Genomic DNA, 68,412 nt, shown 5'->3' on the forward strand with positions numbered 1-68,412 from the left:
AGTGTGAAGCTAGTTGTTTTTAGTCTTGCACATTTTCTCTCAAAAGAAGCATATGACCGAAACTTTCTTGTACATCCCCTCTCTCTCTCTCTCTCTCTCTCTCTCTCTCGTTTGAAGTTAGTTTGGTGGTTTAAAAGTCGTATTGAGTTGCCTCCTTTAGTGTTTATCTGAGTTAAGCATTTAAAGGCTTAAAACACTCACGAATACAAGAATGAAATAACATTCCAAGTGCCTTACTCTTGATGGTGGATACACATAGAAGAAAATCATGTTGTTTGATTTTTTGCTATCTTCATCAACACCCCAAAACCAAGTGGATTCAAAGGCTTCAAATGTTATCATTCTAAAAATTCTTTGGTTGTTTTTATTTCATTCTAAACTCTATAAATGGATCTTTGATGGTTTGGTTTTTTTATTAACTAAAAATAAACTTGTTATTTTTAAAGTCTTCTGTTGTGTTTTTGAGAAAAACAAACTTATATTTTGTATCAAAACTCATCAGTGGTATCAGAGTCATCTTTTATATGTTAGAATGATATTTTATGTTTGATAATCTTTGGTTTTTTTAAAACAAGCATGTATTTCTTTTGGTTAAGAAAAATTCATATTTGTCTTCTTTAGCAACTTCTTGGTTAAAATTTTTTATTTTTATATATAACCATTTTTCGTGCATTTTGGTTATATAAAAGTTGCATTTGAAAAAACAAAGAGTTGTTTGTTGTGTTGGTTGTTTTGTTAAAAATGATTGTAATATTTATTATTCATATGATATGTAATAAATTAAATAGATTAGTTTTCTTGGTTTATTTTGTAAAGACATAGATTGTAACACCCATAAAATCATGCCAATTAAAACTTTTTCAACACACTTAAAAACCATTTAATCGTTACATAATTTATTTTCAAAATAATAATCATCAGAGTATCCCAGTTTCCAATCATAAAACATAGCAGCAGTAGGAGTGGTACGATCAGGCCTTCGCCTTCCCTCGATCACCAGAAGTATCTGAAACAACAAACTGAAACTGTAAGCCCGAAAGATTAGTGTGCTACCCCAAAATACAAACGCCATACCAATATAATCATAACATATAACAAATACAGAACAACATGCATGATGAGCCTTCAACCTGAATGGACCGCCTCGCAGGGCTACAACCTATCTGGATCGCTCCCGAGCCTTCGGCATGACTGGACCGCCTCGCAGGGCCTACAGCTTATCTGGACCGCTCACCGGGTATGTTGGCCTACATCACAAAGCAGGACTGCCTCAACCCAACCCCCAATCAAACAAACATGTGCACATAAATATCATACGCTAGCTCATATCATATAACTGTCAAACCGATCTAACAGATCACTAATCATAGCAACATCCCAATAACCGGGATACAGACCTAACGGTCACTAACATAGCATCATCCTATAACCAGTACACTAACCTAACCGGGTCACTATGCATAAGCTTATCATCATCCTAACTACTAGAATGTAATCAATAAACATATCATGCCATAACCGGATACAATCCGTAAAAGGTCGGCCTTGGTGCCTTAGACCCTATTGATATAGTGATGATAACTCACCTCGCAACTGTCGACTCGTAAGATAAGCTCAAACTCTTGGATCACTGTCACGAACTCCACTACCTATATTCATTGTAAACCATACTTGTAAATTTCCAATCTCCCAAATTATCCCTAGAAGACAACTGGTCAACCCCTGGTCAAAGTCAAAGTTAACTGTCAAGGTCAACAGTCCATGTTGACCTCAACTCGTCGAGTACCCTCAGCTACTCGCCAAGTTTCACGCATAACTCACCAACTCGCCGAGTTACTAGGGTGACTCGTCGAGTTCCTAAGGTTTGCGGCCGTAAACTCCATGGCTAACTCGTCGACTTCCCCTTGTAACTCGCCAAGTTCATATATGTCTAATAGTAGGGACGACCCCATCCGACTCGCCGAGTCACTCATCCGACTCTTCGAGTTCACGACAATCTTCATCGGACTCGCAGAGTCGACTATGCCACTCGTCGAGTCCTTTCAGTCCTTCATCCATACAAAAGCTTTTTAAGTCATGCAAAGGTTCCATATTACAGATCTAGCTTCCGAAGGCATGCTTATCATGTAAAGTTGCAAACTTTATGTACATGCAAAGCTCTAAAGCCTCAAAATGACAAAACTAAGCTTGCATAGAAGTCTTGCACTTGAGGGAAGGCTCATACTTGCGAAAACTGATGAGTTTATGGACTTAGAGGCCAAAGGGAGTCCATATCTGAAGTTGCAACTTCAGATCTTGACTCAAGCACAAGAAACTTTTCCTAAAACCCACCCAAAAAAGATTAAAGATGAAATGAGCCAAGGAGACAGCCTAATACTTTCAAGAGAGTTCCAACTAGAGTAGATCTTTGCTTCCCACAAGTTCCTAGCTTCAATTTACTTGTTTCCCCCAAGTGTTTCCTCATCAAGATCCCTCTTCCAAGCTTTATCACACCAAAGAAACACACACACACACGATTTAGGTTTAAGGGTGCCAAGGAGCTGTAAAGGGGAGGCTGGGGGAGGCCAATGATCCTTTAAATAAGGTGCAATACCCCAACATTTAGGGTTTCATCAGCCAGCTCCTACTCGTCGAGTCCCTTCTTGGACTCGGCGAGTAGATCACTAAAACATGTGGACCAACCCGCTGCTATTTGACGAGTAGGGCAACCAACTCGTCGAGTAGACCTTGAAATCGAGAAAATTCTTATATAAATCAATACCTGAGAATCGGGGTGTTACATAGATTAGTTTCTAGTAATAATTTATTTGTACCAAAATGTAACAATAAATAAAGATGGAGCCCATTTTAAAGACCAAAATGTGATTTTCGGCTATTAAAAGTGTACAACAATGTTAGTGACAACTGTCTGAAAAGTGTCGCTAAAGCTGTCACTGATGGTTGTTGCTCCTAATGCAACACTTTATGCAACCTGTTCTGAAAAGTGTTGCAGTGCTGAATTATTTACCTTTACAGAGCTTTTCTACCTTTACAAGCAATGAATGTTTCATCAAGTGGGAGCTTCAACAACATTACAATAAGATTTTGGTCCTTTAAATGTCGCTTAGGAATGGACTTGGCATTTTGTGTTGTCTCACAAAATGTCACTAGAATTGGTTGGTTTATGCACATATGTTTTAATGTAGTTTGTGATGTTTATGTTAAATAACATATTATCATAAAATAATATCACTTAAAGTTTAAGTAAAAATATTTATAAGATAACATAAGATGTTTATATATTAATATTTATAAAAACATTTTTATCGGTTACCGGTTAAAAATCGATTTTCGTTGAAAATTGTTTTATTTTAAGACTTATAGATAACAAACTTTAAAATATTTGAAATGGTTTAAAAGGTGTTTGAACATCATATAAACTTCATGTCTTTATAATAAATAAGAGTTTTATTAAAAAGACTAAAATCGGTTTATAGCGTTATAACGGCAAATAATAAAATTAGTAATTATTTTTTGCGTCAAAATGTTATATATGATATTGGTGTTTTAAACATAATGCAACATGTTGAGATTATGTTTTATGCATGCCAAATGAGATTTAAAACATAAGTATCATCACATAAGTTTTGGTTTATCAAAATATGACTTTTATCATAAGATGCATAAAATTGAGTTTACAAAATAAAATGAGTTTATTCTATAAATTCATTTAGTCATAAGATTTTGATTATTAAAAGGAGATTTAAAATTGTGATTTTAGAACTCATCCAAAACTGCAAGTCTTAAGGATAAATTAAAATTTTATTAAGACTTTTACCGGTTCTTAAAACCGATCTACGACTAAACTTTAAAATAACGGATTTTAGTTTATAATTGACTGTGGCTAATGTCAAGTAAAATGAAGTTTTATTTGGAACCTAAAGAACCTCATAACAAGTGATAAGAATTTTAAAGAGGGTACATGAATTGTTAGATGCATACATGAGGTTATCCGGTGCAACGGTTCGCATATTTATTTGGTTATCAGCGGATTGAGGTGAGTTTCCTCATAATGTTTAGCAGGTCTAAGGCACCAATGTCGGCCCATGATCTGTTATGCTAGAATACTAGATGTATGTATGACTCTTGTATGTGTTGTGCTTGTATGCTTATTGGGCGGGGACCGATGGTTATTTTGTATGCTTTCATCTTGTTATGCTATATGATTTATATGTGGGCGGGGCCCGTTATGCGAGTTTGGGCGGAGCCCGTTATACTTAGCGGGCGGGGCCCGTTATGTGGGTTTGGGCGAGGCCCGCTATACTTAGTGGGCGGGGCCCGTTACACTCATTGGACGAGGCCCATTATGTGTTTATTTATGTATGGTATGTGGTATTTTGGGGAACTTACTAAGTTTTGTGCTTACGGTTTTTATGGTTATGGTTTTAGGTATTTTCGGTTCGAAAAGGAAGGACCCAACTTGATCACAACGTATCCACCCATGTTTCCGCATCATGATGATTTCGGGATTATACTCTGATAATTGTTTTCTTATAAAAGTACTTTTGAATATTTGGATAATCAGATATTGAATATAGATTTAAAGATAAATAATGTTTTGGTTGAACTAAAAATGAATTTTTTACCTCATACTTTTCCGGATGTTACATATTGCTAACCGAAATCCCCCAAAAAACCAAGGATTTACATACAAATCAAAAGAAGACAAAGAGAGAAGGTAATGAAAAGGTGAGTGAAACCAAACAACGTACCTTTCTCTTCCTTCTTTGTTATTAGTGGAGCCCTAATCAAACACAGAAAAATAAGAGTTTTACGAATTAATTGTATATATAAAGCCTTTATATAAATGCCAACCACATGTCACAATTCCACCAACGATTTCCGGTTTCCCAAGCATCGCCATCGACCTGTCGAAACTATACTTTCAACAACCCACAGTTTTGTAACAAATACCAGATAGAAAGTAAAGAAATCGTAAAAACTAAAGCTAGCCGGTGAAAAAAAATGAAAAACCCATAAAAAGTAAAAACCAAGCCGATAAATTTAACTTGACTAAAAAAGTTATTGTAAATAAGATTTTTACGAATTAATTGTATATATAAAGCCTTTATATAAATGCCAACTCTTGGAATAAATGGAATAAAGCCCATCGAAATGACCTAGGCTTTATATAAATGCCAACTCTTGGAATAAATGGAATAAAGCCCATTGAAATGATCTAGGCTTAACGATATCAAGAATTTAGAAGAAAAAGAAAAAGTAAGGTATTAACTAAATTAACTATATAAATCTTCAATAAAGTTCTAAAATTTTGGCTCAGTTTACGTTTTAGTCCTAAACTAATTTTTGTTTACGTAAAAGTCCTAAAAACCGGCAAAAGTTAGCATTTTGACCCTTTTTGACCGGTTGGAACCAGTAACAAATTAATTTGAGACTATTTCATAAACTGACCCAAAATATTGGGACTTTTCCATAGAAAAAAAGTATTAGAACTTTTCTGCAAACAAAAACTTTATTATTATTATTATTATTATTATTATTATTGTTATTATTATTAAAAATATAAACAAGTATAGTAATTTTTAAATTCGTTATTATTAATACTTTTAAGAATACATATAAATACATTTAAATAAAAAAATATTAAAGAATTTTTTTAAAGGAGAAGGTGGTGGTGATGGTAATACTTTAAGCATTGAAATCATGAATATATGTATGTATGTTCTCACTTTATATATGATCATTTCACATTTCTTAATATTGTTTTCAATTCAGAATACTATCACTTAACAATTTAAAAGAAGTTGTCTATTTGTAAACTTGTTTAAAAATAGTTTAAGATAAAAAAAGATTTCTCACTTTGTATATAAAATTTTTTAAGGTAGAAGGATTTCTTTTCAAATCCAACAAATCTAGTATAAACATTTACATTGTTGTCCATATCAAAATTAAAAAGTATTAATTACAATATCTTGTTTAATAAAAAGTAATATGATTTGTTTTGCTTTATCACATTATATCTACTATTTTTCAAAAAAAAACATTAATAAAGTAATGAAAAAGAGCAACACACATGTTGGTAATTCAAATACTTACACATAAGACATACACGCATAGCACACGCTCACTATTTATAAACAATTTGAAAAATCGGTAACTTATTTTAAATTATTAAGTATTTTGAATTAAAAACAATAATAACAAATGTGAAATGACCATATATATAAAGTTAGAATTTACAAACAAACATTCATGATTTTAATGTTTAAAACATTACCATCCCATTCACCTTCACCTATAAAAAATATCTTTAATATTTTTTTCATTTAAATGTATTTATATGTATTATTAACAATATTAGTAAAAACAAATTTAAAAAATAGTTATTATTTATATTTTTATTAATAATAATAATAATAATAATAATAATAATAATAATAATAATAATAATAAGTTTTGTTTGCAGAAAAAGTCTAATATATTTTATTTTTTTTGCAGAAAAGTCACAATATTTTGAGTCAATTTATGAAATAGTCCCAAATTAATTTGTTACCGGTTCCAACCAGTCAAAAAAGGTCAAAATGCAAACTTTTGCCACTTTTTAGGACTTTTTCGTAAACAAAAATTAGTTTATGACTAAAACGTAAATCAAGCCAAATTGTTAGAACTTTATTGGAGATTTCCCTTTAAGTTAACTTAAATGTTATTTTTAGAATGCTCATTTCGGAATAGTCATTCCTAACATTTTATGTCCTTATCAAAAGTGTTGTATAACAATTATTTATTTGGTACTAAGACGTAGTAATTTGGAATTATTAAGTGAGTTAATGTAAATGACTAACTATAAATTAAAGTAACTACTAAAGTGACTAATTCTAAATTACACCAAAGTATAACTTGGGTCTAGTTTTATTAATAGTAATATAGCTTGCTTTGAAATCTTGAAGCATCATTCAGAAATGCAAGCAAATTGATGTTGATAAAATGCCACTTTATGACAAATTGACAATTAAATAGCACGTCAATCGTCTATACAAATATTCATACGATAACATCTTCATTTCGGATTTGTCAGCCTAGAGTTATTAGGTTTATCATGAAAACTTAAAACCGACTTACGTGACACTATGAACAAATTTCAGCAAATTTATGAGGATATAAACGATTTATTTGGTAGATTTTAGGGTATAAATATTGAAGCTAACATGGCTCTTTATGTTTGAATAGAAAAAACGAAACCAAACTAAAAAAACCAAAATCGAATAAAAAACCTAAGAGCATGATATGATAATTTTTTTTATAACTTATTACTATTCATTTTTTAAATAAACACTTAGTCTTCAATTTATTTGTTTTTTTCTAATGACCTTTCAATATATATTAAGTGGTCAATATACTTTTATCCTTTGTCATTTATTACCCTCATACTTTAGTTATATTTCACTTTACCCATTTAAATATATTTTAGTTTTAAATATTTTTATTTTTATACTAAATAGTTATTTATATTCAATTTTTAATGACATTTCTTTTATAAAATACTTATAATGATTATAAAACTTTCTTCAATCTTTTTATGAATATTTCGTAATAGTTTTTTCGTATTAATTTTTCCGAACGATATTTTGTAATATACTACGTATTTCTTTTGAAACAATGTATTGCAATAGTTTTAATAAATTAAAATATGATGTGTGTTTAAAAAATAAATAATTAAATAAGAGAATTTTATAGAACATTTTAAATAGATATGGATAAATTGGTTAACTTTTTTATAAAAAAAACTATAGGAAGAAGTTAACCATTTGAAATGCTATTTAATTAGAGGTTAAAGTTTTTAAAATGATGATGTGACAATAATTTTAAATTTTAGTATAGCTTAACCATTGGAAATATTATGATCTAAAAAAAAAGTCAAAAGACAATACAATAAAATTTGACTAATTTAAATAATATAAGGCTAAACGGGGTGGCCCATGATTTACTGCCGGTAATATGAGGTGGCATGCGTTGCCGCTCCTTGAGTGGTTTTGTTGTTGGCGGTGATTTTGATCGGTGGAAGTATAGTTATTCATCATGGTTATTCATCGGTAATATGTAGGAATAGACAAATAAACATAATATTTGGGAAAATGACTCTTGAGGGTAATTAACTTTTGCGTTTGTACTCATTTGGTCCATTTTTTTTGTATTCAATATACCATCGAACTTGTTGTTGGTGTTTACCATAGCCCTTTTGACCGACTTTTGACCTGTGATAGCCGGTCAAAGGGTTATGGTGAACACAAACAACAAGTTCGTGTTGGATTATTGTCTAAGTCCATAACTATTTTGGTATGTACTTGACCCGATGGTGCATGGTCCTTTTGGGTTGCCTTCACCAAAGCAACTTGATTGGAGAAATAAATAAAGAGAGAGATTATTATGATTTATTAATATGTTATAAGAATAATATATTAAAGGAGAAATCGTATTTGTTTAATTAATATTGGTCAATAATTAATTGAGAATTAATTTTGTGATCAAGTGTAATTAATTAAACCAGAGGGGCTGAATTGTAATTATGTAATAGTTACAAAATAGGGAAATGGTTATCCTTGTTAAAGGATGGACGAATTCAAGGATAAGGATATCCTTAAAATCGTCCAAGGTCCAAAAGATAGGGATTTTTAAGGCTTATCTTATGGTTGCTTGATGGGCAAGTAACTAGATAAGGATAAGGACTGAAACCCTAATCCTAACCCTATATAAAGACCCCAATGCTCATGAATTCGTCTAAGCCTTCCCAAGAGGTCCTAGAAACGAATTCAATACCTCCCCTCTCTCCTTATACCTTCTCCACTTGCTTATGGTGTTTGTAAGCCATTAGAGGAGTGACACTTGTGACTCTAAGCCTTCCAAAGCCAATTCAAGGAGGAATTAGGATTGTTGTTGCTACATAACAATCAAGGTAAAATCATCAACCTAATTATATGTTAATATTGATTTCCATATGCTAGAATTAGGGTTTATAGTCTTGGATTCAAAGCATGTACAATAGAGAAACATAGATCCAAGCATTAGGGTTTGTATGAACACATAGGATGTCTTATGACCAAAACCCATCAGTGGTATCAGAGCCTAGCTTGGTTTCAATTGTATTGATGCATTGTATAACTGGAAAATTCGTTTTTTGGGATTCTGGAGGCTGGACTCGCCGAGTCCATAGCTGAACTCGCCGAGTCCAAGGTGACTCGACGAGTCCAGGCTTGACTCGACGAGTCAACTTGTCAGATGGAGGTTATCTCAGGATTTCTTGCTGTTTTTGCATTGGGATGGTTACCTTATCATGTTAGATCAATATTAATCCGATTATATGATATATTTGACTATAAGTTTGATCTAATTGAAGATATTTATCAATTAATAAGATAATTGTTTCCTTATAAGATAATTGATTAATTATTTTGACTAAATTGATAAATTGTTTTGCAAGAAATCATTAAACAAATCAAATATGGATAATTATGTGATTAAATGTTAATTTAAATTATTTGTTATTTGATCCTTGTTGTTATGAAAAGTTTCATATTTTGCCCTTTAGGTTTTATAGTTTAAATTTGAACCCAAAAGTTTTGTTGTTTTGAAATTTAAATAGTTAAAACCCTAATGTTTTGAAAAAGGTTTCAAAAACTTGCCCTCAAGTTTTGGAATTTAAATTTTGATTAAATGGTTTAATTTTGATGTATATTTAAATTCTAAACCCTAATGTGTTGAAATGTTTCAAAAGTTGCCCTCAAGTTTTGGAATTTAAAAGTTGATTAAAAGTTTAATTAGGAATGTTAAATTCTAAAACTCTAGTATAGTTTTGAAAAAGTTCAAATCACACCCTTATGGTTTATTAATTAATTAAGGTGTATAATTAAAAGAGGTTTAATAAATCCATAAAAGTTTAGGTTTACTATTTAATTGAATTAAAAGTATAATTGTTAAATTAGACCACCTAGTATTTTAAAAAGTGTAAAATACACCCTATACTATATATAACATTAAAAGTCTAACATTATATATATGTATGAGTAAAAGTCAGTCTTACCGTTAGTAGGCCTCATTCACGAAGCTGGTCTATAAGGGGTGTTTAAGAAAATTGCCTATAAAATGGCGATTGAATGGGTATCCACTCTTAACCACCGCACTCTTGACTAGTGGAGGGTCGTTAGCCGAACGGGTAGGATAGGACGAAACCTTCCATTATAAGTATAATGAATTATTAAAGTAACTAAATGTTTTATAAAATTCTCAATCTTAGTTACTTAGGCAAAAGTGAATTGATGCAATTCCATGAAATTACACTTTGTGCCCTTGTGAAAACGTTAGTGGAGCGTGTGTGGTTTACCGGCACACTAAATGGTTCTAAGCAAAGGTAGCAAAGGGTGACTCAATGTTTGTCATAGTTCGGTGGAGTGTGTGTGGTTTACCGGCACATCGAATAGGTGACTGTAACATGTGAGGGCACCATGTAAGTTTGCATGGTTATTCACACCCGCTTTGTGATCCTCGGCATCCCAATCACAAACAAGAGGGGCATATCGAGATTTAAACATGCCATTGAAAGTTCAATGAATCTCAAAGGATCTAGGAGTTTTCATAGATTTAAAACTTAAATTTCTTTTTCGTTTTTCGTGGTGGAAATTAGTGAATCGTCATTCACTTACCTTCAAATATTCTGCAATTAGGGTTACGACATCCCTCTCCCGAGTTGTAGAATATTGTGTTGGGTCCTAGCCTTAGTATCTCATTTGGGTGATTTACTAAGGACTCAATCTATCAACTAACTTGAATTTGTTTTTCTCCCGTTTTGTATATGTCAAAGTTCGACAACTATGGTTTTCCCAAATCCCGTGGAACAAGCTTTCCACATGAAGATGGTATTCCACGATTCAATCGAGGAACAAGAAATCATGCTTCACTTCCTCCTCCTCCTCCTATTGTTCTCCCCAACCCACAAGATCGAAGAATTGAAAGGTTCAATATCACTAAAGCCCTATTGGAAATGAAACTTGAAGATGGTAAACCCGTGTGTGCCCACGTTCTAGGAATGAAATCACACATTGATAGGTTGATAATGTTGGGTGTGTCATTCCCAGATGAGTTGGCTGTGAATTGGGTTTTGCAGTCACTTCCTGAATCATATAATGAGTTCAAAAGAAAGTATTATATGATGGATCATGACGACAACCTCATTGACCTAACTTACATGCTCATTGCTGTTGAATCATAAATGATTTGGCGAAGCAATGGAGCGTATTTGTTGGGAAAGTCAACCGACCATGCTTCCGAGGACGTTCTAGGAGAACCGACCTGCGTTTGCTGCCAAAGGAAAGGGCGTTGGATATAAGTCTGCCCAAAGAGCCTGAAGAGTCCAGAAGATGGGAGAGTCAAAGAGTATAGTTGCGCTTCAGGTAAAATCCACTAACTCCATTAAGTTCCTATTCAATAATTCTTAATACATAATGTAATAAGATTGCATTTGAATGTTTTACAGGATCGATGAAAAGAAAGGAAGCTTGGTGAAAGAGCAAGATGAATCTAATCACAAGGAATGGATCTTGATCGCATGGACTTGAAGATTAGATTTTGAGCTTAGATAGTTATGATAGAGTTGTTAGAAAATTTTCTTTTGAAATACATAGTTTTCAATGGATTTTGCATTGTAAGGACAAATGTTTTTCGCTACTTTTATAAATAAAATAAATTTTCGTTTGACTTATTTATTTATTTGTTTATTTCCTTGCAATGAAATCGTTATGAAAATTGGTGTTTGCATATTTCTACAACAAATGGATATGATTCTTATTTATGGTATTTATGGAAAAGTCGAGAATTTACCAAATAGGGAGAGTTTCTCATCGCCCAAGTTTCAATTGGACAGAAATTTGGAATCATGCAACTTGGTTGCACGATGAATGAGAAATTTCATATTTGGAAATTAGACTAATTCATTGACAAAGTGTCAAGTGAAGGACTTGGAGATCGAATACACAAAGTTGCGTGTTGATCAAGTCCACCATAAGAGTAACAAAGATATTCGTCATGATTTACTAAAGGTTTAGTAAATATGATATTAAGTGTAATTCTGAATTGATTAAAGGGTTTAGATCAATAGCAGAACGAATAAGAAGAATCAAGTAGGCAGAAAGATAAAAGTTTCTCCATTCTAAGAAGAAGGGAGAGTACCTTTTATGCTTTATGATAGGTCTTAATGATTAAGAACCATATCTCAATTGATCCTCTAAGTGAGTCTTAGTACAATTGTATGTATAAGAAGAGGAATCAAAAATTGAAGAAATGGTTAAATCAAGAAGTCAATCATACTTCGTTCCGAAAACAAGTCTTAAAGTTAAGATTGTGACAATGAGTGAAAAGTATTAAGAAGGTTTATAACATTCATCAAATGTGGAAAGTTGTGATGTCTTGGATAAGACAAAGACCAACTAGGAATAATTTATGAAGAGTTTTGATAAAAGCTACACTAACTCTTGAATATTTGTTTGTCAAGAAATGTTTTGACAAGAGAATCTTATATGACAAGGAGTAAGTGGGAGTCTTAATGGTCTTGAAAGGTTTCAAGAACAAATCAAATAAACCTTATCGATCATCACTAGCACACGAGTTGAGGTTTACAACCTATCGTGTTGACATTATTTTGCTTATGTGCTATTCCAAATGAGTTAATTATGCATGTGAGTTCTATGAGTTCTCATTTTGAATGCATAAAAGGCAAAGCACCTTAATCAATGAAAGGTACATTGATAGGAAAGGGTGAGCTGCTTAACTGCTTGGAAGACATGGTGGGCAGTTGTGCTACCATAAGGCAAGAAATCAAGATTAAGAAAGATCGGTCCATATGAGTTTGAATTTGTCGTAAACCTTAGTTTCAACAAATTCACATGGATAGGAACACATACACCGCTCAAATCTAAGTGTCATAAGATTTCCTCCTTCATGAAAATGATTGTGAGGAAATGCTTTCACTAAGAAAGATTTAAGAAGATAGTGATTGTAAAATTGCATTCTCGAATTCGATTATGGTTACGGTATCCCTTTCCATAATTTGAATTGTGAGGTTTGGCAATTAGTCTTAATTGTTTAGACACACATATGAACTATAGAAGGCAAAGGTGTATAAGTTCAAGAAACCTTGATAAAAGATTATCAAAGCACTAAGTATTAGAAACATGAACTTAAGAAATTCAATAAGCATTGTTTTTCTGAAAGTTAAGATGTTTATGAATACATGTCGAAGCTAGTGGGAGCATAAGTGTTATGTTTTATAATAATCATCATGATAGTGGGAGCATAAATGTTATGATTGTATGATTATTAAGGCACGTATTGCAAGATGGCAATATTAATTATAGTAAACAAGAGTTATACCTTGCAAAGTAGTAAGGGTTATAAAGTTGTTTTGCTATAATTAAGGGAGAGAATATTATGCTTCATTTCAAATCTAAAGGTTTAGGTTGAGAAATGTTAATAAATTTAGTCAAAGGTACATAGTGTGTTCTTAAAATTTCGATTATGATTACGGCATTCCTCTTCACAATTCGAATTTTGAGAGCATAGCAAATAAAACATTATGCATCGTATCCCATACGCTTCGGGTATAGGATCGGTTGCAAATGCTTTAATGTTTGACCATTCTAAATTTTTCCAAATGTCTAGCGCATTTAGAAGGAAAAAGGATAAGAATTGGTTTTGGCTAAAATAATTAAACAACTATCAAAGGACAATCCAAAGTTCGACGAGGATTGGTCGCTTGTGAGTAGTTGGAAACATGGTATTGGATGGACCATATCGACATTATTATGAATAGAAAAGATTCTATTAAGGATGAGTTGTCATATGGAAATTATGGAAATGTTTCCATATCGGATGGACCATATTGACATCATTACGAATAGATAAGATTCTATTAAGAATGAGTTGTCATACGGAAAATATGGAAGCGTGTCCATATTAGGGAATTGAATATTGAAAATCTATGTCTAGATTAGAAACTCTTATGCAAAAGGATGTTCAAAGGAATGTACTTTGAGTGAGAGACATCATAGCTATTTTGGTATGAACACAAACAACAAGTTCGTGTTGGATTAGTGTCTAAGTCCATAACTATTTTGGTATGTACTTGACCCGATGGTGCATGGTCCTTTTGGGTTGCCTTCACCAAAGCAACTTGATTGGAGAAATAAATAAAGAGAGAGGTTATTATGATTTATTAACATGTTATAAGAATAATATATTAAAGGAGAAATCATATTTGTTTAATTAATATTGGTCAATAATTAATTGAGAATTAATTTTGTGATCAAGTGTAATTAATTAAACTAGAGGAGCTGAATTGTAATTATGTGATAGTTACAAAATAGGGCAATGGTTATCCTTGTTAAAGGATGGACGAATTCAAGGATAAGGATATCCTTAAAATCGTCCAAGGTCCAAAAGATAGGGATTTTCAAGGCTTATCTTATGGTTGCTTGATGGGCAAGTAACTAGATAAGGATAAGGACTGAAACCCTAATCCTAACCCTATATAAAGACCCCAATGCTCATGAATTCGTCTAAGCCTTCCCAAGAGGTCCTAGAAACGAATTCAATACCTCCCCTCTCTCCTTATACCTTCTCCACTTGCTTATGGTGTTTGTAAGCCATTAGAGGAGTGACACTTGTGACTCTAAGCCTTCCAAAGCCAATTCAAGGAGGAATTAGGATTGTTGTTGCTACATAACAATCAAGGTAAAATCATCAACCTAATTATATGTTAATATTGATTTCCATATGCTAGAATTAGGGTTTATAGTCTTGGATTCAAAGCATGTACAATAGAGAAACATAGATCCAAGCATTAGGGTTTGTATGAACACATAGGATGTCTTATGACCAAAACCCATCAGTTCGATGGTATATTGAGTACAAAAAAAGGAAAGGGACCAAATGAGAACAAACGCAACAGTTGGTTACCCTCCTGATTCATTTTCCCTTTACTCATTTACAGCAAATCCCACATCATCTCCTACTGATATTAATGACTTTATGAGATTCATTATTGCTTATCTTCAAAACATAACCTATGAAAGGACATTATTCATACATGTGCAACTTTGTAATGCACTTGAATATTTATTAGGGGAATCTTGACTAAGCAGGCGCATTTCATGACTACATTTACATTTCCAATCAAATGATTTATCGTATCATGGATTCTAGACAAGTCTAGAAACGAGTGGATTCACAAGTGCTGTGATTTTTGAGTTTACTTAGCTTTAAGATCAAACTCATGGGATAAGATACAACATCAATATGTACAATATTATGGTGATGTGTCTACAAAAACAGCATGATATTGTACATATTGATGGTGTATCTTATCTCATTAGTTCGATCTTAAATCTAAGTAAACTCAAAAATCACAGCACTTGTGATTCCACTCGTTTGTAGACTTGTCTAGAATCCATGATACGATAAATCATTTGATTGCAAATGTAAATGTAATCATGAAATGCGTCTGCTTAGTCAAGATTCCCCTAATAAATATTCAAGTGCATTACAAAGTTGTACATGCATGAATAATGTCCTTTCGCGAGTTATGTTTTGAAGAGAAGCAATAATGAATCTCATAGTCATTAATTTCAGTAAGAGATGACGTGAGATTTGCTGTAAATTAGTAAAAAAAAAATGAATCAGGAGGGTAACCAACTGTTGCGTTTGTTCTCATTTGGTCATTTTCCTTTTTTTTGTACTCAATATATCATCAAACTTGTTGTTTGTGTTCACCATAACCTTTGACCGGCTATCACAGGTCAAAAGCCGGTCAAAAGGGCTATGGTAAACACCAACAACAAGTTCGATAGTATATTGAATACAAAAAAAAAAGGACAAAATGAGTAAAAACGCAAAAGTTAATTACCCTCAAGAGTCATTTTCCCCATAATATTTTCATTTAACATCTTTCTTTTTATTTGTATAGACAAAAGTTTTAATAATAGCAAAAAAAAAAAAAAAAAAAAAAAAAAAAAACATTCATAGGCAAAATATGATAAAGAATGATAAAAGGTTATTTTACTCTGGACAAAAACAATCAAAAAGAGCGTTTGAGGCCAGTTCGGTTCGTACCGAAGCACTTTAGACAGTTTTATGCAGAAAGAGGAAATCACAGCCCAAAATAGTTGGAACATGAAAATAGCCCAAAATAGTTGGGACTTGGGAACATAAAACCTTAAATCAAAATATTGATAATTTGATACCAAAATGATTTACTTGGATAATGTGCTAGGCCCATCCTGGTTCCTCGCGGTTTCCAATTTTCCGGCTCCGTAGTTTGTTAGATGGTACTTCGATACCCTTCTTCATCTCTCTCTCTCTCTCTCTCTCTCTCTCTGTTGATCGATCGGTACTTTCATCGCCTTTAACTGCTACAAGAACCCTAACCCTCGTCCCGTCAAACAAGTCATTGCAGTTGGGTCATATACAAACCAGACATGCCTCCTCGGAAGACGCCTATAAGGCGCAAAAAATCATCATCAGCTACCACACCTACCCCTGTTGGTGATCATAAATCAACCACACCAAAAGTTGAAACGGGAGCTGAATTAGAAGATGTTGCGAAAGTCAAGACGGAGATGTCGGGTCAGGTAGAAGTATCCGATCTCAATTCTGCTAAAATTGACGGTGATTCAACTACATCTCTTGTTGTTTCTCCCGAATCGATGATTAAGGTGGGAATCGTTTTAGAGAATTCCGCAGCAGGTGATGGGAATAAAGCGAGAAATGAGGGCGGTGAACCGGACGTGGGCGGAGATAAGGTCACAGAGGATTTACCGCTGGTAAGTGAGGATGTTGGTAAAGGGAAGCAAGGAGAAGGAGATGGAATCGTTTACCTAGAAAATGATGAATCTGACGAGACCATAGTCAAGAAGAAAGATGATTTACAGCATGGAAGCGAGAATGTGGATCAAGACAAACAAGGATCAGGCATCAATGGTTCCCAATTGGAGACAGTTGCAGGTAAGAAAATTTTTCACCATGAACATACATTTTGATTTATTACTTGATTACTCTTGAAGATGAGGTGTTTTACGGTCAAACTCATACATCATGGATCATATATCCTCGTAACTGCATAATAAGCTCAGTCGTTTAATAACTCAAAAATACTAAATGACAATAACAATCCTCTAGCTGTCAAAGGCAACAACGAAGAAGGAAAACAAGAAAATGCGAAAACCATCTCAGCTCAAGAATCTAATGTTGACAAAGCACCTTGTAACAATGCTGCTGCTTCAGTTGTAGAAGATGGGGAAAGTGATGATGATAGTGAGGGAGATGATGCAGACAATGAAGGCGAGGAAGATCCTTCTCAGGATCCTGTCCCCGATAATAAGAAAGATAAGGACATTGAAATCTATGTTGGAAGATTGGACAAGAATACAGTTGAAGAAGATCTGGTCAATGTCTTTCAACAATTTGGGGAGCTGAAATCAACAAGAATAGTGAGGAACTCAACCACAAAAAAGAGCAAAGGTTTTGCATTTATACGGTTTGCATCTCCCGATCAAGCAAAGCGTGCTCTTTTGGAGTTGAAAGATGGAGTTGAGGTATGAGATTGAGCTCTGCTTATGTGGTTTTGGGAATTGACAGAAGGTGAACTGAACAAGTCAGATTCTAATATGTTTTTTATATGCCTAGGTGAGGGGCAAACATGTAAAGATATCAGAAAGCCAGGACAATCATACACTATATTTGCGAAATATTAGCAAAACATGGAAAAAGGAGGAAGTAAGTTTACATGTTTTATAATCGTTCACTTCTATTTGTTCAAGTATCAAAGCTATCTCTGTTGCATAAGATTGCTTTCAAAGCACCAGCTAGTTGATACTCAATGTTCCCATTTTCCTCTTTAAGGTGTTGCAACAATTGAAACAATATGGAATTGAGCATATTGAGATGATCCGTTTACCTGAGAATCCCAAGCTTGTAGGGAAAAATAAAGGTTTTGCTTTCTTGGAATTCACCACACATTCAGATGCAGTAGCAGCATTTCAACGACTCAAAAAGCCAGATGCAGTTTTTGGGCGTGATATAAGTGCTAAGGTTGCCTTTGCTCAAACACCTATGCGTCAAAATGATGAAGATTTGTCACAGGTATGTGATAAAACTTGTTAGAATTCCCTGTTTCCATGGTCAATCGATCAATGTGTTTCTTATTGTGTTCTAGGCCAAAAAGGTATATCTGGAAGGACTCACTAAAGATTGGAGTGAAGAGAAGGTGAAGGAGATTTGTAAAAAGTATGGTGAGATTCTTAGAGTTGATATATGCCTGAACCCACGAACCAAACATAAAGATTTTGGGTTCATCACTTTTGCATCAAATGAACATGCTTTGGCTTGTGTTGAGGGTATCAACAATGCTGATATTGGAGGAGAAGTCAAGGTATGGATGTTTACTTCCCCTCATAAAAAAGAGTAAATTACAAAAACGATCCCTGTGGTATGCGGTTGTTTACAGGGGTTAGTCCAGATTTGAAACCTTTTGAGGTTTTGGTCCTTATATCGAATTTTGGTCCATGTGTTGTTAACTTTAACAGCCCTTTTGTTAACATTGTAAAATGACAATGTTGCCCTTTTTTTTGGAACAAAACCGTAAAAATACCACATGATCATATTATTCCCTTGCATATAACGGGGACCATTTTTGTAATTCACTAAAAAAGAACGCTATGTGTGAAACATCATTCGGGTTTATTATTTGTTACCTCAGATCAAAGCCAACATTTCAAAGCCTCAGTCTAAGAGTCGATCTCAGAAGCAGGGTTTTGGTGGGGGATTCAAAGTGGAAGCCTCAACATCGAATAAAGAGGGTGGAAAATCTAAAGAAATTTCAGAACCTAAACCAATAAAAACAAAAGGTGGTTTGAATTCTCAGCAAGTTAAAAGAAATAAAAATGATACCATTAAAAATAAGGTGAAGGGAAGTATAAAAAATGGTGAAAGCTCTAATAAGAAAAGAAAAGCATCCTCTGACCATAACGTGAATGCTCCTCCCAATTTGAGACATGGTGATACAAAAAAACCAAAATTTGGTGTCGGGGTTGAAGGGCAAAATAGTAAATCCGCCTCCAAACCAGGAAATCACAAAAGAAAGCCCCCAAAGCATGATGGAGTTAACAGAAACCCTCAAAACAAAAAGCCTTTCAAGAAACAGAAAGGTATATTACTATTTATGTCCTCTTGCTTTGCTATTCCTAGCCAGTAGCCAGTTGTTGTACACTTGAATTGTTAAAAATGGAAATTGATTGAATGAATGAACTAAAAAAGGAATATCCAAGATGATGATGATGATCTACTCAACCGACCTATCCTAATTGACTAAAAGACGTTATTGCCCCCCATTATCTCTATTCTCTACTTAAGAAGCCACACTGAGAGAACCAGAATTGATACTAGTTAGGATCCGATTAGGACTTAGGAGTATACCAGCAGTCTAAAGGCAAGAAATAGCAATGTACCTTTTTTGACCCCATTTACATTGAAAATTTTAGGCAATGTGCATGCAATTGGAAGAGAGAGAGATAATGTTATTATTAGGAATCCAAACAGTGATAATCATATTAGAAGAGGGCATGATGATTACAGAAGCAGCACCAGAACCAGATACATGGGTCATTCATATGCTGTTGCTGTTGCTGTTGCATCTGATTCTTTTCGTCTGCCTCCTGATTCATTGTCCACAAGACACTTCAAGGAGATGGTATGATTATTATTTTTAAAGGCTTAAATGCAAGAAATGGAAGTAGATTGGTATTTGGGATTGTTTAAATATTGATGTGGTTGGTGTTGTCGTGTTTGCTAAAAATAAAGGTGCAATGATTGTATTTGTATATGTAGGAAGCACATGCTGGATACATTGAACCTGTTTCTGGTGCTACACACAGTAGTCGACCATATTCAGGGTATGTTCAACCCACCCATAACCATAACCATAACCACCCACATCATCATCAAACTGTCTACCTTGGAAGTCAAAGTCAAAGTCAAAGTCAAAATCAAGTTCATTCAAGATATTCAGATCGTCCCATTATGAGCCAATCTCAGTCTTATCACACTCACACTCACAGACCCTATCAACAACAATCTTTAATTCTTCAACGTGAACGTGATCCTTATGATTCTCTCCTCCCAATCCCAAGGTCAACATTAATAATAATAATAATAATAGTAATTGTGTTTTGCTTTTAAATTTACATTTACATTTCAAAATGTTTTTGTGACTTGTGTAGAAGTGTTGGACATGATGGCAGAGGTACTGCTGTTACTTACGTTGGAGGTAATCCTTTACCTACTTTCTTTATATCTCTGAATTTTTAACCAATTATCAGTTTACACTATTATTGTAAAGTTTAATACATATCACCAAATCATAACATTTTTTTTTATTTTTAAATTATAGGTCCACCACTTTCAGCATCATCTCAAGTGCGAAATCACACAAGCTACTACCAGGTCTCTCTCTCTCTCTCTCTCTCTCTCTCTCTCTCTCTCTCTCTCACACACACACACACAAATGGTGAAATGATTGAAGGTTGGTGGTTTACTTTTTTTGTTTGATAAATGCAGGGTGGTAGTTACAGTGGAGGTGGTTACAGTACTAGTCAAAGAACATACTACTGAGTAGAGTGATTAGTGAGTTAAAATGCATCTTAAGGAAAAGGATAAGGATGAAGATATCCTCTGTTATATGTTGCGGGAGAAATGGTGTCTATGTGTCAAGAGCCATGAGGCATCGTTATTTATTTTTTTAGTTGCCATGTTATATAAATCTCGCTTCTTCAACTTTAAGAATATAGACATGATACACACTTGTTTTATTTAACTATCTATATCAATATCAAATACTATATGTACTTCATCTGTTGCATCCTGCCCATTTACATGTTTTAGAAACTCAGATTTCTTGCATCTAGAGAAGAGCGATGGTGTTGCCAAGTGTTTTTTTTTCATTGTCAGTGCCGTTGTGGTATAAATAAAATTATTTTAATGTTGTGGAAGTCATGATAAAGCGTGTTTAGGTGGAAACAGAGCTATCACCCCTTAAAATGTACCCAAGGTGTAGTAGTTGAAGGCATTTAGTGAGGATGTGACAATAACAGTTTTTTACACGTCAAGAAACCAAGATTGTGCATGTAATGATGGAGCCGTGGACTAGGGAAAATCACAATAATATAGAGGAAAATATTAGGTCAAAACCTGCACAACAACAAATCGAGATATGTATTCAATTTATTGCACTATGAGTGATGTTAATGGGCTGCAACTATAATAGTAGAATAAGAAATCTCCAACTCATAACATTATCTTTTATACTAAAGTTTATAAAATAATGCAACAAATAGTGTTAATGCTAAACCTTTTCGACCTATTACATTATTATAATTAACACTAAAAGAAAATATTCTAGGTATATTCATATCTATCTAGTTTTTATAATTTTACAAAAACATCCCTTAATATTTATTAAGATTTTACAAACTAGGTTCATAGCCTTTTATAAATATACTATATAAATTGTATTATTAAAAATCTATAACCATAACTACTTATTCATATATATTTATTTATTTATCGTATTATTGAAACAACTAGTTTATCATAACATTTTAACACAAAATATCATACATGCATTTTGGAAATAATACACACACACACATATATATATATATATATATATATATATATATATATATATATATATATATATATATATATATATATATATATATATATATATATATATATATATATATATATATATATATATATATGCGTTGAAATGTCTTCTCATAAGTGGTTAATTAATGGATTTTGTAAATCGAAATAAGCTTCTTTATCATTGATATGTCTATACCCACCAAAAAATATTAGAATTTGCTATCATTATTTCTACATCTGTCGATAATATATCTCTTGCAACTTCAATTGGTACGTCAAAATCATATTTATCATCGATTATCATATGTTATATAAAATAACATAAGAAATCATTTGTATTTTTTTATACTACTAAGATTATAATATATATCATTATGTGTTTTATATAAATCTTGTATTGTATTTTAAATTATTAAATATAGTAATATAGTTAAAAATATTAAATATAAAACTATAATTATATAAGAAATAAACAAAAAGTACGTACATTCAAACTTCAATGATTAATATATATTATCGAAACTTGAACATTAAATATAATGTTGATGAATAATATACTACTATATTTGGTGTGACACTATTCACCAACACTATATATAGTGTTAAGTTTAGTGTAAGGTTGGAGCATTATAATAGTAAATTTTAGTGTTAAAGTTAATTTAGCATAGCTTTTATTGTTAGGTTGGAGATGCCCTAAGATGTGCTTTCCATGATTCCATCTATGCAAAGAAAGACATAGCCGTATAAAGTTCTGCAGTTTTATCATAAAAATAGCGCGCTTAGATCCTGTTATGCCTCTAACCTTAAAGAACTAACAAGTAAAAAAAGAACACATGCTTTTATTAACCAAAACATTTTTAACTAGTAAAGATCTATAAACAATATAGTGGATGAGTAGTAAACAAAACACCTAACACAAAATATTTAATATCAAAGTTTCAACTTCCATATCAACACACACACAAACACAGTCCTTGGACAAATGCAACTTGATATCTATCATTCTTTATTTAGTAATGAAAAATTCATAAAAAGGAAAAAGAAGAAGCAGTACATGTCAAAAACTGTACAGAGTACAATCAGTCATGATGGGCACCACTAGACCCTGCTTTCCCTTCCATTAGACCATTGCGAATCTGATCACTAATATCTCTCACATGTCCAGGCCCATGTGGTATAAACACAGTGGTGTTCTTTGATGAGTTCCCAAGATCTTTAATCGTGTCAAAATACTGAGTTATCATAATCAGATCCATCACCTCTTTTGCAGACGCCCCTTCCACTTTATGTGAGAAGTTCAATATTTTCTCTCTTAATCCATCAGTTATCGCCTGCCTCTGTCTTGCCACACCAACTCCACCCAAATACTTGGCTTCAGCTTCTGCTTCTGCTTTTTTCACTAGAAGAATCTTATCCGCTTCTCCCTTGTACACACTTGCAAGCTGAAGCCTTTGTGCTGCATACAAGGACAAATTCGTCAATAAGTTATCGCAACATTTGTTTTTTTTTTTTTTTGGAATGGAAGGGTAGAATGGTCATACAGTCTCATCCAATCAGTCTAGAAAAGAAACAAATACCTCATGTATACACAACTTAATCCAAACAAACAACCACTTTACCCATACAGAACTTAATGGAAAAAGGAAAAGAATATGATAGTGCATAGTAAAAAAGCAAGACCTGCATTGATTTCATTCATTGCTCTACGCACAGAAGGATCAGGTATAATGTCCACCATCAGTATGTGCTCTATGTTGTACCCATATTCTCCCATAACCTAATTAATACAATAATCCCACGAAATCATATAAACTTTTTTTTTATATATAAAAAAAAAAAACCTAACACAAGATATGAATTTACCTTCTCGAGTTCCTGCAATACGGTTTTTGCGACTTCATCTTTCTGTTCAAAGAGTTGATCTAAAGTAATCCTTGGAACCTGAGCTCGTACAACTGAAAGAATACCACTGGTTTATGAGATAGAAACTATGGAGGAATTTTTGTAGAAGCAAAATGGACATGAGTGTAGGAACTAAGAAGATCACCATCGAAAACATAGGATTGAATTTGTTCACGAGGGTTCTGTAACTCGTAGAATGCATCATCAGCGTTTTGCTTTACTACTCGGTATTGAATTGAAGAAATTATTTGAACAAACACGTTGTCCTGCAAAAAGGAAAGATACTTGAAGTTCAACATTTGAAATAATTCACTGTGCTTGCCAGCTCCAGGAAAATGAACCCTAGCTCTAGCTTCTTATGATCTAAATCACAATATACAACCTACCAATTCATATGATAGTTACATGATAATCTACCGCAGATCGTACGATTATCAAGGATTTAAACTCACAACATAGGTCAAAAAATAACAATCGATACATGAGAAGGTAATTTCATAGATCATGTGAGTTATAAGGAACAGAAAAGAAAACCTTGGTTTTGGTCTCGATTTTGACTTCAAGCGAGTTGATCCTGGTGGAGAGAACACCGGCGAGATATTGACCGGCGCAAGGGTTGAAGAAATTGAGACCTGGCTCAGCCAATTTCTCGAATCGACCCCATTTTTCAACAACCCCTATACTTGCTTGGTCTATGCAACCCACAAGAATACACGACGCGTTCCCCATCACCTGCTGCAATCTCAATTCTCACCCACTCTGTATGTATCTAAATATATCTGAATTACTTTCTCTGAAAATATCTGGAGAGATACTTCGTTACGTGATTATATCTATATGAACTTCAACGTAGACACATCTGAAACCGCCAAAACGGACGTTGTGAGGTGTGACGCGTGAAGAAGTCGTCGACGATGATATTAATGTGGATAAATTAATTTTAAGGGGTGTATCGGATGTATTACTTTAAAGATTTCCCTTCTGATTTTTGTTACTATTAATATAAAACAATAACATAGATTTTTTTTTGGTATACAAAATAGGAAAACGAATAGAAACTCAAAATAGCAGCATATTTGTTATTATTACCTTTTTGCCTTTTAGTGATCGAGAATACATTAAAACTAAAAGATTTTATTAATTTAAATAAAGAGTTTTTTTTTTTTTTTTTAATAATAAGTTATGCCTTTTAACTTATCTCAAATAGCTTATGTCCGTTTATTATATTTTACTACCAGATAAACTAATTTACTATTATAAACTCTCTTTTAACACCGGAAAAATCAATAAACATTTTATAAATAAACGTCATTTCTTTTTTAAATGAGCAATCCAAAACACCCGTTGTCCCTTCCTACTAGTATTTGTGTTTATTGCAACAAAAATGTTGGTTTTGATTCCTTGAATTTCATATTTGATTTGAGCTTTTTGCTTGATCGTCTTAGGTTTCTTTTTTCTTGATTTTGGCTTCTAATTGCCACTATGCATATTGTTCCATAAATTTGCTTGTAATTGATGTTTTTGGATTATCTTATACATGGTCATACATAAAGTCTATATTTCCCCTCCTCCTCACACCTTGTTACCAATGTGATGTCAATTTGTAGGGCTTCAATTGGTACAAAATCCATGAGTGCAAGTTCTTCGTTAGGAAAACTTTCATTAATAGTCTATCTTGGAAATTGAATTAAAGATAAGTTTATTTTGTTTACGATGAACATAAATATATGAGAATTTCTTTATGGGTTATGTTATGTTAAAGATGTGGCCTTAGCTCATATATTGGTGTATTAAAACAATCAGCAACCGGAAGGCATATATGTCTTTAAGCTATTTCAAATTATGGTGATTTTGCATCCATGGTTGCACAATTATATCCTCGGTATAATATCCACATGTACATTCACAATCGACAATTGTTGTCTTTATATTGAGGGGTAAATTCTTCATATGATCATTGGTTTTGTATAAGCTGTCGAAAGGCACCCAACCAGGGTTACTAAGATCAAATACTGAATCGAAAAAGCTTATGGTGTTAGGTATTGAATTATATATACTATTAATGACTAAGAAAATGATTTATTCCAATAGCTTATACGTAATTTTTATTATAATGTAACGTCCCAAAAATCATAGTAAAATTTTTATTTTTCAAAGAGATAAAAACGGTGTTTCCAAGCGTACTCATATGTACGCCCCGCGTACAACCTCTTTTGCAAACCTTTTTTATTAGGGACCTAATGCGACACTTTTGATAAAGATTCAGAGAAGGATAAAATGTACCTTAATTCAGGATGTTACAATTGACATCCCCACTTGCGGTTGCTAGCTACAACATCGACCGATCAATCAAAGCGAGTGATAAGTATCTAATATTGTTACTACGACGTACAATGAATCATTGTAGGGGGTACATTCAGTCACATAGCTCGGTTATAGGACTCACTATAAACATTAACTAGAATCTCTCTCTCTCTCTCTCTCTCTCTCATACACACATACTACAAACCATAGGCTTGGTTTCTCTCAAAACAGTAAGTATGGATTACTTATGCAAAGACACCTTTTGGTTTTCAAAGTTTATTCAAAGACTCTTTACAAACATAGTTTTAAGTATTGATATACTTATATTTTCTCTCACTGCAAAATAGATATAAGTATGGTTTTACTTATGAAATAATACCTTTAAGTATGGTTTTACTTATGGAATAATACCTTTTGCTTTTCAAAGTTCTTTAAAGGTACTTTACAAACTCATTTTCAAGAATGGTTTTACTTACAAACACAAATACTTTTTGGTCATTTTAAAAGTATCACTGATGTTAACATAAAACTTGTGACTCTCACCAAACTTGTGTTGACCCTCAAACTACATGTATTCTCAGGGAATCAGTAATCAAACAATTCAGACGAAGGATTAGTCATGGATTTCAGGCTATCTAGCTTACTAGTTTTTGTTATGGCTTCCTACTTGTTTAAGGCAACTTATGTACTATACTATTATCTATAAGAACCATGTATTCAAACATCAGGATGGAATACAAATGATGTTTTGTTTATTGTTGTACTCGTGTTATACATATTTAGTTTACATGTGATCCATGAACTAAGTCGCACAACACGACATGTTCCGCCGCCTCAGCCGGGGGTGTGACATACCTAGACTGCTCATTGGAAGAGGCTCTAACAAAGACGACCACCAGCATCCGAGTCGCCAGGTAGCAACAATAATGTTGATATAAAGTTGCTAATATAATCAAAAGAATTCTATTTAGTGCCACTTCTCAATTCAAATTGGACAAATCGAACTTTAATGCCTCTAAACTTATGTTATCAAAATAAATAATGAATTCCGTCCAAAAGCGTATGTAAAAACCTTTAAATTAGCTTTCAGGAATGACAACATAATAATGTTCATATGTAGGTTCTAATATAACTTAAATGAATTATATTTAGTGTTACTTCTCAATTCAAATTGGACAGGTCGAACTTTAATGCTTCTAAACTTATGTTTTTGAAATGTATAATGAATTCCATCCAAAAGCATTTGTAAAAACCCTTTAATTTCCTATAAAGAATGACAATGTTATAATGTTAATATCTGGTTGCTAATATAATCAAATAAATTATATTTAGTGTCACTTCTCAGTTCAAATTGGGCAGTTCGAACTTTAATTCCGCTAAACTTATGTTATCAAAATGTATAATGAATGTCGTCCAAAAGAGTCTATAAAAACCTTTTAATTAGCTATGAAGAATGACAACATAAGAATGTTCATATGTAGTTGCTAATATAATCAATTGAATTATATTTAGTGTCACTTCTGAATTCAAATTGGGCAAGTCAAACTTTAATGCCTCTAAACTTATGTTATCGAAATGTATAATGAATTTCATCCAAAAACGTCTATAATAACCTTTTAATTAGCTATGAAGTACGAAAACGTAATAATGTGGATATCTAGTTGATAATATATTCAAGTGAATTATATTTAGTGTCACTTCTCAATTCAAATCGGGCAAGTCGAACTTTAATGTCTCTAAACTTATGTTATTGAAATGTATAATGAATTTCATCAAAAAACGTCTATAAAAACATTTTAATTAGCTTTGAGGAATGACAATGTAATCATGTTCATATGTAGTTGCTAATATAATCAAATGAATTGTATTTAGTGTCACTTATCAATTCAAATTGGGAAAGCCGAACTTTAGTGCCTCTAAACTTATGTCATTGAAATGTATAATGAATTTCGTCCATAAGTGTTTGTATAAACCTTTTAATTAGCTATGAAGATTGAAAACGTAATAATGTTGATAACTAGTTGATAATATAATCAAATGTGACCTTAATTATTCGTTTTCATTCTTGATAGCTAATTAAAAGCTTTTTCTTGACGTTATATCAACATTCATAGATAATTAAAAGGTTTAATTTTCTTGACGTTTTTTGATGAAATTCATTATACATTTCAATAACATAAGTTTAGAGGTATTAAAGTTCGAATTGTCCAATTTGAATTAAGAAGTGACATAAAATATAATTCGTTTGTTTATATTAGCAACTTTATATCAACATTATTACGTTGTCATTTTTCCTAACTAATTAAAAGGTTTTTCCAGACGCTTTTGAATGAAATTCATTATACATTTCGGTAACATAAGTTTACAGACAAGATATAGTTTGACTTGCCCAATTTGAATTGAGAAGTGATACCAAATATAATTCATTTTATTATATTAGGAGCTTGATATCAACATTATAACGTTTTCATTCTTGATAGCTAATAAAAAAGTTTTTCCAAGCGCTTTTAGACAAAATTCATTATACATTGCAATAACATAAGTTTAGAGGCATTAAAGTTCAACTTGACCAATTTGAATTCAGAAGTGAAACAACATATAATTCATTTGATTATATTAGCAAATTTGTATCAACATTATTACGTTTTCATTCTTCATAGCTAATTAAAAGGTTTTCCAGGCGCTTGTGGTCGAAATTCATTATACATTTAACTAAATAAGTTTAGACGCATTAAAGTTCGACTTGTTCAATTTGAATTGAGAAGTGACACCTAATATAATTCATTTGATTATATTAGCAACTTTATATCAAGATTCTTACATTGTTATTCTTCATAGATAATTAAAAGGTTTTTCGAACGCTTTTACCCATAATTCATTATACATCCATCTTTAAAAAAACATAAGTTTATATGCAATAAAGTTCGACTTGCCCAATTTGAATTGAGAAGTCACACCAAATATAATTCATTTGATTATATCAGTAACTTTATATCAACATTATTACGTTGTCATTCTTCGTAGCTAATTAAAAGGTTTTTGCTGACGCTTTTGGATGAAATTCATTATATATTTCAATAACATAAGCTTAGAGGCATTAAAGTTCGACTTGTTCAATTTGAATTGAGAAGTGACACCAAATATAATTCATTTGATTATATTAGCAAATTTATATCAGTTGTTACGTTGTCATTCTTCATAACTATTTAAAAGGTTTTACAGACGCTTTTAGACAAAATTCATTATACATTTCAATAACATAAGCTTAGAAGCAATATAGCTTGACTTGCCTAATTTGAATTGAGAAGTGACACCAAATATAATTCATTTGATTTTATTAGGAACTTTATATTAAGATTCGTATGTTGTCGTTCTTAATAGCTAATTAAAAGTTTTTTCCAAATGCTTTTGGACGAAATTCATTATACACTTCTCTTTAAAAGAACATATGTTTAGATGCAATAAAGTTCGATTTGCCCAATTTGAATTGAGAAATGACACCAAATATAGTTCATTTGATTATATTAGGAACTTTATATCACCATTATTACGTTGTCATTCTTCATAGCTAATTAAAAGGTTTTTCCTGATGCTTTTGGACGAAATTTATTAAACATTTCAATAACATAAGTTTAGAGGCATTAAAGTTCGACTTGTCCAATTTGAATTGAGAAGTGGCACCAAATATAATTCATTTTATTATATTAGCAACTTTATATCAACATTATTATGTTGTCATTCTTCATAACTAATTAAAAGGTTTTACAGACGTTTTTGCATGAAATTCATTATACATTTCGATAACATATGTTTAGAGGCAATATAGTATGACTTGCCTAATTTGAATTGAGAAGTGACACCAGATATAATCATTTGATTATATTAAGAACTTTATATCAATATTATTACGTTGTCATTCTTCATAGCTAATTAAAAGTTTTTTCCAAATGCTTTTGGATGAAATTCAATATACATTTCAATATAGTGATGTAGTTGATTTGTGGTTGTAGTTTGAGAGTTCCCGATATGAGTGGTTCTCTATGGATGTAGGGTCTTACAATTCTGGTTGTGGTTGGGCATTTTCAAGTTATTGAGTTGATGATTAGTAGTTGCGGGCTTCCAAGTGGTTCCTCAAATTTTCTTTATATGAAGCCTTAACCTTGAGGTGGTTAAGGGAGTTGTAGACTATGTCAGTGTTGTGTGTGTGTTTCTCTAGGAGGAGGCTTTAACGGCAAATAGGTAGTCACTTGTAGGAGTCAAATTCTCAGTTCAGATCGGGGTCGTGGAAGAATTGTCCAAATTGTCGGGTGTGTCTCGATAGTGGTAAGGAGTGACTTCAAGGACGAAGTCTGATTTAAGTGTGGGAGAATTGTAACACCCGGTTTCCAGACTGGTTCGATTTAGGGTTTATGAAGTTTTAGAGTTTCCTTCATATTTAAACCCCATAAACTTCATTTTAGGGTTCCAAAACAACCTCCTTCGTCCCTAATCTCAATAAAACCCTAACTCTAGACTTTCATTGTGATTCTTGAGCTGTTAATGGAGTTTTTGTGGCTTGGAGAAGAAGAGATCACCATTGAAGTATAGTTTCAACTTGGAAGTTCCATTTGTAACCTCTAGCTACACTTCTGGACCATTATGAGTAACCAAGATCTAAACATTATATTTCTTTGTTTCTAGATCTAAGTTTTTATGCATGTTTAGCCATGGTTTAAAAGTTAGAGTGTTAGGACTCCATAAAGTTGGCAACTTTATGGGTCCAAGGGGTCCCTTGGTGGTTATATCTCATGGATCTGAAGTTTGGAGGGTGTTTGAGTCCATGCTTGAAAACCTAACTCCTTTTTTCTTCATAAATGACCTAGTTTAAGCTCAAGTCTTATATTAGACATACAAGACCTTAAAGCATCGATTTTAATGATCCTATGGGTGTTAGGAAGCCTCCTGGAAAAGATGGATTAGTGGCTTAGTGGATTAAGAAGTTTTTGGATCAAAATGGCACTTAGATGGATCTCATGACATGAGAAGATGCATGTCACATCGTGAGGGTTGTAAGAGTCAACTATTTTGTCATGTAGTGGCTCACGACGTGAGCTATAGATGGTCACGTCGTGAGGGCGATTGACTGATGACCGTTAACTTTTTGACCAAGTTTGACTTTGGGTCAAACTTGCAGATTTTGGGCTATAGATTGAGATTCTACCTGGTTTTGGTGATTATCGGATTCGCAGGCGCAAGCAGTGCTTAAAAGGGATCGTATCGCAGTGTTTCAGAATTCTTCAATTCAGGTGAGTCTTCCTCATTGTACTGTGGGTCAAAGATACCGATGCTGACCCACTTGGTTTTGTATCCTGGTATATAGGATGCTGTTATGCTATAGTGATCTATTAGATATGTGTTCTGGTAAATAGGATGTTGCTATGTAGTAGTGATCTATAGATCTTCCTGTTTGTTGGTTGACTGGTTATATGTTTATCTGATGCATATATAGACATAGTATGGTTGGGTTGAGACTATATTGCTTTGTGCTGGCAGTCGAAAAACCCAAGGCAATCCAACCGGGAGGTTGTGGACCCAGTATATAGTATGCATGACAATCTAACCGGGAGATTGTGGGACATAGTAATCCAACGGGGAGGTTGTGGACCTAATACGTAGTATGCATGTCAATCCAAATGGGAGGTGATGGGCTAGGGTAATCCAACCGGGAGGTTGTGGACCCAGTATGTAGTATGAATGACAATATAACTAGGAGGTTGTGGGCCAGGGTAATCTAACTTGGAGGTTGTGGACCCGAGGGTATTCCAGTCTGAAGTCGATTAGACCCAACACACATGATTGTATATGTTATATGTTGTGTGGTGGTACTTCGGGGGAACTCACTAAGCTTCATGCTTACAGTTTTATTTTATTGTTTCAGGTACTTCAGATGATCGTGGCAAGGCGAATGTGTGATCGTGCGCATTCGTTTGTTTTTGATGATACTGATTTGGGGACACTCCGATAAATGATTTCTATTTGAGAACAATGTTTAGTAAACAAATAGTTTTGGTTTGGATGATATTTGAAAACAATGATTTTACTTGATTTAAAAATGAAAGTTTTTGCTTTGATTTTTGAGATGTTACAAGCATCATTCTCTCTTCCCTGTTATATCCATGCACATACTTCCCTTTCAGCATACTACCAGATGCACCATTATTGGATGATTGATGCATAACGGAGATATGATCTTTGTTGATGATATCAAGCATATCAAAGTCCATGAACTCGAGAGTTTCCATGGCCTTTTATTTCCCATGCAGAGAAGTTGTGTTTAAGAAACAGAAGGATCTTGTTTCAGACAATTTATTTTGGAATAAAAGAGGTCGACATGATTTACTTGAGTGTATTAAAAACCCGCTCTGATCCAATTGAAGGTTTGTATCGATCGGATACACTTCAAGTATAAGGAACGAAAGTAAACTTAATCTACGAAAAACAAAGAATAGAAAGTAAATAACAGAGGAAGTTCTCCAAATTGTTCTTTAACCAAGAAAGGGTTTTGTCTTCACGAATAAGACGGTTTGTCAACATGCCGATTATGACACCAAGTTGTGTTAACATTAGGGTTTCACCCTAATTAATTTTCAGTATATACTAATCTATACAAGTATATACCTTGATTAAAGGGATTATATCTTATCTATACGAAGAACCGATCTTCATAACAAATATATCAAATCTGCTATATATTCTATAATTATATGTATCATTAAATATACATAAGATTACATAGAATACCTATACTAAGCGATGATGTTGATAGGCTTGATATGCTAGCGATGTTGGTATAGTAGACACTGACGCTGACAAATAGCGTGTAAGAGTGTTTGACTCACCAGATCATAAGGCGTGACCTTACAAAATCAACAACTATAATCCAAAGTTTCGTAAGTTCCCCCAAAGTACCGCACACATAACACATTACAATGAACCGAGTCACTGAAACAAGGGCTACAACACAAGGTTGGATCGCCACCTGAGCGTTCAACAACAACTTGGACCGCTCTCGAGCCTACTAAGCTGGACCGCTCCCTTGGGCCTACAGTATCAACTGGACAGACCGGGTATCTTGGTTGTCAGCACAAAGCAGGACCACCTCAACCCAACCACATTATGTCGACATATGATAAGAATAATCAATAATCAACAAGTACATGTATTCATACAGATCTACCAATCTAACAGATCACTACATCATAATATCATCCTATACATAAGGATACATAACACAATGTAGTGGGCCGACATTGGTGCCTTCGACCCAGGAGTATAGTAAGGAAAGCCCACATCTCAGTCTAGTAGATATCACAACAACTCTCATGACTCTAAGAACCAACACTACAAGTCACCTATGTTATAAACATAGACTTAGCCTCGATCTATAATCCCAAAACTCTTAAGTTAACCAAAAGTCAACCATGTTCAAAGTCAACAGTCAACTTTCAGTTGACCTACACCTCGCGTACATGATGCTCTACACCCAACGTAGAGCTAAAGGTAGCAAAACGAGTAAATTCGGGGCTATGCCCAATGTAGCTAAAACTACGCTTTGCGTAGTATGCTAGTGCCCAAAATTTCCATTAAGTGCTTAATACATATAGATAACCCTCCAAACTTCCATATATACACTAGATTGACGTCTTAATGGATAAGGTCTCCGACTTTACACCTTTGCATGGCTTAAAAGAGCATATCACCGAACCCTAAGTCCCAAAACACCCTCTCATGCTCAAGAGCTCATGCGAATGGATGAGAGTTATCAAACTCACATTTTTATGACTCTACAAGCCCTAAAACATCAAGAAATGACATTCAAAAGGCCTGAGTAGCTCATACCCACAAAGACCAAGGTTAAGGGACAAAATCATGAAAACCCATGAGCTAATTAGATCTAACAAAAGGAGCATGAAGATGCAATCTTTATACCTTTATTATATAGGCGATGAAGTGCAAAGTATTGATCTATAAAGCTTGGAGTTCCCACTTGCTTCTCTAATGGACTCCTTCAAGAATATACACAAAAATCACACTAATGCTTCCAAAACTCACAAGTGATGGATAGGGTTTCAAAATAATGATATGAGGTGATGGAGGCTGGTAATGGGAAGGGTTCCAAGAAGTTAGAGCCCCTAAATAGGGCCCAAAACCTTAGGTTTAGGGTTTTGATCAACAGCGACTATGCCCTGCGTAGCAAAATCTACGCCATGCATAGATCATTAACATCATGTTCTTGATTCAGCTTAGACGCCATGCGTAGCTATCCTACGCCCTGTGTAGGATAAACTCCCAACCACCAATCCAACTTCAAACAAACACAACTTCTTCGTTTTCGACATTCTTTATATGCACGGAAAAGTTTTGAAAAGCCCCGCGATTCTATCAAGTTATTTTGGCTTAACACATGTCGAACTAAAACAATACTCCTTGTAAGAAGCCCGACCTGTAACTTTTCCCATTTTAACCTTTGGTTCCAGCACACGAATTAAGGGTTAGGATCTTATAACCAATATTATCAACCTTCAATAAGGTCTAAACTTTTACTTCCTTAAGGCCTAAAGCCTTTACTTGATCGAATTACGACACATAAACCTTGAATTAAGAAATGTCCCAAAATTGGGTGTTACATGAGTGATGACATGTCGTGGCGGCTACACCACCATGTCGTTGTTGGATTAGTGTCTAAGTCCATAACTATTTTGATATGTACTTGACCCGATTGTGCATGGTCCTTTTGGGTTGCCTTCACCAAAGCAACTTGATAGGATGAATTATGGAGAGAAAGGATTACTTATGATTTATTAATATATTATGAGAATAATATATTAAAGGAGAAATCATATTGTTTAATTAATATTAGTCAAGAATTAATTGATAATTAATTTTGTTGCTAAAAGAGATTAATTAAACTTAAGGGACTGGAATTGTAATTATAAGATAATTGCAATTGGGCTATGGATTACCTTATAATATAAGGTTGGACGAATTCTATGGGGAAACCCATTAGGAATCGTCCAAGGCTTATTAAAGAAGGTTCCAACGGCTGCTTAGGGCTTAAGCAGTCAGTTTAGGGTTTCCTAGTTCAAAACCCTAATAGCCTACATGTATATAAAGGACCCTTAAGCCCAAAAACGTGGTGAACTTGTTCTCTAGGGTTTTCACACGTTTTGGGCAGCCTCCTTCTCTTCTCCTCTTCATCCTCTTGCTCTTGGTGTTTGTGAACCATTAGAGGAGTGACATTTGTGACTCTAAGCTTTCTAAAGTCATTACAAGGAGGATTTGAGATTGTTATTACTACATAACAATCAAGGTATGATCTAAACCCTAATTCATATGTTGTATTTATTATCATATACTAGATCTAGGGTTTATAGTCTTGGATGAATTGCATGTACAATAGAGAAACCTAAATCCAAGCATTAGGGTTTGTTTGAGCACATAGGATGTTCTTATGGCCAAAACCCATCAGTGGTATCAGAGCCTTGATTGGTTTCTATTGTATTGATGCCTTGTATGTTTGTTCAAGTTGCAAAAATATTTTTTGAGCTCCCTGCCTGATGAACTCGGCGAGTACCACAGTGTACTCGGCGAGTTCGAGCATCAAATGGAGCTATTTTCGAGATTTCTTGTTGTTTTACTCATGGATACTTGCCTTATCTGTTTTAGATCATTAAAATCCGATTTTATACATATTTATGAGTATATCCTTGATTAAACAAACGATAATTACCAATTGATTGGATAATAACTTCCTTATATGATAAAGTTTGATTATTTGTATTAATTGGGTAACTTACTTTGCAAGAAATTGAAATTAGGTCAAATATAAATAATGATAAAATAAATTGTTTAATTTATATTATTTGTTATTTGATCCTTGTGTTATGAAAAGTTTCAATTTTTCCCCTTTAGGTTTTATAGTTTAAATTTGAACTCAAAAGTTTTGTTTTGAAATTTAAATAGTTGAAACCCTAATGTTTTAAAAAAAGGTTTCAAAACTTGCCCTCAAGTTTTTGGAATTTAAATTTTGATTGAAAAGTTTGATTTTTAAATATTTAAATTCTAAACCCTAATGTTTTGAAATGTTTCAAAACTAGCCCTCAAGTTTTGGAATTTAAAAGTTGATTAAAAGTTTAATTTAGGAATGTTAAATTCTAAAACCCTAGTATTGTTTTGAAAAGTTCAAACCACACCCTTATGGTTTTATTAATTAATTAAAGTGTATAATTAAAAGAGATTTAGTAAATCCATAAAGTTTTGGTGTACAATTTAATTAAATTAAAAGTATAATTATTAAATTAGACCACCTAGTATTTTAAAAGTGTAAAATACACTCTGTACTATATATAACATTAAAAGTCTAACATTATATATATGTATAAGTAAAAGTCAGTCTTATCGTTAGTAGACCTCATTCACGAAGCTGGTTTATAAGGGGTGTATAAGGAAATTGCCTATAAAATGGCGATTGAATGAGTATCCACTCTTACCCACCGCACTCTTGACTAGTGGAGGGTCGTTAGCAGAACGGGTAGGATAGGACAGAAACCTTCCATTATAAGTATAATGAAGTATAAAAGTAACTAAATGCTTTCGTAAAATTCCCAACCTTAGTTACTTTAGGCAAAAGTGAATTGATGCAATTCCATGAAATTACACTTTGTTCCCTTGCGAAGACGTTAGTGGAGCGTGTGTGGTTTACCGGCACATTAAATGGTTCTAAGCAAAGGTAGCAAAGGGTGACTCAATGTTTGTCATAGTTCGGTGGAGCGTGTGTGGTTTACCGGCACATCGAATAGGTGACTGTAACATGTGGGGGCACCATGTAAATTTGCATGGTTATTCACACCCTCTTTGTGATCCTCGGCATCCCAGTCACAAACTAGAGGGGCATATCGAGATTTAAACGTGCCAATGAAATGTTCAATGAATCTCAAAGGATCTAGGAGTTTTCATAGATTTAAAACTTAAATTTCTTTTTCGTTTTTCATGGTGGAAAATTAGTGAATCGTCATTCACTTACCTTCAAATATTCTGCAATTTGGGTTACGGCATCCCTCTCCTGAGTTGTGGAATATTGTGTTGGGTCCTAGCCTTAATATCTCATTTGGGTGATTTACTAAGGACTCAATCTATCAACTAACTTAAATTTGTTTTCTCCCGTTTTGTAGATGTCAAATTACGACAACTATGGTCTTCCCAAATCCCGTGGAACAAGCATTCCACATGAAGATGATATACCACGATTCGATCAAGGAACAAGAAATCATGCTTCACTTCCTCCACCTCCTCCCGTTATTCTCCCTAACCCACAAGATCGTAGAATTAAAAGGTTCAATGTCACTAAAGCCCTATTGGAAATGAAACGTGAAGATGGTAAACCCGTGTGTGCCCACGTTCTAGGAATGAAATCACACATCGATAGGTTGGTAATGTTGGGTGTGTCATTCCCGGATAAGTTGGCTGTGAACTGGGTTCTGCAGTCACTTCCCGGATCATATAATGAGTTCAAAAGAAAGTCTTATATGATGGATCATGACGAAAACCTCATTGACCTAACTTACATGCTCATTGCTGCTGAATCAGAAATGATTTGGCAAAGCAATGGAGCGTATTTGTTGGGAAAGTCAACCAACCATGCTTCCAAGGACATTCTAGGAGAACCGACCTGCGTTTGCTGCCAAGAGAAAGGGCGTTGGATACAAGTCTGTCCTAAGAGCCTGAAGAGTCCAGAAGATGGGAGAGTCAAAAAGTATGGTTGTGCTTCAGGTAAAATCCACTATCTAACTCCATTAAGTTCCTATTCATTGATTCTTAATACATAATGTGATGAGATTACATTTGAATGTTTTGCAGGATCAGTGAAAAGAGAGGAAGCTTGATAGAAAAGCAAAATGAGTCTAATCACAAAGAAATGGATCTCGATCGCATGGACTTGAAGATTAGATTTTGAGCTTAGAAAGTTATGATAGAATTGTTGGGAATATTTGATTACATAGTTTTTCAGTTGATTTTGCATTGTAAGGACAAATGTTTTCCGCTGCTGTTATAAATAAAAATAAATTTTGGTTTGACTCATTTATTTATTTATTTCCTTGCAATAAAATCGTTATGAAAAATTGATGTTTGCATATTTCTACAACGAATGGATGTGATTCTTAATTATGATAATTGTGGAAATGTCGAGAATTTACCAAATAGGGAGAGTTTCTCATCGCCCAAGTTTCAATTGGACAGAAACTTAGAATCATGCAACTTGGTTGCACGATGAATGAGAAATTTCATATTTGGAAATTAGACTAAGTCGTTGACAAAGTGTCAAGTGAAGGACTAGGAGATCGAGTACACAAAGTTGTGTGTTGATCAAGTCCACCACAAGAGTAACAAAGATATTCGTCATGATTCACTAACGGTTTAATAAATATGATTATACTTATAAGATTAAGTGTAATTCTGAATTGATTGAAAAGGTTTAAATCAATAGCAGAACGAATAAGAAGAATCAAGTAGGCAGAAAGATAAAAGTTTCTCTATTCTAGGAAGAAGGGAGAGTGCCTTTTATATTTTGTGATAGGTCTTAATGATTAAGAACCATATCTCAATTGATCCTCTAAGTGAATTTTTGTGCAATTGTATGTCTAAGAAGAGGATTCGAGAATTGAAGAAATGGTTAAATCAAGAAGTCAAACATACTTCGTTCCAAAACCAAATCTTAGAGTTAAGATTGTGACATTGAGTGACAAGTCTTAAGAAGGTTTATAACATTCATCAAATGTGGAAAGCTGTGATGTCTTGGATAAGACAAAAACCAACTAGGACCAATTTTATGAAGTGTTTTGTCTTGATAAAAACTACACTAACTCTTGAATATTCGTTTGTCAAGAAATGTTCATTGACAAAAGAATCTTATATGTCAAGGAGTCAGTGGGAGTCTTAATGGTCTTGAAAAGTTTCAAGAACTAATCAAGAATAAACCTTATCGATCATCACTAGCACACGAGTTGAGGTTTTGACATTATCTTGTTTCTGTGTCGTTCCAATTGAGTTAATTATGCATGTGAGCCCTATGAGTTCTCATTTGAATGCATAAAAGGCAAGGACCTTGATCAATGAAAAGTACATTGATAGGAAAGGGTGAGTTGCTTAACTACTTGGAAGACATGGTGGGCAACCGTGTTACCATAAGGCAAGAAATAATGATTAAGAAAGTTCGGTCCATATGAGTTTGAATTTGTCGTAAACTTTGTTTTTTTGACAAATTCACATGGATAAGAACACATACACCATTAAAATCTAAGTGTCATAAGTTTCCCTCTTTCATGAAAATGACTGTGAGGAAATACTTTCACTAAAAGAGATTTTAAGAAGATAGTGATTGTGATGATTGGATTCTGGAATTCGATTATGGTTACGGTATCCTTTTCCATGATTCGAATTGTGAGATTAGACAATTTGTTTGAATTGTTTAAGACACACATATGAGCTATCTAAGGCAAAGGTGTATGTAACAATCGTAAAAATTAGGTCGATGTCCGTCGAATGACGACCATAACTAATTTTGCTGCAGGACTTAATGTACGACGTTCTTAAAAAAAAAATAAGTATATATTTTTTTATTAAGAATCGTTTAATATAGATCATTATTAGATTGCGACTAGTTATATGCTAATAAAATCAATAAGATATGTATATGGTTAAGTTCATATAGTAGAAGGGTATTATTTAAAAAATATATATCTAAGTCCATGCAATTATGTTAAGTAATAATAGGTGAACCTTATTATTTTTATGACAAAAGTGTAACAAAATAAATAAGTATGAGATGTATGTATGTGTGTATATGGTTAGATGTCTCGAAAGTTATCCATAAAAACCCAAGAATCCATTTATGACACTACACCAATTTAAGAACTAGTACATACAATTAACTCTTAATATAAATAGAACTAGCATTGAAGGCCAAGTCAACTCCTAAGAGCTACCTCTTCCTATTCACGTAATTAAAGCCTTCCAACCACAAATGCCTCAAATTCTCATTATGAAGCAAGTACCACTCATTAAAAGAGGTTGCTTTAAAGTCTCACTTTGAAGTACAATGTAGATGAGAGACTTTAACACACAAACACATTCACCTCCCGTTTTCTTTCTTCTTTCTTTTCTCCCTGACATATTTCTCCACTCATGGAAGTTACTAGTACACATGCATGATGAATGTATGACAAAACTTCTAACTTTCCTCCATGAGTCAAATCCATCTTGAAGCATAAATAACCAGCTATGTTTTAATTCTTTTCCTTTACACATTTCAGCCTCAAAACTCTTTCCTCTTTACTTCTTCTCTTGTGTTCAAAGTTCATGAAGAACACCTCCACCGGATTTGGCACGTTTGTTGGCTGTAACAGGTGGCTAGACTCAGTGGTGGCTGCTCCTTTTTGCCACCCCTGAAGTAATTTGTTTTCAACCCATTGATCCCCCTCAAGTGCTGCTGCGAAAACACGAAGAAAAAGAGGCGAGAAAGTTGCCGGAAACATCCCCAACCACCCTATTTTTTTGGACAACTTTGTGGCTGTTTCGGTGAGTTTATTTCCAACTAAAAATCTGAAAACTTGATGTTTTGTGCACCTTTGTAAGGTCCAAAAATCTAAATCTAGATTCGTTTACTTTTTGGTGAAGATACTGGGTCTTGAACGAAGCAAGAACCTCACCGAACCTCCAATCTAAACTCGAGAAACACGCACCAAATGTGAGTTTCTACGGCCCCTCTTTTACATTTTTAATATTTGGGGGAGAATACATGAGTGTCTATTTAAAGTTTGATGATTTTCAAGTCTTATACATAAAATGACATCATACTTTATTATTGGTTAAGAGTTATGAAAATAACAATTTAAAAGGTATAAAGCATTAATAAATTATATAAGTTATATTAGAATGCTATAAATGATATAATTATACCTTGTTGTGATATATTAATTAATATTAATAAAAATCACTGGATTATAAGTAGATTGACATGAAGATATAAGTTATTCGACGAATTATAAACTGTAATACTCGTCGTATATATGTACATGAAAGTATTGAGAAAACGTAAAAAAAACATTATATACATAACAAAATATGCTATTCAACAAAATTGTGTACAACGGAAATGTACATTGTCTTAAACTTGTCTTAAACGACTATAAACAAAGATTTGACAAATATATAATAATTAATTGAAAATATAACAAAAATCAATTATTATTATTATACTCCCGATCATAATGTGGAAACGATTGCTAAGTAAACGATATAATTTATTTTTATAATTACTATAAAAATATAAATTATTTTAGTTGTGATACGAAACTCGTCACATATGATAATATAATTAATTCTCCGATTTTTGGGGATTATTACCTAATAAATTATACGGCATATCAATTATGCAATTTATCGAGTATTTGCATAAATGAGTATTCGGCTACGCGAACGAACATCCTCCTTATCGGCTGAAGTAATGAACTATACAAACTATTATCGTCACAATGGTCGAACGCTACGTTAATTTCCCTATTTAACTAATTTCACTAAGCTTCGAAAATCTTAATAATCTAAGATTCGCGTTAGTGACCCTGGTGAACGACGAATTTTATGCGTTGAAGAATTATCGTCATGGATTTCGTGGATTGTGTATCCCGTGTGTGTTTGTGGGAGGAATGTATCGAAAGGGGTGAAAGACAGAGTTTTATGATGGTGTATTTTTCCTTTGTAAGGATCAAATCCTGGAATCGACACCTAGCTCTATAACCGTTAATCCATGAGGAATCATATACTGTAGGTCTATGCACACGGCATATATCTATAATAAAGAACCTTGGTGTATATCTATTTATTATGGAAAGATTTATGTGAATGGTTATTTTACGTCTGTGGTTGCTAGCTACAACTTCGTCTGACGAGGCAACAGGCGTCAAGTGTTTCTTTCTTCGTTACTATACGCCTGCTTTTAAACGTTAGTAATGATCTCGATTCCTCCATTTATATTTATATTGTGCATGTGTGACTTGTTTATTATGCCTTTTTGGCTTGTGGATGAGCAACGAATAGTGTCGGTTATAGACAAATTGATATATTAAATATTTTTATTCGAAGAAGTATAGATCTAGATTGAGTCAATCCTCCCAATTTGGGCCGAGTGTGAAAGAGTGTTTAGGTTGTTAACTACCTCTACCTCTACCTACGACATAATTCTCTGTAAACAGAGACGATTCAAAGAATAGAATTGTAAAGAGAATGATTAATATCTGTCGTTGAAATTATACGAGTGGTAAAAATATGCGTTTATAATTTACCGGATATTGAAAAGTATTTTGGGATGAGTTTGCCCCACTGGTTAAGTGTTGATTTCCAAATTAAGTAAGATAATACTTAATTAATAATACGACATGAATTTACAAAGTTTATAAAATTTGAAACTTCTGAGTTTTACATATAAACTATACGAACGTTTGTACAAAGTTTTAAGAGTAAACTTGGCTATTTTATGTTTTCACAAAGTGTGATATGAATTTATTTTATATAAATTGGCTTTCAAAATCTTTATATAAAGAACATTTCGGTCATGAGAACCGTAAGAATTTGTTATAAGTTTGGTTTACTTATATATTTTACAAATGGTGTATTTTTGGATTTGAGCAAATGACATTTCTAAATGAGTTTAAATATACTTTTATGACGCAATTATTTTATACTTTCGATAGAAAAATATGTGTTTATAAAAGATGGTCAACCAGATAAATTTTATAAAACATTTTTGGGTGTAAAAATACTTTATGTCAAAACCTGTAGAACTCACCAACAATTTTGTTGACGTATCTTAATGCATGTATTCTCAGGTTATTTATAAGGTCATAAGAGTTTGTACAGAAGATTCTCCGATATTCTTATCATACAAATATGAACGCCAGATTGTTAGGCGTGTGTAGCGTTTCAGCAATAACTATTGTCAATGTAATTTCCATTTCGGTAGTAATAAAAGATTATATTTCTATTGTTCAATGTATGTTCAATAACTGTGATTATTGGTTTACGTCGCGCACCTCGGCGTTTCCGCCGTCGGCCGAGGGTGTGATAGATTGGTATCATAGCTATTGGCTATTGCGAACTAGTACTTTCTTAGGAAAGCACAACTATAGCCTAGGGCTTACTCTTTTAGGTTAGGTATATTCCTTAACCCCATCAATATAGAGTTATATAAACTCGAACCGTCGAATAATAATACAAAGAAAGGTTTTAGGTCAAACGCCTTAGCTAAGTTGATTGTATGTGGGCCGGACCACAACTAGACATAGACTGATCACCTATGTTTAGTTATGGTTGGACCGATGAACAATTAAGCTTGGATTCGGTTGTTGATAGACTAAAACACTCGGAATCCAGAATATTTAAGGAAAAATCACAGTTCAAAAACGCTTAAAAATTCTTGAAATTTTTAGTGAACATTGACGAATACTTAGCGAATATTTATTACAAATTCTCATGACACTGTAAGTATCAGAAACATAAATCATGTCTAAAGTTTATCTCGGAATACTAAGTACTCGGCTATGATATTCTATGAATGCATCTGTTAGACCTCATAGGAATACCTTACAAAATATACGCACCTTTGCGAATTGTTTCGAATTCAGCTTAAGTATTTACTTAGTCTGTTTTGTTTTGTTGTGAGTCCGACTTAATTGAACCATCTAAGTTCAAAAGAAGGATGTCTACACCTATCGTTCGTGTTTTGTTAGCCTTTTTGAAGGAGGATATTAAAAACGTGAATCATGAAAGTTGTTAGGAATCTTGACTAGTTTCCAAAATATCTCGATTTAAATAAATCAGAATTTTAGAACTCGAGATATAGTCAAGACGTCAAGTTGTAGTCAACTTTCTCTATAACATTTTCTTCATAAATTTGCAAAACTTGTTCCAATACTTGGTGGTTTCTTTTCCCTCGTTCCAAGTGTAAAATTTCATCCATGGTAGTACTATAAAAGTTTGCTATATCTAATACTCGTAATAGAGTTAATCTCGGGCAAACCCACGTGGATTCTGCATGTTTGTCACAATTGAAACTTTATCGCTTATGTTCATAGCGATATTTTCACACGACTTATTTCTCCTTGAACAAATTATAACGAGACAAAGCGATGTCTCACAAGAAGTCAACGAGTGATCGTTCGACACCAACAAAATCGCTCAACACAACTACGATCGAATTAACGATCGAACAACTAGTAGTTAACACTTTGGTGACTTACAAGTCAATAGGAACAACGACTTTGAACAAGGTAGATTTTGAAAGCAACAAACGTGGAAGTAATAGTGACGTCAACCTAGATCCTTATACGACGTTGAATGGATTGTAGGAATGACTCTCTGGAGCGAAAAAGATGGAATTAGTATTTCATGTCAGCTCTCGTATGGAAGGTTATTGTGTTAAGTTTCCACCTACAATTTTAAGGACACAAATTTTACCGAGTATACCTATTATGTGTAAATTGTGGGCATCGACTCTGCTTATGCCACGACTTGAGAAGGACCACGAGTGATGCTCATAGGAGTGTGCTACCAAGAGATTAAATGCAGAGATTAGAACAAGCATTGGTGGAAGAAAAGCTTGTTATGAAAATGGTGAAAATGGGCATCTTGAGAGAAACTGCCCAAGGCTGAAGAACTAGGAGGTGAAAACTTGATTCAGAGCAATCATGATCGGAACAAGGAATGAAATCTAGAAACTATCGGTAGTAACTAGTACGTTACTCACTGACGGATCGTATGTTGGAGTATTTGTGTTTAGGTGCGTGGAGAAATATTTGTGAACCTTAAAGTTGAATCTTCTAAGTAACGAATCCGATAGATTGAAGGAAACCTGTAGAGTAGAGACAACTAGTGAGCTGTCAGAAATATACTCGTGAAATGTTAATAAATTTCATCCTAACACCTATCAAATCATTTTTGTCACATAAATCTCGTTCGTATGTCACCTAAAGTCCAATATTTGTGTCTATATGACATGGTTTTTTTTTGTGTCACGTCAAGTCTTTATACGACCCCTTTAGCTGTAACCATGAATGAATCGATCTTTATGTATAGACGTTATACCAATTCCGAGCGGAAGCTTGGACATTATCTTAGGTTTAAATCAAATGTCTCCCCATTGTGTCTAGATCTTTACTACAAGAAAACGGTATGACGAAGCGTACCCCACGAGAAGGACATGGTCACTTATGATGACAAGTCGGAGAATAACCTAAAGTTGTTGTCTCACCCTAAAGATCAAATGTGGAGGACTTAATCAAATGTCAAGGGTATTATCAAATGTGAAGGATATTATCAAATGTGAAGAATTTGATAAAATGTGAAGGAGTTAATCAAATATTGTAGCACCCGGTTCCTGGTACGTAAATGTTATTTGAGTATTTCCTTTCTTTTAGCCTTGGACTCGACGAGTCATAGGTCCGACTCGCCGAGTGGATGCGGGACCCGGGACACGTTTAAGTTGGTGACTCGGCGAGTCCATATCCTGGACTCGGCGAGTCACAGCTGTTGGATGAAACCCTAAGTTTCAGGGGTTTGCACCCTATTTAAAGGACTTATCAGCCCCAAGCCAGCCCCCATCGACCCTTAAAGCCTTGTATCTCTCGTTCTAAGCTATTCTTTGAGAGTTTGAGGTTAGTGTGTGTGTTTTTGAAGGCTTTGAAAGAGGAAGGAAGTAGATCCAGAAGAAGGGAAGCCATCCAAGCGTTATTTGTGTTCTTCCAGTAGTTCCTTTGAGGTATAACCCGTTTTCCCCTTGATTCTATGCTTAAAACTTCATTGGGTCCTTCTTGATCAAATCCCCAAGCTTGTATGATACTTGTATGTTGTAATAAGGCGTTTGGCCTTTGGATCTAGGCAAGATTGAGCTCCAGGGGCTCAGATCTGTTAGCTTTTTGGCCCCATGTTGCTTATTAGCCCTAGATCTACCCTTTTGAGACATTTTGAGCCCTAAAATCCATATTGGTGAATATCCACACGTAAAGTTGGAAACTTTACGTGTGATTCGTGTCCTAGAAGTCCAGATCTATGAATGGCATGGACTGGAATCGAGCAAATCCATGTATTCAGTAGGTGCATGGCAACGACTCGGCGAGTCTATTCGCGAGTCTCCGAGTTTGTCCCCTTTTTCGTAGTATCGAGTGAGCAGTGAGTCACGGGGTGTGACTCAGTGAGTCGGAAGCTTAACTCATCTATGGAGGTACTCGGCGAGTCAATGCCCTGACTCGGCGAGTTCAAGGCAATCTCCTTAGATCAAGAACAGACTCGACGAGTTGTTCATACAACTCGGCGAGTCTTCGCATAAGTGTTCTTCGGATGAAGATGAACTCGGCGAGTTGTTCATACAACTCGGCGAGTAGGATGAAGGACTTGAATATTAGTTAAGAAGGTGAACCCGTCGAGTCGTCGCCTAACTCGACGAGTAGGATCAGGATTCAGGACAGTCGTTTGCGTAGGGACTCGGCGAGTTGGAAAGCCAACTCGGCGAGTCGAGGTCAACTGAAAAATTGACTCTGACTTTGACTTAGGGCAAGGTTAGGGGTAAAATGGTCATTTTACCCAAAGGTCAGTGAACAGTGTTTGATTGAGTTTATTGTGGGAATTGCAGCCGAAGGGTTTCCGGAGCAGCAGTAGCAGTAGTAGGTGATCAATTCCCACACAGACCAGCAACTATTTCGAGGTGAGTTTCCTTTCCAGTAGGAACGGGTCCAAGGCACCAAGGCCGACCCGTGTAGACGAGATGTTAGTACTAGAGTGTGGGCCGAGCCCGTATCTCTGGGTTTAGACAAGTATGATATATGTGTTAATATGATAGAATTGCTAATACTTGTTGTCTGCGTGATACTTGTATGTTATGAGTTAGCGGTTGAGTGTGGGCAGGGCCCGTATCTCTCCGAGGTTGGAGTGTGGGCTAGGCCCGTATCTCCCAGGTAGCGAAGTGTGGGCAGGGCTCGTATCTTCACAAGTGTGGGCGAGGCCCGTATCTCCCGGCTAGCGAAGTGTGGGCAGGGCCCGTATCTTCCCGAGTGTGGGCAAGGCCCGTAACTCCTAGCTAAACAATGGTTGTTATATGTTGCATGGTATGACTCACTAAGCTTTGTGCTTACAGTTTTCAGTTTTGGTTTCAGGTACCTCCTCTGCTAGGGGAAAGGAGCCGGCGCGGTAGCGGCACGTCACACACACACACTCTCCGGTTTCCGCATTTACGAGCTTCACTGGGATTTGTACTCTGATATTTGATTGAATGTATGAATTGGCTTTTAGACATGGTTCACTTGTGTGATAATTCGATCAGACGATGTTTTAGTTTTTTTTTTTATATTTTCTAAAGGTAATGTCTTTAAAACGAAATTTTCTTGGTCATGAAAATTGGGTCGTTACAAATATGAAGGATTTGATCAAATGTGGAAGTTTAAGTGAAGACTTCTTCCCAAGAAATGAACGCTGGAATTTTAACAACAAAAGAATTTATGTTGGGTACTACCAGTGATCCATCAGGAACTTCTTTATGGTAGCCCAACCGTCAACGATGTCAACACCAAAAGGTAGCAAAGTCCAACTGGAAAAATAAGTGAGAAATTATATTCTAGAAGTTGGAACAACTATTGGTCGCTTGTGAGTAGTTGGAAGTATGATATTGGATAGAGCATATCGACATTATTATGAATAGATAAGATTCTATTAAGAATGAGTTGTCATATGGTAAGTACGGAAAAGGTTTCCAAATTAGGAGTTGGATATTAAGAATCTATGTCTAGATTAGAAACTTTTATGCAAGAAGGATGTTCAAAGGAATGTACTTTGAGTGAGAGACATCACATCTATGGAATTGTCTTGTAACAATTTCCGATAGAGAGCTTTGTAATTCATTGGCAATAGTCATTGTGACCTTAGTGCAGTGACATTACAAAAGAATCATTGCATAAAATGTTAGAATCTAACATATTCTATAAGTGGCAAGAAATTTGATATTCTTATACTTATGATAAGGATTGGGAGTTGTGAAATGAGTATGATTGGAAATGTGTTCATTTTCACAAAGTAAGGACCATAGGTTAACATTGTGTGCATGCTAAGAGCATGGGACAAGTGTAGTTATAATTCAAGTAAGAAGTTGATTACCCGAAACAAAAAATAATGAGTAATCGATATGGTGATAAATAAAAGGTGTTTTATTATACTTAAAGGTTTGAGGCCATATGGGATTAGTATTATTCTTGTGTTTTACTTTGCATGTTTTGGCTTCCTGAATAATTTAATTGGTTCATAACAGTCAAATTATTCGAACGGACCACAGTCGTTCATATGTTAGAAGTAAATATGAATGAAGACTGTCATGAATTGGTGTGTGGATTGTCTAAAGAGTGTTGGACATAAACAAATGTTTGCTGCAACGTTCATGAGTGCTTATGAATATGATTTGAGCATTGGATTAAACCCACGCTCACTTGGATCACTTCATGAATTGTATCACGAATGATTGGTGAGACGATAACATCTTATATTCTTGAAATCGAGATGTGTGAGTTGTATCTTGCGAGTCGGTTGCACATTGATAATATGTAAACGCACCAGTAACTTGGTGTTATAAAACATATTGTTGTGTGTAATTCGGTAAGTGAGTGCAAGCGAGCATTGAGTCAAAGTTTATCCATTCCTTTTATCCAAAGTAGATAAACGCGATATCTTTGGGTCTCTCGATGATTTAGTGATGGCACCTAAGCGCTTGGCCAAGCCGGGACTAATTTGATGTGTTCAAATTGTAGTCTGTTATCAGTCGTCATAAATCGAAAGTCGGGAAATAGTATAGAAAGAATGATTAGGTTCATGTCTCATATCTATACGATATCTAGAATGGAGGAATATATGATCCCTTATCTAAAGGACACACGTATCTGATAAGATCAGAGTTGACAGCAGCTTTAGAAAGCTACGATTGTAGATCATGATCTGAAGTCATACGCAGAATAGTTATTTAGACTTATCCAAGTGGGAGACTGTTGGATTAGTGTCTAAGTCCATAACTATTTTGATATGTACTTGACCCGATGGTGCATGGTCCTTTTGGGTTGCCTTCACCAAAGCAACTTGATAGGATGAATTATGGAGAGAAAGGATTAATTATGATTTATTAATATATTATGAGAATAATATATTAAAGGAGAAATCATATTGTTTAATTAGTATTAGTCAAGAATTAATTGATAATTAATTTTGTTGTTAAAAGAGATTAATTAAACTTAAGGGACTGGAATTGTAATTATAAGATAATTGCAATTGGGCTATGGATTACCTTATAATATAAGGTTGGACAAATTCTATGGGGAAACCCATTAGAAATCGTCCAAGACTTATTAAAGAAGGGTCCATGGGCTGCTTAGGGCTTAAGCAGTCAGTTTAGGGTTTCCTAGTTCAAAACCCTAATAGCCTACATGTATATAAATGACCCTTAAGCCCCAAAAACGTGGTGAACTTGTTCTCTAGGGTTTTCACACGTTTTGGGCAGCCTCCTTCTCTTCTCCTCTTCATCCCCTTGCTTTTGGTGTTTGTGAACCATTAAAGGAGTGACATTTGTGACTCTAAGCTTTCTAAAGTCATTACAAGGAGGATTTGAGATTGTTATTACTACATAACAATCAAGGTATGATCTAAACCGTAATTCATATGTTGTATTGATTATCATATACTAGATCTAGGGTTTATAGTCTTGGATGAATTGCATGTACAATAGAGAAACGTAGATCCAAGCATTAGGGTTTGTTTGAGAACATAAGATGTTCTTATGGCCAAAACCCATCAGTCGTGACCACCAAAACTATCATATTTTTAGATCTTAAACGCCAAAACAACAAGAGCAATTATACCTGAAACTTGGTGTCATAGATAATTAGTTTTGGTGTAACAATAGCTAAAGAAAAGTTACACAACAATCAATTTGCGCAGTTAATAAAACTTTATTTATAATAATTTATAATAAATATTTTATATCGTTTATAAAACAAGCTAATACTTTAAAAAATTAGATAAAATGTAAAGTTTGTTCTTATTTATTTTTAAGTTTGCCATTGATTTTCTCCTATTACACTCTATGGATAAATGATGTTTACAAAAAGGGAGGTGATATTTCCAAGGAAGACTTTTAATATTTCCAAGGAATAATTAATGAATGGACTATTTTACCCTTAATCAATATAATATAATTTTAATTTAGAGTAATGAAAACAAAGAAAGATCTTTCCAAACTTTACATCCCTTTTTTACGTGATCAATGCCAAATATATTTTCCAACAATTTAAAAAGTTATCTTGCCTCACAGTTATATATCTTTCTTGAAAATATTTAACCAATATAATATATTACATTTTATTTTGCTTTTATTTATTTTTTACACCAACTGTGGTGAATTGGATTTTAGTAAATATTAAACTCACTTTGTTGTTATACACCGACAAGGTTTAAAAATAAAAATATTCTACAATATCAATAAATCAATTAAGTCTTAATATTGTTTATTGGAATAAGAGTAGTTTAATGATTCTACAACGTCAATAATTCAGTTAACTATTAATATTGTTTAATGGAATAAGAGAAGTTTTGGAACTAAAAGTTGTTTGGGTACACTCCTATTTATACTTACAGTGAAGGTTAACGCATGCATTTTTTTTATTAATAGATGTTATAAAGATAAAACTATTATATAGTAAACTATATAACAAAAAATACAACTTCAACCCAATACAAATCAAATAACAATAAAATGTTGTCCAAAAAAAAACACACCTAATGCATATCAAATAATCAAACTATTCATATGGCATATCATCACTTGAAAAAGTGGGATATGAATTTAGATCAAGTAAGTCGTTTTCATGACTTACATGACCAACATTATCATACACTTCATTGATCATTTGCACGACATGGGTAGAACTTGAATCTTTTTGTGCTTGTGATGATTCTACAAACTCAAATCTTGAAGGGTCTCGTGCGGTAGAATTTATTCCTCTTTTATTTTTTGATTTTGGAGGTCTACCCTTTGGTCGGCGAATCAAAGGCTCAAATAATATATCAGATTCAGTTAGAAGTTGAGTAATCATAGAATTAGCAAGTTCTTTCTTACTTTGAGGCCATATTTGATATCTTGAAGACAACTCACTAAGCAACTCATCAAATTCCTTGGCTCCATCATTGTGTAAATCATCTTCTGAATTCAAACATATCGTATCAATCCTCCAATGTGGATGAATAAGATCTAATGAAAGTTTCATTCCTTCTAAATGTTTTATCTTGTGAGCACAAGGAAGACCCATGGTTGCCATAAAATGACTGGTGCAAGGAGTCATTGTACCTAAAAACCAAAAATATATTAAAGGTTAATGTAAAACTTAATGTTGTGCAACAATGTAAAACTATAAGCATTGTAAATATTACCCTTTTTTATTTTTTTCATATTGCATATGTATCTCCTTTAATGCAAAATGAGATATATGACACAAAAGTTCTCTAAAAACAGGTGCATCACAATTATGAAGAATTTGGATTCTCTCACTTGCGAGTTTCACTTTAATCTCATTGAACTCATGTTTGATTGTAAGACAAATCTTTTTGGTAACATCTTGAAAGCCACCTGTAGATACTTGTAGATATTGTTTCAGTTTCGCATGAGCACCTTCAGCCCTTGATGATGACCGATTACCAAAATGCAAATAATTTTCTGTCCAAGCACTAACAAACTTTTCCTTCCAAGACAACCATGTTTTTTTGATGTACTCGATTGCAACTTTTTTCGTCTGATAAAACAACTCAAACTCACCCCAATTATGCTCAAAAATAGTTTTACTTGTTGAATATGCTACATTATTCCAACTTGACATAAATATATCAAACTCTTCTGTATGTGGAAAATGCTTCTTGCAATTTGCCAACACATTCTTTTCAATATGCCAAATACATAAAAGGTTTGTCGTGTTTGGGAATACCATATTTATGGCATTCATTAGTGCCAACTCTCTATTAGACATAATCACAGACGGTTCACGGTTTTCAAGAGTCTTCTTAAACACACTTAATGCCCAAATGTAACTATCTTCATCCTCTCTCTCCAGAAATACAAACCCAGAATAAAAAGATGTATTAAAACATGAAACCCCAATGATATCAAGGAGAGGCATGTTATATTTGTTGGTTTTGTATGTGCAATCCATTATAAATATATTAGAGAAAGCTTTTGCCAATTTAATCGACAAAGGATGTGCAATGAACAAATGGGTTATATGCCCTATTGAGTTATGTAAAATATCATAGATAAAACCCTCTTTTTCAAACTCTTCAAATAAAGCACTAACCGTTGATCGATTTCCCAAGTTTTCCTTGCGAATTTTTGCCTTCAGATTGTATATAGTTCGAGAGACAGCCGGAAGGTTCGGGTTTCCTTGACGTAAAGAAGAAAGAATTTGCCTTGGGGGTATGCCAGAAAGCGTCATGTTTTTGACACTTTGTACGTCATTTGGTGATAATCGACGAAATGATGGATGCCCAGAGATATCAGTAGATGGTTCATGGTTGTGAGACAAGTTTTTTGCCTTAAGTATCCAACCGCCATCATATTCCTTTTTACCTACAATCTGAAAAGGGCAATTAATCAAGCGAGATCTGGTATTCTTCTTCCTTTTATCTCCAATACTCAATCTATCTCGATAACAACCACCTCTATCACATTGCAAAGTGACATATTTTTCTTTACTTGAATCTCGAATAGATATTCCGTATCCTTTAACGTAATAAAAATCTCTTACACTCTTTAGTAGTTCATCATATGAATCAAATTTGGAGTTAGCTAAATAAAGTTCTTCATTTTGTATTGTAGGACTTGATGAATCCATTCCTAACTGTTAACATTCATTTTTAACATAATCAGACATTACATTCAAAAATCGAAAATAAAACATCAACTAAGCTATCTATGCTTGAAGATATAAATAAGTTGACAATTTACAATTACCAAATGTAAAATATCAACAACTATTCTAATAAATATAGATAAAACATAAAATGTATATAATACTAACAATTACCTAGGTTGTGAAGTCAAAAGAGTACTTTTGCTTTTATATTTTACTCATCAGTTAGGAAAGAAGAAAGAAGACAGAAAGTTGTTTTGACTTAACTACAAAGAGCAAATAAAGAGAAAACATATAATGAAGTCTCTGGGAAGAAAAATTCAGCCATCATTTGATTATAAAAAAATCATCAAAAATAAGCTTAAGTGACACAATATTGCGATCAACACAATTTAAATGTCCAAACTGCATTAAAAGCTTAAACTAGAAACCAAACACCCACAATAAAAAAAAAACATAAAACAAATCAATAGTTTAGTAGCACATTGTGACATGAAAGAACATTAGAAGGCATGCAAATAGATGATGAAGCTTTCTTTATATATATATATATATATATATATATATATATATATATATATATATATATATATATATATATATATATATATGGATCGATACTCAAATTAATGGAAGAAATAAAGTTTCTTTGAGAAATTAAACTCAATAACAAACACACACTAATTTATCTCTCTTGTTTAAAAGATGAAGGATCTTATAATCATGAGTAGTTTAGGGTTAAAAAAATCGTTTCTTTATTATTTTTTATTCTATGTAATCAATGATGATGAAGCACATGGTTTTAACGGATTCTAGGAATGATTCAAGTTAACATACCTTTTGAGCCGAGAGGAAGATGCAGCAGAGCAGCAACACAGAACAAGGAAGAAGCCGGACGTCGTTCGTTTTGTTCGTAGTTTGGAAACAAATTGTTTTTATCTCTTTAATATCAAAAGTTAAAAATACAATAGATCACGTTTCTATCTCTCCAAAATCAAAAATTAAAATATAGAGTGAAGGGTAAAAATGTCCACCTTTTAGTTTTCCAGTGGATGAATTAAAATACCATGTGGAAAAATCAGCTCCCTTACAAAAATTAGATGAAAATTTTGATGACATTTTGGAAATGGAAGAAAAAGCATGAATGATGTCAAATTCACTAAATCTTAGGAAATATGAAGATACTTTACTCATTTGAACGATATAGTCGACAAACTTATTTTTTAACCAATAATACAAAATATACACTTATTTTTTAACTAGTAATAGCAACATATTTATCTTTTTAGCCAATAAAAGCAAAGTATTAGTCATTTTTAACTTATAATAGTAATTTAATTACCTTTTAGTATTATAATTATATTTAGTTGATGCTATAAATGGAAGTAGAATCAAATCATTAATCTATTGTATTTTTATTGTCTTTAACTTAGTTCTAATGTGTTTCATGACATTTTTTGGATATTGTATTCGGTTTTGTGTTTTATGTTTGTTTTTATGAATTCATATTAAGGCCCCGTTTGATACGCATCTTTCCAGGTCCAAACAGATCTTTCTGGCTGAATGGACCGGAAAGACTGTTTGATTTGCACAAAAAAAAGGGGTCTTTCCCGGTAAGATATGTTTTTCTCAGAAAGCCTCAAAATCATATCTTTCTGGCTGAATGGGCTGGAAAGACAATTATATACCAAACCCCGCCTCTTTCTTTCTTTATTGGATTATTAATTTTTTTAAATAACTTTTTTAAAATTTATTTTTTATTGAATTATTATTTTTTTTCATCATTCAGCACAGTGAATCAGATGTACAATCAAACAACATGGTTTCTTTACCAGTCAGAAAACTTTCGCAGACAGCATTTTACCGGACAACACTTTCCCAGACAGAAACTATCAAACGGGACCTAAGACTATCCCACATTTAATATTAAATTGGATTGAAATTAGGTTCTCATAAAATAAATATTGTCAGGGGTACAATGATCGTTTTTACATCGTTCAACCTAACCACCAGAATGATATAACACTAGTTTATTTCTATGGAGAAAATAATGCTACAAATATCCCTTGTTTTATGGTATTAATATAATGCATGCCAAAGTAATATCATTTATGTTTCATTTATATTTCATGACTTTTCTTATTAACTTTTTCAGTTATGTGTGTATGTTTTAACATGGGTTATTGCTAAAAGAAAGAAATATCAGGCATTTCTATTGTGAAAGTTGACATTTACCTGTTTTTTGAATTTTGAAATTGAAATAAAACTAAAATAGCATCGTCTCACTTGAAAAGTCATGTGAACCAAAAAGACTATCAAGAAAATTATGCATAATACATAACAAAAAGGATAAAATGTTCATTTTTCACAGTAAACACAATCAATCAAATGTGTAATCAAACAATGCAATCAAACAACTTCAAATCCAATCAAAAGAATCTTGATTTGTCCGCAAGTATTAAAGAGTCCCTAAATCAATTATCCGAAGCAATAACAACAAGGTACGACTAGAAGTAATGGGCCAAATGAGCCCATTGTTGATCTCAATGGGTCGCAATTGTCAGCCCAGTCAGTTGATGGACGTTATTGATTCTGTTCCCGAACACATGTTTTCTGGAACCTATCACCGGCTACAAGACATTCATTCACATAATTCAGACACAGAAAACGAGAGAGCGATTCAACGAAATCAAAGAAAAATTCGATAACAATGGGGAAAGATTTGAGCGATGAACAAGTTTCCGCCATGAAAGAGGCCTTTACCCTCTTCGATACCGACGGCGATGGCAAGATCGCCCCATCGGAGCTCGGGATTCTTATGCGTTCTCTCGGTGGAAATCCTACGCAAGCGCAGCTCAAGTCCATAATCGCCGAGGAAAAACTCACATCTCCCTTTGATTTCAACAGGTTTACCGACCTAATGGGGAAGCACCTCAAACCGGAGCCCTTTGATCGCCAGCTTCGTGATGCGTTTAAGGTTATTGACAAGGATGGGACCGGATACGTCGTCGTCGCGGATCTCAAACATATACTCACCAGCATCGGAGAGAAGCTAGAGCCTGCTGAGTTCGATGAGTGGATCCGAGAGATTGATGTTGGATCCGATGGGAAAATCAAGTATGAGGACTTCATCGCAAGAATGGTTGCAAAATGATTTGTAAGTTGCGATTTTCTCCATCGTTTTATCATTAAACATCTTAAATTTTGTGTCTCCACGTATTTCATTAGTTTTTTTTTGTGAGTTACCTACCTGATTATTATATATAAAATATATCAATACACAGTTATTTTTGTTGATTTTCACCCATTTTATATGTTGATCCCCTGTCTCAAAAGCTAGGTTCATACTTGTTATATCCAAATCCTGGAATTCCAGATTACATGTTCATTTGAATCCTCTACATTTTTTGAACACCAACCTTTTTTGCTAATTTCAATGATATAGCATCTGCCCTTTTGGATAATTCTTTTTCTCACAAATCAAATCGCATTCCCTTGAACATTATAACTCCAATTTGGTGTGAAAAACAAATGTTTCTGATCAAAATTTCTTGAATTTTTTTTTTCTTAAATGGGTCTTTGCGTGTGTTTTAAGATGAAGCAACCCCCTCATGATTGTCTCTTATTAGCTTAAAATATAACTTGAGAATGATCCTGTTTGGGTTTTATGCAGGTTAGAGATGTTGCTGATGAAATACTGTGTGCTTCTCTGCCTTATTTAGATTTTATATTTTGGTGTGGTAATTTACTTAAAACTCTGGTTCAGAGTTTTCTGCTTGCTAGTTTTGATGAACTATTTGTATTTGGGGAATAACCCGAAATTTGTGCACTCATTTATCCATTTTTTTGCCTTACTTCTAAACAGGGTGCTTGTGAATAGTTTTGATTTAAATGTTCATGTAAAACCTTGGTAATTCGGTATCTATCAATTGATTTCCTTTTCCATACCTACAATATTGGGTGTTACGAAATTCACTTGAGGTTGAGAATAATCCAACCAATATCAACTTTAAGTATGGACACGAAACTAGAAGTAATTCGTGTAAGGATTTTGAGTTTCTAAGGGAGACCAAAACACTCTTATAAATTGACTAGTTACACCCAAATGAATTTCGGTGCATCTTCCATTGTCAAAAGATTATTTTTAATGTAACATTTTGTGCATACATTAAGATGTTGATATATACATTTACATCTTTATTCAGATTTGGGTAAATGGATAAACACGTAACGTATCAGTTTACTTATCTAACTATTTTTAGTTATCTAACTATTTTCATCAATACGAAAAATAGATAAGTACCTACTATAAGATTCTAATTGTTGAGATATGGAATTACACAAAAAAGTCCAATGTTCAAAACTTTATACGCCCAAAGTAATGTTGCTTGGGTCATTTAGATGGTATAGCTTTCGGAGGTGATATTTGTTTTGAAGTTACCCATTTAAAAAAGGTAATTTAACTTTTATACTCTCCATTTTAATTATAATTAAAAAAAAAATCATGATTAAGAGTATAAAAGTCAAGATACTTTTTTTAAGTTGATGAATAAGAAACATAAATGCAAAAATATAACCTCTATTTAGCTTTGATTATGGAGTACCATGTTTGTTGTTTGAGATAATATATATAACATGGGCTTCAGGCTTAATGAAAAACAAATTTCGTTTTTTATTTATTCAGATCCCGATCGTAATGAACCGTTGATTAGTTTATTTCCATCACACACGAAAAGCTTGATTTGGTGTGGCGTGAGTTGGATGAGATTTTTGATATTTAACCTTTTAGTGATTGAGATAAATAGAAGACATTTCTCTTAAGCATATCATATGCTAATAGGACAATCTAAAAATATCATATGCTAACAGGACAATAAAAAAATATTTCTATATATTTTATATTTAAATGAGAAAATGACATAGCCATTTCTCTAAAGCATTTTTCATAAATTAACCAAAAATTAAAAAAAAATTTAAAAAAAAAAAAAAAAAAAAAAACTATCAATTTTAACCAATTGCAGATGAATAGGACTTGCCTGCAAGCTCATAAAAAGAATTGTGAAATCATGGACCCTATGCGGTTTTGTGGTCCATTATCACAATATAGTTAAACCCTAAAAAAAAAAAAAAATTCAACATCATTTTCGGTCCTAGAAATTCTCTTTGATAGCATAAGACTAGTTTTCTATTAACAATGTTTTACTTTTTTGTTTGTATTTTATAATATCAGCTGAAATATAGTAGTAACTTGTAGTTATTTTGTCTGAAACTTTGAAAAAAAAAAAAGAAACCAAATCATGACCCTCTTGTACAACCCTTTAATAAGCAAACCGTGTATATCAACCAAGAAAAAGCTAGCATGAGATCGCAATTCGCAAATATGTAGATATGAAAATGCATTATGCCATCTGTGATTTTGTGTCCTCAGAAAATGATCAAAATCTAAAAATTTATAACATAATGTGAAACTGCAGTTTCGATGGTTAATTTTTTTTTTTTATATTAATTTTTGTTAATTAATAAAATATAATAAAAACTTGTCATTTTTTGGAGTTGCCTTGCTTTTAAAGCCGACTGCCGTTTGTACAATTTGTAGCCCTAATTCCAGTCCCTTGCAGAGGCTGCCCCGGTGAGGTCGAAGCCTCCAACAAAAAGCATTTCCGACCCATGCGGGGAGCATGGGTCCTTTTCCTAGTTTATATAATAATCAATGGCTACAAATAAAATAAAAATAAAAATAAATCAATAATAAACTATCCTTTCTTCCCACTTTCTCAAGCTATAGAGAACATACACAACACAGTAGTCCAGAATTGTAAGCTAGGGTTTTAGACAGCGGAAATCATGGTGGCAGGTTTAAGGTATTTTACAGATAGATCGGACGACGGCGCCGCCGGTGCACCTCTTCTAGATACTGTCAACGGCGAGGAGCTTATGCATGTCCAGCCGGCCGTTTCCATTGTTCTCAGCAACCATCCTCCCGAGTCTCCTGGCACGCTCTACATCTCTACCAAGTAAATTTCCAACTCTTCTGACAATTCTGCATTTGTTTACGTAAATAACTTCATTTTGATACCTAAGATTCGTTCGAATTTTGTAGACAAGTGATATGGTTGAGCGATACCGAGAGGACAAAAGGCTACGCTGTTGATTTCTTGTCGGTGTCTCTTCATGCGGTGTCTAGGGATCCTGAGGCATTTACATCTCCCTGCATATATACACAGGTACTACGCCTCTACCACAACTGTACTTATATTGTTTAGATTGAAGTATTCAGTATTTAATTGAAATGTATTGTGTTGTGTTTAAGAGTATTTGGAGATGAAGTTTATCTATGCTGTTACAACTGTTTTGATATGTATGAAGGCTCTGTAATTCATTATTATTTTAGATTGATACAGGTGATGAAGATGATGAATCAGAAAACTCAGATTCAGAATCTAACGAGACATTTGATTTATCAAAGATCACCGAAATGAGACTAGTGCCTTCAGACCCTAATCAATGTATGCTTCCAAAATCTCACTTCAATTCATACAGAATATCCAAAGTCAGTTTCCATCTTAAATCTCAATACATTGCCTCACAATCCTAATAAGTTAACTTAAATTGGTTGATAGTGGATGCTCTCTTCGAGGTGTTCTGTGAGTGTGCAGAGCTCAACCCTGAACCTGTTGAAGGTATATTGCTTGCTTGCTTAAATGTACATTTGAAGCCTTTTTGAACTTTTTACTGATATTTACTTCTTTCTTCAGAGGATGAACCTGAGGAGCATAATTGGATATTCAGTGCTGATCAGCTGGGACCTGCCATGGGTATAATAGGTATAAACACTTTTTACCTCTGCTATATGTTAATTACTTTATTCCGTTTAATGTAATCAACTCTTATATTATATTTATGCAACTTACTGTGATGTTTAGATGGAGTTGATCAGGAATGGGATTCTTCACAAACTCATTTCACCACAATTGGTCATCCAAATGGAGATCATGATCTAGCACGCAATGTGCTTGAGGTATGAACTTTAACACAACTTTTCCAATCCAACTTTGCTTTCATGTCTAACTGAATTCTTGACAAGTGTTGTTTCGATTTTTATTTTCCTGTTTCATCTGGGTCTTTCTTGATTCCATTTGTAATTGGAACCACATGCTTATAAGAAAGTGAGCGAATAAGAATGAATAACCTTTTAATCATATGGTTTTAAAAATGTTTAAGCCATATACATTTATGCAACAATGTTTCTCACTTTTTTACAAATTTATGCAACTGACACAAAGTATGCAATATTGATGATTACACAGCTTCAAATAAATGACCAAAGGTTTGAGGATGCTGAAGAAATGGAGAGCAACAACAGAAATGGTGGCCAACAATGATTATCTTCTGGTTACTTACATTACATGTAACGTTTTTTGATGACAGGTACCAAGTTTGGTACATGATGATGCAAAAGGTTTGTAGGTTGTAGGAGTGTGATGTTGCTCTTGCAACTAAGTTTATACAGTTTTTCAGACTCTTCTAGTTCTTGATGTTTTTAAACTTGATACAGAATATAATTTTTAAGGTAGCTAAGATTCGTACACTAAACCAAACCTTTTCTCTAATTATAACCTATCATTTTCCATTTTCCATTCTTTATTTTCATCTCCAAATTCATAAATAACATTCAGCAAAAGCTTCAACTGTAATCCCATACTCCTTAGACATTGTTGCGATAAATTTCGTGTCGCATCACCCTGGTGTGTAAATCTGCAAGAAATCAAAATTTGGTGTCGCATCACCACTTATAAGAGATTTCAATTATGAGGCATTTTCCTTGTAAATCTTCTCGTATGCTGCAAACTTTGCATACAAACAATTCAAACACTTATTTTTCCAGCAATCTCTAAGTTGCCAATATACTTGGCATTGGGCCCACTACGTAGACATAATCATAGTGAACACAATGAGCCCAATCCACATGAATCGATACAGTCTTAGTTTTTAACATCCTCTGGTACATGAAATGCCTCGTGATCCCATCCAAGATTTTTCCTTGTGGCATCGACTTCCTTGGCTCCCAATGCACTACCATGAGCACTATATTTGTTTTGGTGATCCATATCCAATCGTAGTTGTAACCTGTATACATGAAAAACTCCAAAAATAAAATAAAAATATAAAGCTCAATAAAGATTCACATAATAATATTTTTTATCATAAACGAAAAAAAAAAAAACTTAATCAAAGTGGGCCTATCTTTAACCGACTTTGCTTCCTTAGACCTTAATCGCCCGTGCTGCCCAAGAACCAAAATGCAATCTTTCAATAACAAGGGCAAAATAAAAAACATATTCAAGTATTACATCATAGCCCTTGAGGGAGTGGTAGAAGGACTGACTACTGTGTTTGTGAATCTAAGTATCTATATTATATTTATTCGGTTCTCGGGTTATTCGGTTCGAGTTACCCAAATAAAAGCTTATTTGGTTTTAAATACCCGACTCGAATAAGCATTCATCGTCCCCTTTCTATTATCGACAGAAATCAAAATCATGATTCACACTTATGTCCTTATTGTTCATAACAAAAAAAAACCTACGTTCATTCTCGTCGTTTCAAAATCGACCATACTTTTCAGTTATTTTCAAACTCAAAATCACTTATGTCGATCATTCATCTTGTTTTAAACTTTCAAAAATTGAACACTCTTACTGTCTCTAAGGATTTACGATTCACGAATTCCTACTTTGTATAGTCATGAAAAAATAGACTCCCACTTAAGAAACTCAAGTAAGAAATTAATTTTCATTATGTTAATTTACTATGTAGATGCTATTCTTTCAATGTGTTATTGCGTTATGTTAGTCTTTGAATGTTTTACGTTGTTGTATAAAAGTACATTGTTATTCTATTATTCGGGCTTATTTGAGTTATAGAATCCTAATACAATTTATTCGTTTTTTTTTTGTTATATTAGGTCCTTAATCATTTTCTACATGTTATTCGGGTAATAACCAAACCGAACCGAATCTGTATTGGTTAATCGGTTCGATTTTCGGTTCATGCAATTATCCTTATTCGGTTTTCGGGTTATTCGGGTTCGGGTTGGTTCGGTCAAGTTCTGGCCCGAATAGCATCCCTACACCATACCCTCTGGTCTTACTCCACCCATGGGTCATGGCCACCATAATTTACCAACTTTTTAGCGGTTTCTTTCTAAAAAGAAATTGATAAAATTGTTTTACCAAATTTTTTCAAAAACTATTTATTATTCAGATAAAAATGTATTGTTTAACCAATTATCCTTCCTAATAAATGAAAATAATTTTGCTACATGTTACTCTCTCATTAACTTGGACACATGTTATTTTTTGGTATTTTTGAATAAATGTTTTTTCCATTTGTCATTTTCTCATTTTTTTTTATATTTTTTAATTAACACATTATATTTACACTTCAATTAATAATTACTTTATTGAAAAATGAAAATAACCAATAAATTACAATATTACTACTATTATAGTATTTAATATGTTTTTTAAAAATTCAAATTTTAAATTTTAAATTTTAAATTTTAAATTTTAAATTTTAAATTTTAAATTTTAAATTTAAATCTAAAATTTCAAATTTAAATAATTTTTTGTTTAAACCTTCATTTTTAATTTTTTTTATTTCTTCCAACCCGTATAACATGCGTGTATCACAACTCGTAAAATAATAGACTGTAGTCTGAACTCAAAAACTTTCTCAAAAACAGTTTACTAGACTCGTAGTTGTTCCAAACGAAACAGTGCACAATTCGTTTCAAGAAAAGTAGATAAATACTGATTTTTTATATAACTTTTTAAAGAGTCGTAACTTTCTCATACAACCTCCGTATTGGTCGTTCGTTATATCCACGAAATCAGGGGAACATAATCTATTCAAATATCTTATCCATAACTTTCAAATGTATTTGATGCAAAAATTTATTTTTAACGCTACAAATAAATTAATTTTTTGGTGATTTTCGATTCGATCTTCGACGATAGATGTTTCGAACTGTTTGAGATGTTCTAAAAGTACTTATAAATATAATATCTTTAATATGCTTTATAAACATAAAGTTTCACACAATTGATTCTTAACACATAACGGTTTGCGATGGTTTGACCACTGAACTTTGACCGATTTTTACCCGTTGCTACAGGCGATGATCACAACTAGAACATGTGAAGGTGTATGGTGATGTCGGAAGTGGGTCGTGGTTCATGATGATAAGCTGCAATGGGGTAAAGGTTGCTTGGCAGGAGGTTCCGGCAAGTGGCTAGAATGAGGTATTGATTCGTTTTTTGTGAAGATGGGTGGTGGTTTATTTATAGCTTGGTATTTTTGGTATAGGGGTGTTTAAAAAAAACTTCTTATATATGTCTAATCTGCTGCACACACTCTACTTTAAACTGCTTTATTTATATTTGTGTGTTGCTCTTTGCTGCTAAAAATATGCATGTAGTGTTTTTTTTTTTTGTTTAGTCATCAACTACTCCACTGTATTTGATTTATTTTCTTTTGTTTAATATTAGCACTTTGAGACAGTAATCACTTGAGACAATGATCATGGATGATGTGGTTTAAAGTGTAAAACATGGTTTAAAAATACCCCATAAATTAACATCATGTACATCTTTTAAAAAATATGCACTAAAAGACATAAATTATTTAATTAACTGAAAATGACAATAAAATAAGCTCAAACACGTTTTAGCGTAAATGTCAAATTTTATGATTAAAAACGATCTAAAAAATAAAGTGGAGGGATAAAAATAGTTTTTTTAAACATATTTAGTGATCATAAAATTAGCCCAAAACACAATCTTGAACTTAAAACATTGATTATCCGAAAACAATGATCAAATTATATACTTATTAATTAAATTTTTGGGAAAACCACTTGATAAGTACAAACTATATTTTATAAAAAAAATCATAAATAATACACTAATATTTGATAATTTTTATCAGTTACTTTGTTCGTCTAAAGACAAAAGAATCAAAAAAATTATTGTTTAATGATAGTTGTCAATACATGGTGTTTTATCCTTTCTAATAAATGAAGGGTTTTTTTTGTCTCTTGTCATTTGCTCATTTAATTTTTCAAATGTCATTTTGTGGTTATTTTGAATTGATTTTTTTTCCATATGTCGTTTTATGGGTTTTTCTATTTTATTAAATTTCACATAATACTTTAATATATTAATTGCAATAAATGTAGTAATAAATGGATATCAATTTCAATAACTAACTTACCTTTTAATTTGAAAATTCTCAAAATTAAAGGTTATTAGTTTCTTTTATTTATTTAAATTATTTGTTTAAATTTAAAAGATAAAAAACATTTCTATTATAATATTTCATTATTTTTCTTATAAATTCAAAGTTCTCAAATATTTGACTTTTACGTTTAACTTTTTTTAAATTAACCCATGTAATACATGTGTCTCACAATTAGTTTTTGAATATTCTGTGATTCGGACATTCGGATTCTAGAATGGGTTTTAACAAAAACCAAATTACAATTTTGGAATTTAGGATGGTTTTAGTTACAAAAGTATAAATTGAATATTAGTTATATATTTATTTATCTTTTTAAATATTTGCTAATTTATTATCATTCATTTATTTTTTTAGAAATTATAAAACTTGGCCAACTGAATTATAATTTGGTTGGTTTATACTGATTCATAATTTTGTTCAAACAATCAAACTATTCGGATTAATTGTTTTAAAACTGAAATCACGTTTGGATTCAATTGATCATATCGTATCAATATTGGTCGTGCATGGTCAATCATTTATCTTGCGATACTTTTAACAGACAAGTTAAGATACTAACTGTATGATAGTAGAATACGCCAAAAAGATATAATGTATCATAATGGTCGTGTGTTATCAATCATTTATACTTTGATACTTTCATTTGAAAAGAAGGATCATAGCTTTTGGACATGAGTGATTCATGACTCCTACTAAAAATTGGGCTTGAACCTCTCATAGTTGAGTTCATACTTCGTACAATTGTACAAACTACAAAGTATCCATCTTATTTTATTAGTATTTGTAAATATGCACTTTAATTTGGATATAAAACCCAAAGCAAAGTATATATTATAAAAGCATAATGCCTGTTTCCTATGAAAAAAATTGAGAAATAATATGTTTTATTAAAAGAATGGCATGTTATCTTCAAAGTATATATTATAAAAGCATGCAAGATTTAAACATATGAAATAATATGTTTGTTTTTTTTTTTTTTGTTTTTTTTTTTTTTTTTTATAAAGAATGGCATGTTATCTCAACGCGGTAGATTAAATTAATTATAGAAAAAATGGAAAACTTTGGAAAGTCCTTATATTTTTAGCTTCATAATCCATTAAATTATTATATATTTTTTTCTTGCAATTAAGCCCAAAATATTGATAATTGTTTACAATTAAGTCCCAAAACCAGCAATATGGGTTTTTTACCTCCGCAAACCAGTAAGTTTTGAGTTTTTTTTTCCCGATAAACAATCACCAACCGAATATGAGTGTTTTTTTTTTTTTTTTATATAAATATGATTATAGTTTAGGGGTTTGGACTAACTATTATCTAATATTTTGTTTTAGACTAGGTGCATATTTTGTATTGTACTAACTTAAATTTTGATTGTATTTGTGAAAAAGCATTAGTATTCGGTTGGTGACTGGTTATCAGGGTAAAAACCTAAAAATTATTGGCTTGTCGGAGTAAAAAAAACCCAAAATTGTAAATAATTGCTGATTTTGAGGACTTAATTGTAAATTTTTGTCAAATTTTGCGACTTAATTGTAAACAATTGTCAGTGTTTTGGGATTAATTGTAAGAGAAAAAAATATAAAGATTAATCAATTATGAGACCAAAATGCAAGGACTTTTCCTAAAGTTTTCCCAAAAAAATCATTATTAAATCACTAGAAATTAAAAATATAAATCCGCAAAATGGAACTATGAGTTTTGCCCTTTAAGGTGATTTTTTTTTTCTTTTTTTTTTTTTTGTAAAATAAAATAAAACCAATATAAAAATAATTAATTAAAAATTTATAAGTGAAATATATGATAAATATGACGATAGAAATAAACTAGAGATATAATATAGTAAAATTAAGAAAGTTATAATTAAGGACCATAGTTATTGAATCGTGAAAGTTGAGAATTGAATTTTGATTGAGCAAATAGGATTTGAATAACATAAATTACATGAAGAAATATTATTTAGGAAATATGAAGGTACTAATTAGTTTTCAAGTCAAAAAATGACATAGGTGTAAACTTTTGAAGTTAATAAAGGGCCAAAATTGACTATTAGACAAGCTTGAAGGCCTAGTTTAGCCAATACCATATTGATAAGAACAACAATATTTTAAAGGCAGTGTGTGAGAATAAGAAGTTTCATTAAAAGACTAGTCAATTTTGTGTTCATTTAAAATAATTAATAACTTGAGGGTCCATATAGGTCAAAGTATATAAGCTAGAGGTTCTCTCTATTTGGGAGAGAAAGCATGATTGATAGAAGAAAGAGGTTGCCATGGAAAATCTTCAAGAATTTCATGGTGACTCGGAGTGAATCAATTAAAGAGTAAGCAAGGGTTTGAAGGCAAGTGAGCATCTAAGAGCTTGAAATGTAATTTTATTCTCCTTTTCTTCCTCAGTTTGAATCTAATGCTTGAGAAATTGCTTCTAAATCCAAAATAAATGTTGTCTACGGATTTTTATTGAGTTTTAAATTGATATTCTATCATTAGTTCACCAATTAATGAACAACTTCCTTTTTAGTTTCTTGAATATGGCTTAGATAAAGTTTTTAGGTTTTCAAACCTTAGATCCCATAAGGAATTCGAATTTAAATGAACTACATGGTTAAATCTAAGCTATATTTACGGGTCGTGTCATTTAGTCGTCATCTAATCCATATTCATTCCATGACGACTAACTGTAAATATTTGCATATTTTTGGCATGTTGGGCATGACACGGGCCGTGTCATTTTCCGACGCAAAATTCCACAAAGGTCGTGTACTACACTATATGCTTTATGACACTAAACTTGTTTTGTTCATAACTTTTCACCCAGACTCGAACTCATGTACGATTTTCGCTTATGTTCATGTTTTAACAAAAGGAAGACAATGAAATAATAAAATTACATATTTAGAGTTAAGATCTTAATATTATTCTTAATTAATCACTTAATATAGTTATGATATACGATTTTAGGTTATTAGGTGACACGTGAGTTACTACATCATTCTTCAAGAGAAAGGGTATGTTACAATTTTTTACATACCTTAGAGGTGAAGAAGGATAGCTTTAGACAAATGTGAGTAATTACCGAATACATGTCACTATGATAATAAATGATGATTTTATGAAATGAAGTATGACCAAGTGCTTTCAAACTTTCTTCGTATGTTGAATATACTCCCTCCATCCCAAATTGATAGTCCATTTTTGACTTTTTAAGTCTTTTTTCTTTAACTTTGATCTTAAATATTTTTATTTGTGTTATATATTACTTGATAAAACTTATAACAATGAAAAAACATTTAAAATACAATACATTCATATATTTTGCATCAAATATTATCTATCAAAAACAAAAATATTTAAGGTCAAAGCGTCGTACATTCAATCTACTCTTATTATGACTTAATGATGATATTTGATTATGACTCTGAAGATGTTATTTTAATAATGAGTATATAATGAATGATGACTGATGATTTTGATTGGAAATAGATTATGGCTATGTAACCAAGGATTTAAGAGTTTTCAACGAGTTAAAGGTTTTCCACAAACTTATGACAATACTTTTATCAAAAAGTTTTATAAAAATGTTTTTGGGGAATTCTCATTGGTTAAATGGATTGAGCCAGTTCCTTTGACTCTAAAGGTGTGAATTCTTAGTGTTACTTACTAGGCATATCCAATATCTAACCTGTATTTTGACATGTATTTAGGTGGTAGTAGCGAATGAAGATATAAAGGATGACTTGGGATTTTAGAAGGTCATGGTATTCTGTGGTTACTTGAACTATTGTTTTAGTATTGTGATTGTTTAATCCCCCTCACCCTAAGTACTTAAAATTGCTAAACTTTTGTGAGCAATGACTATGCGACCAAAATTCCATAACTAATGACTTTGAAATCTTTTAAAATGAAAGGATTTAAATATCAAACTGAAAATGAGGGGTGTCACAATTTGGTATCAAATCATGAGTTTAAGTGAACTAGGCACTAAGATTTGTGCTCTAGCCTTAAACTATATGTGCTCGAAGTATGTTTGAGAATTTTTAAGGAGTTGGCCTTAATTTAGAAAGTGAGATTTTACGTGCATAAGTTTCTAAATGTTTAATTATTATACTGGAACTAGCATGTAATTTTCTCAAAATTGTAAGAATGATGGGATGTCA

The 68,412-nt window shown here is 33.0% G+C and overlaps 4 protein-coding genes across 5 annotated transcripts; 3 read left to right on the plus strand and 1 right to left on the minus strand.

The window, feature by feature from the left end:
- Positions 1-16,326: 16,326 nt before the first annotated feature.
- LOC111904032 (uncharacterized) lies at positions 16,327-20,944 on the plus strand. Of its 2 annotated transcripts, XM_023899812.1 has the most exons (11): positions 16,327-17,043; positions 17,218-17,633; positions 17,725-17,814; positions 17,941-18,180; positions 18,254-18,469; positions 18,797-19,244; positions 19,578-19,786; positions 19,924-20,225; positions 20,316-20,362; positions 20,486-20,538; positions 20,653-20,944. In XM_023899812.1, exons 1-11 carry the CDS (start codon positions 16,518-16,520, stop codon positions 20,704-20,706), a joined length of 2,601 nt encoding a protein of 866 aa, XP_023755580.1. In that variant the 5' UTR covers positions 16,327-16,517; the 3' UTR covers positions 20,707-20,944. The 2 variants fall into 2 exon arrangements, with proteins under 2 accessions (XP_023755580.1, XP_042752819.1); XM_042896885.1 differs by lacking the exons at positions 19,578-19,786; positions 19,924-20,225.
- A 1,698-nt stretch (positions 20,945-22,642) lies between these two features.
- LOC111904033 (hypersensitive-induced response protein 4) lies at positions 22,643-24,578 on the minus strand. Its single transcript, XM_023899813.3, has 5 exons — positions 24,181-24,578; positions 23,792-23,912; positions 23,608-23,699; positions 23,425-23,521; positions 22,643-23,200 (listed from the first exon to the last, which is right to left on the minus strand). The coding sequence occupies exons 1-5, from the start codon at positions 24,373-24,375 to the stop codon at positions 22,824-22,826; spliced, it is 882 nt and encodes a 293-aa protein (XP_023755581.1). The 5' UTR covers positions 24,376-24,578; the 3' UTR covers positions 22,643-22,823.
- A 31,008-nt stretch (positions 24,579-55,586) lies between these two features.
- LOC111904034 (probable calcium-binding protein CML13) lies at positions 55,587-56,912 on the plus strand. Its single transcript, XM_023899814.3, has 2 exons — positions 55,587-56,115; positions 56,632-56,912. The coding sequence occupies exon 1, from the start codon at positions 55,669-55,671 to the stop codon at positions 56,110-56,112; it is 444 nt and encodes a 147-aa protein (XP_023755582.1). The 5' UTR covers positions 55,587-55,668; the 3' UTR covers positions 56,113-56,115; positions 56,632-56,912.
- A 1,809-nt stretch (positions 56,913-58,721) lies between these two features.
- LOC111904035 (chloride conductance regulatory protein ICln) lies at positions 58,722-60,588 on the plus strand. Its single transcript, XM_023899815.3, has 7 exons — positions 58,722-58,972; positions 59,059-59,182; positions 59,350-59,464; positions 59,579-59,638; positions 59,714-59,782; positions 59,882-59,976; positions 60,266-60,588. The coding sequence occupies exons 1-7, from the start codon at positions 58,803-58,805 to the stop codon at positions 60,338-60,340; spliced, it is 708 nt and encodes a 235-aa protein (XP_023755583.1). The 5' UTR covers positions 58,722-58,802; the 3' UTR covers positions 60,341-60,588.
- The last annotated feature ends 7,824 nt before the right edge of the window (positions 60,589-68,412 follow it).

Source organism: Lactuca sativa, chromosome 8, assembly GCF_002870075.4.
Source record: "Lactuca sativa cultivar Salinas chromosome 8, Lsat_Salinas_v11, whole genome shotgun sequence".
NCBI classification, from domain to species: domain Eukaryota; kingdom Viridiplantae; phylum Streptophyta; class Magnoliopsida; order Asterales; family Asteraceae; genus Lactuca; species Lactuca sativa.

Excerpts from the sequence above, each read along its gene's own strand:
- LOC111904032 (XM_023899812.1), top strand. The coding sequence starts at position 16,518 with ATGCCTCCTCGGAAGACGCCTATAAGGCGCAAAAAATCATCATCAGCT. Across the intron at positions 20,226-20,315 it reads TCTCTCCTCCCAATCCCAAG|AAGTGTTGGACATGATGGCA; the intron begins GTCAACATTAAT and ends TGACTTGTGTAG. Across the intron at positions 20,363-20,485 it reads TGCTGTTACTTACGTTGGAG|GTCCACCACTTTCAGCATCA; the intron begins GTAATCCTTTAC and ends TTTAAATTATAG.
- LOC111904033 (XM_023899813.3), bottom strand. The coding sequence starts at position 24,375 with ATGGGGAACGCGTCGTGTATTCTTGTGGGTTGCATAGACCAAGCAAGT. Across the intron at positions 23,913-24,180 it reads AAATCGAGACCAAAACCAAG|GACAACGTGTTTGTTCAAAT; the intron begins GTTTTCTTTTCT and ends TCCTTTTTGCAG. Across the intron at positions 23,700-23,791 it reads TCAATCCTATGTTTTCGATG|TTGTACGAGCTCAGGTTCCA; the intron begins GTGATCTTCTTA and ends GTATTCTTTCAG.
- LOC111904035 (XM_023899815.3), top strand. The coding sequence starts at position 58,803 with ATGGTGGCAGGTTTAAGGTATTTTACAGATAGATCGGACGACGGCGCC. Across the intron at positions 59,639-59,713 it reads CAACCCTGAACCTGTTGAAG|AGGATGAACCTGAGGAGCAT; the intron begins GTATATTGCTTG and ends TTCTTTCTTCAG. Across the intron at positions 59,783-59,881 it reads ACCTGCCATGGGTATAATAG|ATGGAGTTGATCAGGAATGG; the intron begins GTATAAACACTT and ends TGTGATGTTTAG.
- LOC111904034 (XM_023899814.3), top strand. The coding sequence starts at position 55,669 with ATGGGGAAAGATTTGAGCGATGAACAAGTTTCCGCCATGAAAGAGGCC.